This window comes from Rhinopithecus roxellana, chromosome 17 (genome assembly GCF_007565055.1).
Source record: "Rhinopithecus roxellana isolate Shanxi Qingling chromosome 17, ASM756505v1, whole genome shotgun sequence".
In the NCBI taxonomy this organism is placed as follows: Eukaryota; Metazoa; Chordata; class Mammalia; order Primates; family Cercopithecidae; genus Rhinopithecus; species Rhinopithecus roxellana.
Window position 1 is genome coordinate 100276078 of NC_044565.1, and position 71151 is coordinate 100347228.

The 71151-nt window shown below is 48.8% G+C and overlaps 1 protein-coding gene and 1 long non-coding RNA gene across 2 annotated transcripts; one reads left to right on the plus strand and one right to left on the minus strand.

Moving 5' to 3' along the window:
• Positions 1-1730: 1730 nt before the first annotated feature.
• On the plus strand, positions 1731-52586 carry KCNK12 (potassium two pore domain channel subfamily K member 12). Its single transcript, XM_030921433.1, has 2 exons — positions 1731-2380; positions 51542-52586. Exons 1-2 carry the CDS (start codon positions 1990-1992, stop codon positions 52441-52443), a joined length of 1293 nt encoding a protein of 430 aa, XP_030777293.1. The 5' UTR covers positions 1731-1989; the 3' UTR covers positions 52444-52586.
• LOC104663165 lies at positions 43584-45207 on the minus strand. Its single transcript, XR_748104.1, has 3 exons — positions 44941-45207; positions 44378-44444; positions 43584-43681 (listed from the first exon to the last, which is right to left on the minus strand). It is a non-coding gene; the product is annotated as an uncharacterized LOC104663165 (long non-coding RNA).
• Positions 52587-71151: the final 18565 nt, after the last annotated feature.

The window sequence follows — 71151 nt, forward strand, 5'->3', positions numbered from 1 at the left end:
AATGCTCAGTGAGTAGTAGAGGGAACACTTTTAGTACTATGACCTGTAATTGACGCTGTTGCCACCACTTTTGGTTGACCTTAGCCCCTACCTGGAAATGGGTGGGGGGGGGGGGGGCAGGGGGCAGGGGCCTGCTTTTTGCCACCGCTCACCCACCTGGGATATCTAAGTATAGTCACCATTATTATTTTTATTTGCTGCCATCATATCATCACCAGGGTCTTGCTTCCCGCAGTCCATAGTAAGGGGAGGACAGGGAAGGAGCTTGCTGCCCGAAGAGGATGATTTTCCGCCTGTACTGAGGGTGTTCCTCGCCAGAACTTTTGTGGCACCGGCAAAGCCGGCTTGTGTCCAGCAGAGAAGCACCCGCAGCCGCGCGGGGCATCCGTCGTCTTTTTCTGCGGCGGTGGGGCATGGGGGGCAACCATTTGCCCGGGGCGTTCCATAGCACACCGTTCCCCGCGCCGGCCTCAGGGGAGCTGCTAGTGAGCTTCCCCTACACCTCCTCTATTCCTCTACTCTCTGCCGCAGCCAGGGTCTTATTCCCCGCCCCGGGCTAGAGGGGTCGGTGAGCTGGGGTGGCGAATGCCGGGCCTGGGCTCTTTTTCCTGGTGGCACCTTGGTCCCCCACCCGCGCTTGACTCCTCCCCCGTCTCTATTCCGCAGCGTCCCCGCCCCGTTAGCAGCCTGCTTCAGCGACCGCACCTGCCTCGGGGGGCGGGTGAGGGGGTACACACGGGAGGTAAAAAGGAAAACAGGGAGGGTTTGGGGTGCACAGCGCAGCGGGGTGAGCAGCCTTGCCCGCGCCTCGGACCCCTGCAGCCCTGGCGGCGCCCGCCCGCGGCTGCGGCACCGATGCGCTGTCCGCGGTGCTGACGCCGGCCGCCGCTCGGTCGGGAGGGGGAGCAAAAGCCCTCGTTCCCGGGTCTCCCGGAGCCCAGCGACTGCCTCTCCCCGATTCCCCGTTTCCAATGGAACCCGCTGCGTCCTGGGGCTGCGGTTCGATCCAGGGCAAAGGAGTGAACGAAGGTTACTTAAACTTCGGACTAACGCCCGAGAACCCAGGGTCGGCGATTCGCGTCGCGCGGCCTCCAGCCCTGGAGACCTCAGAGCACCACCAAGTTGAGCAAAGTTTCACCGCGGCATGAGATAAGGGAGGGATTCCAGAGGCGAACCGCAGAGAGAAGGAAGACGAGGTTCCCCGGCGAGGTGGTAGCCCGCACCGCAGTCGGACACCTGCTCCGGTGCCCCGCATTAGTGCCGCCAGAGCCACCGGGAGGCGTCGCAGCAGCCCAACTCTCCACCCCCTCCCTCCTGTCCCTACTCACCCCTCCCCAACACCCCGCCCCGGGCGCCAGTGACTCCGCCTCTCCCTGCCGGGCGGCTCTTCGGCTGGAGCTGAGAAAGGAGCGCTTTCCCGGACTCGGCTCGGCTCCGAGGCTCCGAAGCCGACGCCGCCAGCTCAGCCCCGGGGGCGGGAGCAGGACTGCCAGCACAGCCCGCACCTAGGAGCCGCCGAGCCCGAACGCCTCATGGGACGCCCCCGGGGGCTCTCTCCCCGCCCTGCTGCCGCGTCCCGGTCCTAGGCGCCCGGGCTCCACGGCCCACCCCGCCCGCAGCCCGCGGCCTGTCTGGAGAGGAGTATGAGGCCCGGGGCCCCGCGGACGCCGGCCACCGGGCGGCAGGGGCCTAGCTGCGAAGCCCCGCGCCCGAGGGCGGCGGGTAAGGAGCCGCGGGAGCCGGCGAGGCGTCGGGGCGCGGAGAGGAGCGCCCCTGCCCGGGCACCCGCTGGGCCACGGGACTCGCGTGTGGCCTGAGTGCCGGGGAGGAGGCGGAGGCGCCCCTCCGTCCGGGCTCTGGGAAGGCGGCGAGGGGCTCCGCGGCGGCCCCGGACCCCTGGCCACCATCCTCACGCTCCTGCTCCCGCCGGGGGGATGTCGCGGCCCGGGCCCCGAGCGCCGCCCCGGCCCCGGGGCTGAGCTCCGGACCATGTCCTCCCGCAGCCCCCGGCCCCCGCCCCGCCGTAGCCGCCGCCGCCTGCCGCGCCCCTCCTGCTGCTGCTGCTGCTGCCGCCGCTCGCACCTCAACGAGGACACCGGCCGCTTCGTGCTGCTGGCGGCGCTCATCGGCCTCTACCTGGTGGCGGGTGCCACAGTCTTTTCCGCGCTGGAGAGCCCCGGCGAGGCGGAGGCGCGGGCGCGCTGGGGCGCCACGCTGCGCAACTTCAGCGCTGCGCACGGCGTGGCCGAGCCGGAGCTGCGCGCCTTCCTCCGGCACTACGAGGCCGCGCTGGCCGCCGGCGTCCGCGCCGACGCGCTGCGCCCGCGCTGGGACTTCCCCGGCGCCTTCTACTTCGTGGGCACCGTGGTGTCAACCATAGGTGAGCGGCGCCCCCCCCCCCCCCCCCCCCGGCCCCGCGCGCGTCTTTCCTCTCTGTGCCTTTCGCCTGCCGCCCTTTCCTCTGCTCGGCCGCTCGGTCAGCGTCCCTCGGCTCTCCCTTCCCTTCTAATGTCCCTTTGCTTACTTTTGTCTCGCCCTCTCTTCTCCGCCGGCCCCCATTCTCTCTCTGTCTCCCTCCCGGCTTTCAGTGAGGGAGGAAAGCCCACCTCTGGAGCTCAGCCCCCGGTGGCTTGCCTGGCAGTGTGGCCTAATGGGGGAGAATCCGGGCCGCCTGCGCTCCAACACTGGCCGGCTCCGTGACCTGACCTCTGTGAGCCTCCGTTTTCTCCTCTAAGAATACGTGCCAAGGGCTACCTGTTCTTTCCTATTTTCCACCCACAACCCCCGGGCCTCAGTTTCCTCTCCAGGATGATCTCAAAAGCCCCGTCTCTCTCCACCCTCAGCGCTTTTCTTTTCATAGTCTCCCCCGTTTCTTCTTTTACTGTGTTTTCCCCCTCAGTGGCCTCTAACTCCTTTACCCTGGAGAGGGTGACCACTTGCCCCAGAATCACTTTCCCTAGATCTCCTTCCCACCTGCTTCTCCTACAATCTATACCGCCCCTTACCTGACCCCCAAAAGTAAAACCCGTTAGCCTGAGGCCAGGACTTCAGCTGCTGTTCTGCCTCCCTTCCTTGTGTTCTCCCCCAACTCCCAGCCCCTTCTCCAATTTCTTGACCGTTTCTTTGTTCCCTTGCCACTTTTTCCAACCATTAGTGGTACCAAGGGGTAGCTGGGAGCAGGGATAGTTCCTATTCTTTCCATCATCTCTTCTCCCTTTTTTTGGATATAAACAGTTCACATTTTCTCAACCTTATGAAGAATGCTGTGTAAAGAGTCCTTCAAGCCCCCGCCCCTCTCTGTGTGGCCAGACTGCTGCCTCTGAGCTCCTGTGGAGAAATTCTGGAGCCACCCCTGCTCTCCATCCACCCCTTCATTTCTCTTTCTTCCTCTCCTCTCACTCGTTTTTCCCATCCCCCACTTTACCTGGGTGTCATGTGAAACAAAGCCCCCCCCCACTCACCTGTATAGAGTGCAGCAGAAATGCATGCTTATCACCTTGACAAGGCTTTGTGTGTCCCCAACTCCTGCTTTGAATCCCAGGATGGAAGAAGGCACTTGGCTGGTCACACCTCTAGTCACCCCAAGGCACTGTCTCCTGTGCAGTTTTGGAGGAGGGGGTTGGATTTGCTGGGCTTGAGAAGTGAGGGATTTCATAGACACACGATCTGGAGTGGTTTGGTATGCCAGTTCAGATGCAGAGGCATGGACTCTAACTGACCAGGATAAGCCACAGCAGATGGCTGGTTGGAGGCAGGGAGAGAGTCTGCCTCCATGTGCAGCATATGAGCAGCTAGAGATGTCTCTCTAAGTGTATATGTATAGTCTATGAAAGCACTTCCTTGCCTTCAATGATTTTTCATGTGTCATGCTTGATCTGATTATTTTAAATAGAAAAGGCAAATATGGCCCCCGTCCAAGGCACACACAAATTGGATAAAAATACCCTTTAAAAAGCTATATCATGTTGTTATGGTGATAGAAGATATAAAATGACCCCCTCAAAAATCCCCTTTTAAGAGCTGCATCAAGTTGCTATAGCAACTAGAGTTTTTTTTTTTTTTTTTTTTTTAAAGCTTTAAAAGTACTAAGGATGCTTAGTCCTGGAGGATGACATCATGCATCCATAGCTCATTGTTGACTTGTGCTCTTCCTCTTGTAAACACACCCTTTCCCTTTCTTCCACCTGGAGGCACCTGTGCACATATTGGGTGGCCACAGCACTTTTTCCCAGTGACATGTTCTGGCTTTCTAATGGAACCCACAGGCTAAAGGGGAAGCTGTTGGCAGTGTCCCTTTCCTTTTTAGGCCATGAGTCCATCCAAATAAAGCCCCATTCCAATGGCCTGTGGTCTCTGTGCCTCTCTGATGAGCTCCATCAGTCTGTCGTTCAGTACCCCTTTGGAGGCACTGATTCTGAGCCCAGCCACAGCTTCTAAAGCTTCTCTTTCAGTAATTTACACAAAATCAAGTCAGTGTGTTGGGAAATTGTTCCATGCCCCAGCCTTTAGTCTACTGGCAGGATTGGCTGTTCTTTAGTCAAGTGGAAAGGAACTATATTCTCTTTCTTGATTTGTGTTTTCAGATGTAGGCAAGCAATGTAGGAGGGCTACACTGAAGCATGTGGTTATGTTACGAGTGACCCAGCACGTTGCTTCCAAAATCTGCGGGGAAACATTCAAACCAGCCCGTGTACAGCCCTGGGTTGAACCAGCCCTCTGTGGGGATGCCAAGAGGGCTGGTTATTGCCCCTGCTGGGATATTCTGGGATCAGTGGTTCAAATTGGTCACTTCCATCAGTCAAATAAGTTCCACCAAATCCCCAAGTAGCGTAATTGGCATTTCAGCTTTCTCTTTGCAAAATGTATTTGGATGAGGTTTAGTAAGATCTCCACAGGTCAGCTTCTCTTCTGCTTACATAGTTCCTTTCTCTTAAATGGCCTGAATCTTCAGAGACAATCATTACTATTATTGATGCTTTTATGGGTTCAACAGATCAGGGAGCCAAAGCTCAGTCTACAAAAAATGGGCAGTCAGAATTCTTTATCTGCTTCTTTATCCAATGAAGAGGAAAATTAGCATGTACTCCGTTTTATTTGATGAATATCACAGTGTATATGGTTCATACAGGGCTGTGGAATTCAGGGGAACAAAATGATTTGGTTTAGCTATTTATACTGCCTAATCAAAAGGACATATGTATGTGTGTGTGTGTGTGTGTGTTGTGTAGACCCAGATATATGGTTCATCTAGACTTTAGTATAGGAAATCTTTCCTTCCATTCATTCCATAACATGATTGTGTGTATCAGGCTGTATTTTGAAAGGTTAAAGCTTATGCTACATGGCAGAGATTAAGGCATATCCCAACATGGGCAGCTGGATCGCAGCATTTATGAGCAACATATCTTGGCCATCCTCACTGAAGATGATTAGAACAAGAAGGGGACCTTTGGTCCAATCTCATGTGGCACAGGGTTGGGGACTTGTCAGTGGTCACACAGTTAATGAGGGGTTCAGCTAGGTCCAGATACCAACTTGTGCAATATCCACCAATTTCATGCATATAATTGGTGGGAACGTTCTTGTTTGAGATTGACGTATTTAATAATGTCTATCTGTCTATCTGAGTGTAAGAGTGTGTGTGTGTGTGTGTGTGTGTGTGTGTGTGTGTGTGTGTGTATCCAGGGCAGGGACTGGTCTGCTGGTCTATTGGTCACATCATCAACTGATTAAGTCTAGAGAAAACTTGAAGGATAAGACAGATGTTACAAACCAGACAAGTTAGAAGCATCTGGCAAGTCTTAGATAGCTAGACAGGCAAGAGCCAGCCTAAAGGGCAGAGATGGGGCACTAGCAAGTAGGAGAACTTCTGGCAAACTGTGGTCTAAGGACAGAAGTCACTTGCTTTCTGCCCTTTTTTGCACCAGTGTGTGTATGTGTGTGTGCACGTGTGTGGGCACGTGCACACACACACTCTTGAGAGCACATGTGTGTAGAGGAGGGGAAGAAGGAACAGGAATGGGCTTTCACCTGGTGGAAGATGTAATGACAGGTATAGGTATGGCTGTGTGTACTCAAGGTTACATGGAACAGCACGATGAAGTAGAATGTTTGTCCTGACATTTGGTTTGAACAGGGCCCCATATCCACAGCTGGGCAGTTTGCAATCGTGTAGATACACGTGTGTCTACACAGTGCGGTACCAGTGGAAAATTTTGCCTGTGATTATTCAGCAGCCGTTCAGGCTGTGTAGAAAGTTAATCTGAATAGCTCAAGCGAAATAAAAATCCACTTTGTAGTCTAAATTATTCATACTGATTGCTTACACAGAACTGAAATCCTGGGTAATTATTATTTCTCCCATTTATGCTATGTGACATATTCCCTAGGGGTTGAAATCAAGTTTGCTTTAATGTGAATGTATTCATTTATTCATTCCCCCAATTAATAAACATCTAAGACAAACATCACTCATCATAGATGCATGTGTGACCTCTGGCATGTTGTCTGCACCTCCTGTGATTGTATGAACTCCTGAAGATACCGTCTTGTGTTCTTTTAGCACGAAACAATGTTCTTGAAGACAGTATTCCAGCTCAATGATATTCCAAACAATCCAAAGAGAATTAACCCATCACCTCACATCCTAAAGGATGTTTATCAGTTAACTTTGAAAAGATTAAATGGAAACTCTCCACTGGGGTTTTAATTATGCATCTGCTATCAGATTTACACATAGGAAAGAACATATTTTAAAATCTTTCTCAAATGGCAGCTTGATATAAACAGAAATATTTTTGCTTCCTTTTATTAGGTTTTCTGGCAGCGTTTTTTAGCTATAAAGCTAAAATCATGCTGCTGTAGACGGGATGGTGTAGGTATAAGAGTTGTCACTTTTGGCACTGCATAATTTAGCTTGCTACTTTCAGAATTAGGCACACTTAATTATTCAGCCACGAGATTAGTAACAAGTCCTAACTTTTTCCCTCTTTTTCAACATAGATTTTTAAAAACTCTTTTTGCTACTAAGGAAACTAAGACATTAAAAGCCCAAAATGTCACTACCACATTTACATTCAACTTTCTTCTAACATGTATGTAATCCAGCTGGAGATAGTTTTGATATCTGGAATGAAATACATTATTCAGAAGGAGAGGTGCACCCTTCCTTGCGTATTTCTGTCATCAACTTTTTTTTTTTAAAGAGACACAGTCTTTACTCCATTGCCCAGGCTGGAGTACAGAGGTGCGAATACAGCTTACCATAGTCTCAACCTCCTGGGCACAAGCAATCTTTCCACCGCAGCCTCCCAAGAAGCTGGGACCACAGGTACACATCACCATACCTGGCTAATTTTTTTTTTTTTTTTTTTTTTTTTAAGAGACAGAGCCTCAATACATTGCCCAGGCTGATGTCAAACTCCCGGGCTCAAGCAATCCTGCCACCCCAGCCTTTCAGTGTGCTGGGATTACAAACGGGAGCCACCATGCCCGGTCTCATCAACTATTTTTTATTGAAAGATGGTGCTATGACAGCTTTGAAGGACATTTAGGAAGAAAATATCTTCTTAAATTTGAAACTCTGAGTGGAGAGCAGGAAATGTATTACCATTCACTGCTCTATCCTCAGCACCCAGCATCAGACCTAGCCCATAGTAAACAATAATTATTTATTGTTTGAATAAGAGAACAAGTCATTCATGATACCACTGCACTAACACAACTCTTCGTGTTTGCACATTCCCCTGCAGTTCCTTGTCATGCCTTTTATAGGAAAAAGGAAGGAAACTAACTGATGTGTACTGAGTTGCTTCTGTTTTATTAACATTTTGTTACTGATGTTGTTTCTGTGTTTCCACATAGGCTGATTTTAGTGGGTGCATAATATTCCATCTAGTTGATGTTCTATAATTTACTACCCCTATTGCTGGATAGCTGGGTGTTTCCCAGTTTGGGGCTATTTTGAGTAATGCCACAGTGATCATCTTTATGCAAGGTGACCTTTTCTTTCTGTGATACCTCCTTGGGATGACTTCCAGCTGGTGAAATTGCTGAGTCAGTGGGTACTGCTGTCTTCATGGTGCTTGTGGCCAGCCCCTTTGGAGCGAGAGACTGTCTGGTCTCTTTGTATCTGAGCCTATGCCTCTATAAAGTCTAGCAGTGATTGGACAGTTATCCAGCTAATTGCTCCATGGAAAGGGGCCACACATCCACTTGGTTTTCTCCAGGATTGCACTCAGTTCCAGGAGCTGAACTGCCTCCCGAACAAGGCTGTGGCATTAGCGTTTTCAACCTCCCTTGTTTTAATGAGAGTAGCTTCCTTTGGGAAGTTCTAGGTGAGTGGAGAAAGGTAAGAAGAAAAAATAGGTGGGGGCACTGCCAGGTCATCAAAAACTGAGACAAGAAAGGTACCTGGACCCCCCGTTCTCCCCTGGACTCCCAGGAATGGTCTGCCGCTATTCCTGGGCTAAGCCAGCTGAGAGAGAATGTATTTCCACTCAGTCTTGACTATGCCCAAGGGCCCCAGCATTGAACAGCTCAGAATTGCACCGAATGGAGCAAAGGTACACTCCTAGAGTATTCTAGCTGGAAGCACCACAAAGATCCTTCAGAACTTTCCCCAGGCATGTGGACCATTTTGTCAACAAAAGCCAACAATCAGCCCATTATAGCAAATAGGAGCAGAGCTGCTGTAATTGGGGGTGGGGCCTGGAGTCCGGACCGGTGGGCCTTTCCTCAGATGACACCCGCTCCCTGAAGTCTTCTCTGAGGAGCCCTAGAGCATCTCCAAGACCAGCCTGAAGAGGGTGAATTTAACCTCGTTCCTCATTTTACACAAGGCTCAGAGAGGAAGAGAGGTTGCCCAAGTTACCCAGCAAGTCAGAGGGGGATTCGCTGAGAGCTTGAGCTCTCATCCTCCCTGGAAGAGTTATATCAATATTGCCAAAGGTAGGTGTATCTCTCCCACCCTCCCACACCCTTTCTTACACACATAATTCTCACACTCACAAACAGCACACACGGACACACACACACACTGCTCACATAGACAGGTAGAGAATCCAGCACAGTTCTGAGAGGGCACCAAGGCTTCCCAGAAGGGGTGAGTGTTGCGCTGCACACAGAGGGGAGGAGCTGGAGAGAAGGGTGGGCATCTGAGGAGCAGAATGCAGGCTGAGTGACTTGTTGCGGGGCTTCGGGTAAAAACTCCTGCTTGATCTGGAGATGGTGGTGGTAGCCTTGGGTAAGTGTTCGGTAAGTGTCCCCATCCCTGACACCTGGAGCGGTACTCCCTTGCCTTGCTTGGCTGCCTCAGATTCAGAGGATCTTGGAAACAACAAAAGGTCGTTGGTCTATTCCTGTGGTCACCCCCAGCTCTGGAGTCCTCTCCAAGCTTTCTGGCCCTTCCATTTTTTCTGTCCAGTTCCACTGACTTTCCAGGGTCTGGGGCTCTGCATGGGTCACCAGCAAGCAACCCAGAAAGTGTGTGGAGCCCAAAGTAGGTGCTTTGGGCAGAGTCCAGCCGTGATCATCACCAAAGTTTTTTAAGAGACATGGTCATACTCTCTATACTCTCTGCAGAGCTTCTACACAGGGAGAGTTGCCGAGGAGCAGTGGGTGGAGGGACTTGCAACTGCAAGAAGCACAGCACTTTCCAAGAGGTTGAGGAGGTGCTAGTAGAAAATGAAGAAGGGTACTGAAGCCCCTTGTCTCTCACCCTAGGCCAACTCTTGGCTGCCACCACTGCTGTGAGACTCTGGCCCCCGGAAGTTCTACCCCAAACCCTGCCATTCCCTAGCCACCTACCAGGTGACTCTAGGTCCCCTCTTCAGGCGGCCACTGGCTACGGTGGAGAATGCTCTGGACTCTGTCTGTGATTGCTGCTTCCTCCCTGTGCTTGGTCAACCCCCAACTCAGGGCTAAGTTCCTGGCTTACTAGCAGGTCAGTGGTAACTGGTGTGCCTGGGCCCTTAGAAAAATTGAGCTCTGGGGTTTCTCCTCCATCTGCTTCCTCCAGATCCCAGAGGATCTCATTCCAAGGTGACCTCAGGATGAAGCATCCAGAACCTTGTAATTGCAGATTTTACAATGTTCAAACACAGTGTCTTTATACTCACAGCAACAGATGTTCCAGACCAGCAAGGTAGGATAACATGCAGCAGTGCTTCTCAAACTGTAAGGTGCCTGGGAATCACCTGGGAATCTGGTTACCATGTAGTTTCTGTTGAGTAGGTCTGGGGTGGGATCTGACAGTCTACATTCCTCGGAACTCCTGGCCATGCCTATGCTGATGCACTTGGAGTCCTTAGGATAGAGAACAGCGGTGAGTCAGGCACTAGGAGTCTAGACCTGATTCTGCCACTAACTGGCTGCGTGGCTTTAGGCAGGACGTATCACCATTCAGTGCCTCAGTTTCTCCCTTACTAAAAGAAGGGAATGCCCAAGGTCCTTTGAGCCCCTTCTTAGCTCAGATGTTCTTATATCTGGGAAGACTATTGGTTCATATCCTTCCAGTATAGTTTAGTGTAGACTCTAAACACACCAGCACTGCAGCCAGCCTGCTTGCCTGGATTTACGTCCTGATTCTAACATATTCAAACTGTGTGGTCTCAGTGAGTAGATATACTTCTCCTTGCCTCAGTTGCCTCCTCTCTAAAGTGAAGACCATGCTGGTTCTTACCCCATGGGGTTACTTTAAAGACTGAAGGCTCTAACCCATGGGTGCAGTGCCTGGTAACCCTGAGTAGCATCTGCTCCCCAGATCTTGGCAACCGTGTTGGTGAGCCCTGCCCTGCCTCTCTGTGCAGGAGGGGAGGCCGAGGCACGTTTCCTTCCCTGTAGCCCACCCGGCCACGCCACCCTCTGCATGGTCCAGTCCTCTGGGCCTCAGCCCCCCTGCAGTGTGGCACCTGCTGCAGTCTGGTTGGTCACTGCCTCTCGGGTGTGTTTTTGTGTCCTATGCTGTTACATAACCAGCCTGGAAGGGTACTTTTGAAAATGCATTTTCTTTGGGTCCTTAACTAGAATATCTTAATCATCCCTCATAGGCGCAGTGCTCTTTAATCATCGTCAAGGACATAATTGGTGGATAACTGAATGAATGATTGAGTGGTGTGTTAGACCAGTGACATCCAGTGCTTCTCTGCCCCCCACACCGAGAGCAGAGCCCTGGGCAGTCACACTGCTGCCCACCCTCCTTGTTTTCCAGGTGTGCTGGGGCCTCTTGGCAGTGCTTAGGCTGAGGAGGAGGTCATGGAGCTGAAGAGTAGCAGGGAAGCCGGATGCTGGCTGAGGCCAGGTCCCACCACACTTCTCTGGGGTGGGTCCAGTGTCATGGCTGCTGTGTGGAGGTCGCTAAAGGAAGGCACTGCAGCAAATAGCCCCATGTGTGGGTGCTAGGCTGCTGCTCCCTGCATCCTGGGGCTACCATGGCTCCCTGCTGGGTGGAGGAAGCACCAGGACCCCCTTCCCAGGCAGAAGCCTCCTGGGGCAGGACAGGATCTGGGGCCAGGGGAGGCCACAGAGCCCACCAGCATCTCCCCTCTCTGAACTCTCCATCATGCCAGCAGCCAGTGCCTTTGTTCTAGGGAGTGAGGGGGATAATGGAGGCGTTGTTGGTCTCCCTGATTGACTCCCCTCCCTGCCACATGTCATGTTTGCCAGTTCACTGTGTTTTTATCTGCATTCACTCAGTAAGCTCCCCAAAATCCTAGGACAGCAAAGAAAATTATATCCCATTTCACAGATGACAAGACAGGCTCAGAGAGGTTAAGCAACTTTCTTGGCATCACACAGCAAGTCAATCAATGGCAGAATAGAGGATCCGGGGCTCCTGACTGCTCAAGATTTTCTCTGCTGTCTCTGAATTGTGCAGTTCCACAGATGGGGAAGAACCACAGCCCAGTCTGGGGTCTGCAGGGTTGTGTGGGTGGAGGAGGAGGATGAGGAGGCATCAGCGAGAGCTGAAGCACAGTTTGGGGACTCTGGGATTTGGCTGTGCTGTACTTCTGGCAGTGTCAGTGGCTACACTAAAGTGAGGGCTGCCTGCTTCCTATCCTTCACCACCTAGTACCTCTTTGTGAAGGAGGCTGCCAACCAGATGGGAGAGGGTAGAGCACGTGCTTCCCACAGAGCTCACCAGAACTCTAAGAACTTGTTGAAGAGGACCGAGCTCTCGCCCAGACCTGAGAACCCTCAGCCTTGCACTGGAAATAGCTGCAGTGGGCATGAACAGGCAGGACAGAAAACCAAAAAAACAGGAGGGCCTCCTTTAAGCACACCAGCAAGGAAAACCTGGGGACATGGCCAGCTCAGAACTCACCTCCTGAAGGCTGGTTAGCTTGAGGGAGACTCTGCCTAAGGTCATGTCCTGGGACAGACCCTGCCCAGACCTTGCACCGAGCACCTGCCAGTGCTACCCTCCTCTCTAGCCATCCTTAACTTCTGTCCCCCTTACCTCATACTTGAAGCCTTTAGGATGTTGCATATACTGTTCTCTTCACCTGGAATGCCCTTCCCTTCCTCTCTATTTTCTACCAGGTGAAATCAGTCTTCAAGATCCAGCTCAAATGGTGCCACTAGATGAGGGACCTACTGTGAAGTCCCTCTTACTGCCCTCAGACCTGTGACAATTATTTGTTTCTATGCCAGCTTCCCCAGCTGCGAAGTAAGCCACTGTTCAGTGGGATAAAATGTGTCTAAAGCTGGCCCAGGACCCAGCACATAGTAGGTACGCAGAAAACTTACTTTCTTCTTTCTCCACCTCAGAAGCTACATCTTAGTAGTGCTTGTCACTGTTACAATTAATAACATGATAATAACCATAATGGCAGCAGCTATGCATTGAATGACTACTTTGAAGTGCAGCAAAGAGGTAATTTCTGTCAATCATGGAGCATAATACTTGGCACAAAGTAGGTGATTAATCAACATATGTTGAGTGGATAGAATGAATGAGTAACTGAAAACCCTGGACTGCTGGAAATTAAAGACAAAAAATAAAAACTGAGCAAGCTGGGCCCAGGCCAGGTTCTCAGAACCTCCCAGGGCCTCCCTGCTGGGCCCCCCACCCCTGCAGCTGGAGGGGCTGGCTGTGCATGAGCCCCTCTGCTGGGCCGTTGCTTTAATGCTCTCTCAGTGGCTGGCAGGTGTGCAGCAGGGCAGCCAGCTCATTCTGGAGCTCTTCTCCCTGGGAGTGCTGTTTCTATGGCTCTCTGAGTCAGCTGGGTCCTTGTCCTGACCCTGCCCTGGACTGAAACCAAACTAGACAATTCTAAGCCTCAGCGCTTGTTATCCACAGAAGGCGGTAGGAAAAGTTCAGTCCTGAACTAGGAGGGCTTCTGGTCCTAGTTTTCCCATTGACTCAGATTTCCTATCTGGCCCTGGCCTTGGCCACATCTCTTAGCCATAAGGAGGCCCTGCTCAATTCCACCTCTCAGTCCGGTGGTTCTACCTTTTCTCTTCACCTGCCCAGGACACATTCCTTAGAAACTGGATGTTGCTTCACAAATTTGACGGAAGTTTAATCAGTAATGAAATGCAATTCCACAAACCAGGAAAAGCCACCCCCACCCACACGGCCCAGCACCATCACAATGCCTCCAAAAATACTTGGGGAAGCTTTTATTGGAATCAGTTGTCCCAGCTTTCTGGAAAGTTTCAGTTGAGATAAACGCAAACTCCGAATCGCACTCCGCGTGACTCCTCTCTAATCCTTTCCAAATGGCCATGATCTCCTTCCCTGCTGCCAAGTGTTCTGAATTCTGAGCGTCTCGTGTGAGCCTGTTTAGCTGCTAACACCAGAACCTGCCAGGGATGCTGCAGGGACAGCCCAGGTGCGAGAGGGAAAGGTAGACACGGGCCTCTGCCTGTGCTGAATGTGTTGGCACTTCCTAGGGGCAGGGTGCATTTTGGAGGCCATGCAGGTTTGGATTGTTGGGTTCTCTTCTAAAATGGAAGGTGGGGAAGGAAAGCTGAGATCGCATGGGAGCTAATTCTGAAGGTCTGGCAGCCTCAGTGGCAGGCAGGGAAGAGGTCCTTGCCTGTGTCAATGCCGAAGTGAGACTGCAGGGCCTGCCCCTGCCAGCACCCTCTTTGTCACTCCCCACACTTCCTGCTGGTTTGGCATGGAATCACTTGTGTGACTGTGTGCTTAGCATCTGCTTCTCTTGCCAGATTCTGGGTTCCTGGAAGATGAGAACTCTGTCTCCTCCATTCCCCTGCATGTCTCCAGTGCCTGGCACAGGGCATGGCACATGGGAGGGGCAACAGAAATATTTTCCGAATCAATGTAAATTTGAATGAATGGCTGTTTCCAAGATTCCCAACTCTACCTAGGTACCTGTTTTATAAAAAGTAAAATATGATGATCAGATGATGACCTGCTTTGTAAAAGAAAGCTTTGCTTCTCAAAGGGATTCATTCCCAAGTTTCTGTAAGCAGCAACATACCCCATTATATTTACAGAGAGATGTAACTTGTAATCAATGTCAGGAACCCAGCAGCTGCATGAAGTCCACCTTACTGCCATTTCTACCTTCACGCAGTCCCCAAATCCCTAACATCAAATTAGTGAGCAGTATACCTGACCCAGAAGGCAATTCAGAAGAGTATATAACAAGAGCTGAAGTGAGTTGTACACCTGTACTGATTGGAGTTGTTCAGGCCCCTTGGCACAGTCAAGCAGAGATTGGATTGTATGCCTAACAGACGGAAATTGCCTTACAAAGCTCCTTGATGTGCATTGTTCAGCCGGGCAGGTATGCATTATTCATGTATCCATTTTAAGAATGAAGAAATCTGCATTGCCAAGTGACAATTTGCAGTACAATGTAACGGTTAGGGAGAGAATGCTGGGGGCCCTGGTCTTGCGTTTGAATTTTAGCTTGTCTTGGTCTGTTTTCTGCTTCCATAACAGAATATCACAGACTGGGTAATTTATTTAAAAAAAAAAAGTTTATTTAACTCACACTTCTGGAGACTGGGAAGTTTATGATAGAGGGCTCCAGCATCTGGCAAGAGTCATCCATGTGGAAGGCATCACATGGTGAGCAAGTGCGGGACAGAATCATCCCAAACTCATCTTTTTATCAGGAGCCTGCTCCCGCAATAACCAACCCACCCCAGTGATGATGACATTAATCCATTCATAAGAACAGAGCCCACATGACCCAATCGCCTCTTAAAGTTCTCACCTCTTAAAAGTCTTACAATAGCCATTGGATTTCAATATACGTTTTGGAGGAGACATTCAAACCATAGCAAGCTCTGTCATTGGGGTTGCCAGCATGCGTCTCCTGCCCATTTACTGAAGTCTGCCTCACTGAGTTCCTCTCCAGTGTTCTCCAGCCTCCCACAGATGATGCATCCAAGAACTGGGCTCCTTAACCATCTCATCTATAACCATATTTCTTTCCATCCCACCCCAGCAGGTCATTTGGTTCTATCTGTGTCCTTGCTATTACTAGTAACTGCATTACTTTCAAAGTTTTTGACTCCAGACATCTCACCTCTGACCACTACCTCCCATGCTTCCAGCTCCCATCCTTTGATCTCACCCTATATGGGTGAGATCATAATCCTTTGGCTGTAAGACCTACAGGTCCTTTACACTCCCACTCTTATTTTTCCACCACCTTCTTTGAGCCTGCATTTCTTTTTTAACCCAGCTTGGATTCATTCCCTTTTCAGAGACCCTTAACTTCCTTGCCCCTCTCTCCCTATGTTGTACTCCTATTAAAATACCAACTTTCCACTTACTTTTCATCTGCCCCCAAGCAGCTGAATGTGGCTAAGAAACTATGCAGAGATGCTGACTGGTCCAACTTTAAATTAGTGACCCTTAGTACCAGCTGGACACTCCACACTAGCAGCACCCCCCCCCCCCATCCCACTGTACTTCCTACTGTGTCCTCCACTTATCCTCCCTCTTCTCACCTTTAGCCTCCCATTCCCCTCACTCTCTGCTAATTACCTTTTTTTTCACACTCCATTGAGGAAATAATCAGAAGGGGACTTTCTTATCTTCACACCCCTAAATCCACCCACCATGTGGAGCTGCTTTCTCTCCTGTGACAGTGGATGAAGTGCCCACTTACAAATGCCAGCTTCACTGGGTCTCACTTCCTCTAACTTCTTCCTGGACTTAGTTCCTGCCATTACCCACTCCCCATGCATTGTTAATTTATACTCTATTGGTATGCAAACATACATATTCTTAATAGACCCTGTGTCACCCTCCTGCTACTTTCCCATTTCTCTGCCCTCCTTTACAGGAAACCTTCTCAGAAGAGTAGTCAACATCTCCCTCACCTGCCCTTCTCCCCTGGATCCACATCAATCAGGAGTCCAGCTCCACTTTTCCAGTAATTATGTGATTGTAAGGTGCCTAGTGGCCCCCTTCCTAAAAAAATCCAGTGATGACTTCCCTGTCCTCAGCATCTCAGCAACATTTGACATGGCTGACCATTTATCCTCAACCTCTTTTCTCTTGGCTTCCAGAACATCATGCTGTCCTGGATCCTCACGGGCTGCTTTCCTTGGTCCTTTTTGCTGGTTCTTCTCTATGTGACCTCTCAGTGTGAGAGGGCCCCATGCTCAGTCTTCACTCTGGACTGTCTCCAAACAATCTCTCACCTGTAGAGGAAAAGCTTTTCCCCTACATTTTCTTAGTTTCAGTGACTAGGGCCCTGAATTAAAAGACAGATTAACAGGAGAAAAGGTTTATTGGATATACATATGGAGGCCTTCATAGAAAAGTAATTACCTAAAAAGAAGTTATATACTATTTTAACAAAGAGTGATAAATTGTGAAGTAATGATGAGATAAAAGGAGTTTGGACTTCTAGAAGTGGTAAATTATGGGAAGATAAATATAGGGGGGAAACTAATGGAGAATAAGGTTTGGTTTTAGTAACGTTTGTTATGCAGACTCAATCTCGTGCAATCTCTGGAGTGATAATGGGGTCCCCAGTGATTAAGAGTACAGAGAAGGGAAGGAGGACACCTTGGCAAAGGGAAATTTATGTCCTGCCTTTAGGCAGATAGGGGAGGATAAGGAGCTTTCTCTGCATCTGCTGCTTCCAAATTGCCTGCAGCTCAAAACAATCCTTATGCCAAAGTGACATATTTAGGGATGGCATACTCTGATCCCCTTCACACCCTTTGGCTTTGAACCCATTTATCTATTGATGAATAACCCATCTTCTACACTAAGCTTCAGAGCCATGGGTCCAACTGCCCACTTGGCATCTTCACATGGATATTCACTATGTATCAAAACTTTTAAAAGCCCAAAATAGAACTCCTGATTCCTGCTGTATCCCACTCTTGACTATTCCCCTCACAAGCTGTTCCTGCTCCTTGGTACGCTGCTCCATGAGTCTTCATCTCAATAAATGTCATCCATATAAAGAGTTGTCCTGATTCCTCTTTTTTTCCTAAACTTTCATATCCAATTCATCATGAACTCTTGTCAGCTCAATCTGCAAGATACATTCTGATTCCATCCACTTGTCTCCCTGCCCATCACTACCAGTCTATTCCAACTGTTACCATCATTTCTTCCTGGGGCAATTAAGTCAGTGTTCTAACCAATTCCCTAACTTTCTCTATGCTCCTTGACAACCTGTTCTTCACACACAGCCAAAGAGATCTTTATAAGTGGAAGTCAGGCCAAGTCATTTGCTTGTTTGAAATCCTTCAGTGACTTCCTGTTGCACAAAATCTGACTCTTCACCATGACATTCAAGGCCCTGCATAATCTGGCCCTGTCCTCCCTTAGCCTCACTGGTACTGCTTTCCCCTTCACTCAATGCACTACAGCCACACTAGACTTACCAGACCTCTGGGCATTTGCACTTGCTGTTCCTGCTGCCTGGCGCACTACTCTGTGAGTCATAGCATGGCTGACTTCTCTTAACCACATTCAAGCCTCATGTCTAAAGCTAAAACGTCACCCTTGAGGAGCCTTCCCTGGTCCCCCTGATTATAGTAGTGTCCCCCACTAACCCCTAGTCACTGTCCTTTCTGCCTTATCGTCCTTAGAACATGTACCATTTTTGGAAATCATCCTGTTCATGAACAAATACGTGTTTATGTGTTTGTTTGTTGCCTGACCTCTGCTCAATCCCTGCTCCATGAGACCAGGGTTCTTGTCTCTCTTGTCCACTATTATATTCCCACTGCCTAGCACAGTACCTTGTGTTTGTTGAATAGATGAACTTCCAAAGCTTCCATTTTAACATTTATAAAATGGAAATCATAATAACACTTGTATCCTGTGGTGGTTGGGAGAATTATATGAGACAGTGAATGCAGGTGCTTAGTCTTGCCCTGGTATTTCATAAGCACTCTAATGTGGGCCTATGTTTTTATTAATAGATAATCTGACTGAGTCCACATGTAAGTGGCAAAGCTAAACCCTGAGCTGAATTCTCTGACCCCAGATCTTTTGTTCTTTCTAGTATGTCTGATGCCACCTCTCAGGTTGCAGGGTAGGCAGGTTTGAAAGAATAGTGTGAGTGAGGTCCGGACCAGCCTGCCTTTAGCAAGTTAAGGAACAGTGACAGGTGAAACTGCTTCAGTAGGTTAAGGTCATATTGGAGGGCTTTGAAAGCCAGGTGGAAACATTTAGACTTGGTATGGGGGCAACAGGAATCCACTGGAGTTCTTGAACAGGGGTGTAATGTGATCATGACTGTTTTAGAGATTCTGGTGCTTTAGTCACTATATAGTTATGCCATTAAGTCAGGCAATCTCGTTAGTCTAAATTGTCAGTCTCTAGACTGCCTTCAAACAGCCAGATAATTGTGAAGTTCTTTGTTTTGGCTATTCACCTCAAACATTAAATCAGCCCATTATCAACTGTCTCTTCACTTTATCAAGAGCTTACCACTGTATTTCTGCCTGGGTGACAGAGTGAAATCCCGTGTCCACCCCCTCCAAAAAAAAAAAAAAAAAAACTCGTATATCTCTATCAGTGATAAATCACTGAGGAATATGTGCTTAGTTTGTATATTCAGCTCTGAACTGCTATGTGATTCCAAACTCATTCAGGAGGACTGCCAACGTGAATTGTTTCTTTATGCACTCTAAGTGGTTCATAATCTATGAGTTATAATTTTATTTTATAACTACTGGTGTTCACATTTTAAACAAAGAGCAAAATTTGTCACATTAGACTGAAGAGCTATGCACTCTCGCAATGAGGTCTACCTCACAGGGTCGTGGTGAGGACCCTTGCATAGCCTTAGAACCAGTAAATGTTTGTTCATTTGTTTATATAGCAGTCCAAGATGCTGAATATTTGTGGCAGGATGAATTGGGTAGAGGGGACTAGGGATAGGGACTGGGGAATCACATGGCCTTTGGAAAGGAGCAAAAGAAAAGGGGTAAGAGATATTTGCAGGAGCCAAAGACAGAATTTGGTTATTGGCACTCAACAAGACTCAACATGACCTCTGCTGACCTTGGGTCTTCTTACTCTCTATTCCCCCCTCATTCGTTGACATCATGCCCACACAGTAAGATCTAGGGAAAGGAGCTGACCAGGGGCCTGGGGATTTCTTTTCTGGTTTTGTTTGTTTGTTGGTTGGTTTTTTTTTTTTTTTTTTTTTTTTTTTTTTTTTTTTTTTTTTGCTTGCGGGGAGCCAGAGTCTCACTCTGTCATCCAGGCTGGAGTGCAGTGGTGCAATCCCTGCTCACTGCAACCTCTGCCTCCCGGGTTCAAGTGATTCTTGTGCCTCAGCCTCCCAAGTAGCTGGGATTACAGACATGCACCACCATGCCCAGCTAATTTTTGTATTTTTAGTAGAGATGGGGTTTCGCCATGTTGGCCAGGCTGGTCTTGAACTCCTGGCCTCAAGTAATCTACCCACCTCAGCCTCCCAAAGTGTTGGGATTACAGGCGTGAGCCGCCATGCCCTACAGGGCCCTGGGGTTTCTAACAATGCTATCTGGAGATTTGTGGGCATGTCTCATAATGAGGGGAAGGCAGTTGAAGATGCTGCAGCCTCATAGGAAGTGGGGAATGAAGCAGGCTGAGGCTGGAGGAAGATGCCCGTCCTCCAAAGCTGGGCTCAGCAGGGCAGCCCTCCCCTCACTACTCAGAGATTGCTGAGGGCAGCCTCCTGTGCCCTGCAGGTGGGAAAGGCAGTACCGGTTGGTGGGGGCAGGGGTGCAGCAGAGGTTGGTGTGTAGTAATGACCTTAATTCATAGCATTTTTGTCCCTAGAGTCCCCTTCACTTCCATCTACATTCTTGCTTTATTTTTTAATGTTTTTCCATAAAACTTATTCTTTTATAGCTGTTTATGGCTAAAGGGCATCCTAGCTGCAGACTCGGAGCCTGTACGCTGATAAATTCTATCTCAGATTCTGAGCTTCCCCCCACCACACCCCGTCCCCAGGGCCGAACAAGAAGGAAGGAGGTGATGCAGGCCCTTCAGGAAGAGGCCTAGCTCCTCTGGGTTGCAGGATTGAATGAGCCAGTATCTACAAGGCCCTGGTTCTACTCCCTTGTAATGTTTCCAGGCTTTCTCTGTAATACCGCTGTAGTGAGACACATGTCATTCAGAACTCCATGTAGCCCCCTAGATTTATGCACAGGGCAGCCTGTGGCTAGAACTGAATCTTAAACCAATAATCTGCCTTCCCCAGGACTAGCACCAAAATATTTTTATGTGTCAAGGAGTCTAGAACTGGAGAGCTCCAGAAAAACATGGTGCTGTGTGGGGTAGGGGGTAATATTGATTTCACACACCGTATTTTCCAAAACACTTAGCAGGCCCTGTGTTCTAATTTGGCATCCAGAAAACATGATCCCCATTCATCCATTTATTCAACAAATATTTCTTGAGCGCCCCACTATGTGCCAGCAACTTAAAATCCCCAGGGATACAGCAGTGAAAAAGTAGACAAAGTCCCTACTGTATGGAGCTAACATTCTAGTTGGGGGAGATAGACAATAAACATACAAATAAATGTCAGGTGGTGGTAAATGCTGCAAAAAGAACAAAACCAGGGTGAGAATAAAGTGATGGAAGTAGGGTGGTCTGATAGGGTCTCTTGGATGATGTGACCCCTGAGTGGAGGCTTGGAATGAAGTAAGGGAGTGAGCCGTGTGGCTGCCTGGAGGAAGAGGGCTCCAGCCAGTGCCAAGGTCCCTTAGGAGGAGCTTGCAGGGTTTGCTGGAGGAGCTGGAAGGAGGCCAATGTGCCTGGAATAGTGTTTGGAGGAGGGGCAAGTGAGAGTTAGAATGTGACGTCAGAGGAGTAGCCAGAGACTAGGTCATGCAGGGTCTCCAGGCCACAGCAAGACCTTTGGGTTTTACTCTGAGTGAAATGGGGAGCCACTGGAGGGTTTTGAGAAGAAGCATGATTAGATCCTGAGGCAAAACTTAGGTTAAAATAAGCGGGGAGACAGAAGAGGCGTGACATGATCTGATTTATAAGATCATTCATTGCTGTTCAAAAAAACTGTACAGGGGAAACATAGAAATGTGGGGACTCGTTAGCAGGCTTTTGAAATATTCCACGTGAGAGATGATGATAACTTGGACTAGGGCATGTTTGGTGGAGCCAGTGAGAAGTGATTATATCTTTCAGAATATCTTTCAGAAAAGAAATGCATATTTACTGAAGTGTGGGGTTTTTTTCATTGTTTTGTTTTCCTGTTTCTTTTAGCACCTTAAAGATTGTTTTCTGGCTTGCAGTTTCTGATAAGAAGTCTGTGGCCAGGTGTAGTGGCTCACACCTGTAATCCCAACACTTTGGGAGGCCAAAGTGGGCAGGTCACTTGAGGTCAGCAATTTGAGACCAGCCTGGCCAGCATGGTGAAACCCCATCTCTACTAAAAGTACAAAAATTAGTTGGGCATGGTGATGCACGCTTGTAATCCCCGATGGGAGGCTGAGGCAGGAGAATCACTTGAACCTGGGAGACAGAGGTTGCAGAGAGCCAAGATCGTGCCACCGCACTCCAGCCTGGGTGACAGAATAAGACTCCATCTCAAAAAAAAAGAGAAAAGAAGTCTGTGAATATTTTTATCTCTGTCTATAAGTAATTGTGTCTCCTTTCTTTGGCTGCTGTTAAGGTTTCTCTTCATTCCTGACTCTCAACAAGTTGATTTTGATGTGCCTTTGTATAGTTTCCCTTATGGGGAAACTATATGGAGCTCCTTGGATCTATGTGTTTATAAATTTTCTCAAATTTGGAAAGATTTTGACATTATTGCCTCAAATATTATTTTTGCTACCCTATCCTCTCTTTTTGAACTCCAATTGCACATATGTTAGTCTTAATTTACATTGTTCTGCAAGTAGCTGAGGCTCTTTTCAGTCTTTTTTTAGTTACAGTGCTTTATTTTGTTATAGTTATAGTTCTATTGCTGTGTCTTCAAGTTCAACCTTTTTCAGCAGTCTCTAGTATGTTGTTAACTCTATTCAGTGAACTTTTCACTTCAGACATTATATTTTTCATCTCTAGAAATTCTACTTGGTTTTTAAAAATTTTCCCATTTTTTTCATCATTTCTCCTTTAAATCTTGAGCATATTTTACATATTTTAACAGGTATTTAAATGCCTTTGCTAATTCCACAATCTTTGGCATTTCTAGGTCTGTTTCTATTGACTATTTTTCTCTTATTTGTGGGTCACATCTTCCTGCTTCTTTGCATATCTGATTTTGTATTTGAGATCAGAACATTATGAATTTTACATTATTGATGCTTGTTTTGTACTCTTTCAAGCAGGGTTGAACTTTGTTCTGCCAGATAGTTCTTTATAGATCAGTTGATATTTCCAGACTTGTTTTTAAGCTTTTTAAAGGCAGATCTAAAGGAGTCTTTTCCCTAGGACTAGATGAGCCACACTATTAAAGAATAACCTTTCTAGGGTCTCTACTGAATGCCTTGTGGATTCAGTGAAACCTTTCCACCTTTGACTGGTAGGGACTCAGGTGGTTCCTGACTTTGTGAGGGCTCTGGAAATTTTTGGTTTACAGCTCTCTGGAAGTTATTTCCTGGAAGTTGTTTTTCTCAGTCTTGTTTTTTTCTAGGTTTTACCCTATACCTGCATAGATGGTTATTCAGACCTTTGTGAATAACAAAGAGGGACCCCTAGCAGATTTCTGGAATTCTTTTTCATGATAGTTCCTTCCTCTCCAGTACTTCACAGTAGTTATAGCAGTTAAGCAGTGACAGCTGCTTTATCCTCCGTGAACTTGAATTTCTCAATTCAGCAAGAGTGCTGGGCTCTGTCTGGATCTCTCCCACTCCCATGGCTGTCTGAAAACTGCCACCGGGCAAAAACTAGGGCTTTTGAAGGGCTCACCTTGTTTGTTTCCTTTCTCTCAGGGACCATATCCTGAACTACCTGTTTTCCAGTGTCTGAAAATAATTATCTCATAGACTTTGTCCAGTTTCCTGGTTGATTATGATCTGAGGGAAGTCTGGATTCAGCTACGCCCTCGTGCCTGAAGCAAAAGTCAGTGGGTAGAATCTGGATAAGTGTTGACAGTAGGGTGGCATGATTTGTTCCTGGATCAGATGTAGGGTGTGAGAGAAAGCAAAAGAATAAAAAAGGACTCTAAGACTTTTGCCCTTAGCAACTGCAAGGGTGGATTTGCCATTTACTGAGATAGGGAAGGCTGAAGTAGAATCAAGGAGGGGCTGGTTGGGAGGGAGAATCAAGAGCTTTGTTTTGGAAATGTTAATTTTGAAATGACTTTTCCACTTCCAAGCCAAATGCCAGCTAGACAGTGGATAGGCAAGTCTAGAACTCAAGGGACAGGTTGGGTTTGAGATACAAATTTGGGATTTGCCAGCCTATAGACCACTGGTTCTTAACCCTGGCTAAAGCAATGTTATCATCACTGAAGAAGATACCTGCGAGTGGGTAATTTATAAAGAAGGGAAGATTAATAGGCTTTCAGTTCTGCAAGCTACAGGAAGCTTGGCAGGAGAGGCCTCAGGGAGCTTACAATCATGTCAGAAGGCAAAGAGGAAGCAGACAGGTCGTTCATGGCTGCAGCAGGAGGGAGAGAGCGAAGGAGAAGGTGCTACACACTTTTAAACAACCAGGTCTCATGAGAACTTACTATCATGAGAACAGCAAGGGGGAAATAAACCTCCATGTTCCAATCACTTCCCACCAGGCCCCTCCTCCAACATTGAGGATTATAATTCAACATGAGTTTTGGGCAGGGACACAAATCCAAACCATATCAACTCTAATATGTAGCCAGGAGTGAGAACCACTCATATGTGTTAGGAGTTTGAGACCAGCCTGGCCAACATGGTGAAACCCCATCTGTACTAAAAATACAAATTAGCCAGGTATGGTGGCAGATGCCTGTAATCCTAGCTATTTGGGAGGCTGAGGCAGGAGACTCATCTGAAACAGTGAGGCAGAAGTTGCAGTGAGCCAAGATCGTGCTACTGCACTCCAGTCTGGGCAACAGAGTGAGACTCCATCAAATAAATAAATAAATAAATAAATAAATAAAGCCCTGCCAATATCAGCTAGGGGGCTCTAGAAGCTAAGGTAGGAGGATCACTTGAGGCCAGGAGTTCAAGGTTGCAGTGAGCTATGATCGTGCCATTGCACTCCAGCCTGGGCAATAGAGCCAGACTCAGCTCAGACGCAAAAAGAAAAAGAAAAGATCTCCTAGGAAAGTGGTTCTCAACCCTGGATGCATATTAAAATTACCTGGGAGTTTTTAAGCCTTGATGCCCAGGTTGTGCCCTAACCAGTTGTATCATTCTCTCTTGAAATGGTGGCTTACGAATTAGCGTTTTGTAAAACTCCTCATGAGAGTAACTTCAATTGCTGTCAAGGTTGGAACCACAGAGTCCCAGGCGTGATCATGGGAGCCAGAAGAAAAGAGATCTGAAGATTGAGCTGCAGTGCCCTTGAAGATGAAGGAGGCTGAGCTAGGAGGAGATGCAAGAGAGGGCTTGCAGACTTTCCTCAAATGTCTGAATTGTGGCTGTCTACTCACATTTAAGAATTAAAAATAGAAAATTGGACTGGAAGCTCAGTGTGCATAGGCGGGGCTTGTGGACTGTGGGCTTTCTTTTTGGGTCAGGGGTTGGGCAGCCAGCCACCATCTATATGGCCTTTCCCACACCCAAGTCTCTTCAGGGTTCTTCTGGGCAGTTCCCCTGCTTCCCCTTCTCAGCTGTACTCCCTCTGAGCTGTGGGTTTCTCCACCTGCCTTCATCAGTTACAGCTCTCTCAAGCTGTCCATCTTGCACCAGCATGCAGAAACTTCTCAGGCCCTTCCACTGTAAACCCTCTGCCCATTCCCTGTGTTGTTGCTAGTTTATACCTTTATGTCCTTTTACCATCATTTAAATAGGGCCTTAAGAGGGCAAGTAGACAAATTGAAGTAATTAAATAATCATCTTGAACCAGAAGTCTCCCAACTATTTTTTTTTCCACTGAGAGTCTCCCTCTGTCACCCAGGCTGGAGTGCAATGGCATGATCACAGCTCACTGCAGCCTCAACCTCCCTGGCTCAGAAGATCCTCCCACCTCAGCCTACCCAGTAGCTGGGACTACAGGTGCTCGCTACCACACCTGTCTAATTTTTGTAGTTTTCATAGAGACAGGGTTTTGCCATTTTGCTCAGGCTGCTCCCAACTTTTTAAACGTGAGGATCGCTTTAAATGCGAGGAATATTTTCACAGCACCCATATGATGGAAGTTACATATACTTTCAGTATCCATTAATTAATAGGGAAAATGTATATTGACACACACAGTCTTCTGAATTAATTCAGTAGCACTTCTAAGTGCATCTTCATTAGAAAACCATTTACATATTTTTGGAAAGTAATAGCATAACCATGTAGGAGAACGTTAAGGTTGCAAACAACCATTGATGACCAAGTAGGCTGATATGCCTTTGCAATAACTGCAGAGTTCCCAAAGGATTCCAAGCCAGATCATTGGGAGTCACAGTTCTAGACCCTAAGAAGCCACTGGAGGTTTTTGAATAAGAGAGAGGGTGTTACTGAAGAACTTATGACACTTGCTTCATTTACAGCTTTTCCCTGTCTATAGTTGCCTCTTCAGAAGGTTAGTGCTGGATGGGTTCCTCCCTGAGGGAGAGAGCATGTAGATGATACTGGCTGCCCCAGCCCTGAGCAAATTATTTGAGAAGAAAAAAAAAAAAAACTTAAGTGCAATTCAGTGTTGGCTTTATATTCCACGACCTCCTCTTCTCTTTTTTTCTTATCTACTCTCTTTAGAAATTCTGTTCCTTGCTGTCCATCCGTTAGCACAAATGGCTTGCATTTTGAGATGGTCATGCTATTAGCACTATGCTGAGCATTTTACACACTTCATCTCATTTAATCCTCATCAGCATCCTGTGGAGGTGAGCACAGTTCACATCTCATTTACAGATGAGGACATTGAGGCAAAAAGAGGTTAAATGGCTGTCTCAGATCAAAAAGCCAGCAAGTGACAGAGCTGAGATTCTAGCCCAGGTGTCCCTGACTCCACAACTAGTCCCCCTACTCCCCACAAAATTGGTGCTGCACAAATGATGAGGAATTGAGAGACATGAGCTACTTATAAATGACTGAATTGGGAAAAGACATCCATCTGTGTCCAGGCTTCCCAAAGGGTCCACTCTCTGGTAGCAGCTTTCCTGGTTTCTTTCAGGAGAAGCCACTTTGCATTTCAGTGATCCCCAGCCTTTCCATGCCCGAGTGTGGCTAATGCTGCCCTCACTGCAGCCTTTCCTCTGGCCAAACTAGTCAGCAAGACCCTGAATTGTCCCTCCGGGCTTCATTCATAGCATTCTCCCTGTGTGGAGCATCCCTGCCTGTCCTCTCCCCTTCACATATCGAAGGCACACTCCCTCTGCGGAGCCCACCTTCATCATCCAGGCTTCATGGAGCCTTCTCCTTCGTTTGCCTTCTGCCAGTGATGATCTGACCTCCTATCACCTTGCCATCTCCTCCCTTGTGTATGACTTCGCTCCCCACCCAGACAGTGAGACCCTACCTTTAAAAAATAATGACAAAACGAGTGGTCTTTAATTCACTCAAATAATAGATACTTCTTATAGAACATTTGAAAAAGAGAGAAGCACAAAAAAAGTGAGGGGAGAAAAGCCCTTAGCCTCATCATTAAAATAGTACTCCAGAGATTTTTTTGTCCTTGAGTCTATTTTCTGGATGAATTTTGGGTTTTGATTTTGTGTATTGGTATGTGATGTTGACATCAACTTTCTAAGCATCCCTCTTGTTGGATGCATAGTATTCCTCGCAGAGGATGTGCCATGGTTTGTCATAAGCGTGACTGCATCCTCCCCCACAGGACCTAGCCTGGGGGACCCACCCAGGAGGGCCCTGGTGAAGACTGTGTGAGTAATTGGGTTGTCTGCAGGGTAGGAAAAGGGTGGGTTACACCATGCGGTATTTAAGCTGCAAGGGGGCCATTTAGGAGGCTGGAAAATTACAGAGTGCTCATACTGAGCCTACATCTGCCAGAAAAGGGCACTTAAAACAAATCCCATGAAATTATAGCTTTTGCAGTCTATGAGTTGGACAGGAAAGTACACACAACCAATGTGTTTCAGTAGGAACACCGGGAACAATGATGTTAGCCATCACTGGGGCCTGGGAAGGAAGGGTTTGAAAGAGAAAGGTCTTCCCAAGTGTGGTTCTCAGTAAACATTCTTTAGAATTCAGAGCTAATATGGTTTATGCCCTCGGCAGAGATGCCAGGGGTTCCCTGGGTTATAGAGCCTTGCTGGAGGGACAGCTCTTCGAAAGGGAAGTGTTACAGGCTGAGGCTGTACCAAGCATTGATATGGGAGGGTTCCTTTGGTGTAGCTTTATCCCTGAAACGCTGCGTGTATGCCGAGGGGGAGTCAGGTAGTCCAGGATGCTAGTGCTCGAGTGTCTGTGTGTCTGATGTCAGGATGGAAGGCTGTCTTTGTTGCTAATACTCTCTGCTGAAGCAGCAGTCACTCCAATAGAAACAGAGGAGACATGGGTGGTGGGCTTTCTAGAATGTTGGTCTTTGGAAGCCACCAAGAGTGGAGGGAAGGCAGGCCCTGGGTGCTTACCCCCACATCTGGGAGTCCCTGCTTCCAGGAGCAGTGACAGCCATCCTCCTGGCTCCTTGGTAGAAAGAACCTCAGTCCTCCTCCCATCAGTGGCAGAAGTAGCTATGAGGATTGAAGCTGGGTGGGCGATGTCTCAATCCTTGGCAGAAGGATGGGAAACAAAGACTTTAAACATGTTAAACATCCTTTTACAGATCTCCAGAATTATAGTGACAGCGGGGAGGAGGGAATGACCCATCCCCCATCCCCAGCTTGCTAGCCCAGCTCCTGGAAGATCAGCCTCTGGGCAGTGCCAGCCTGCATGACCGTCCTCATCCCCCCACTCTGCCCTTTCTCCCAAAGAGCCAACAGAGCATATGTCTTGGAGAAGACACCCCGTCGCCTTCTAGGTTGTCCTGCCATAGAACAGGAGCACCCAGCAATACAGCAGAGCTTCCCACAGTTTCTGCAGTGTCGTCAGAGACCCGCAAGGAGGGTCAGCCTTTGTGAAGTCCCTGACTCAAATTCTGACATTACCTCTATCACTTATTCACAACGTGACCTTAGACTGCACTTTTCTGAGCCTCAGATTATGCATCTAAAAACCGAGGATAATGCTTACCTCACTAGGTGGTTGTGAAGAAATGTAAATAAACCGTGTGTGAAAATGATCTCTAAAACCAGAAGACCCCACATAAGCCTCAGTGAGGAAAGCAACACAGTGTAGTAATCAGAGCTAAAAAAAAAAAAAAAAAAAAAAAAAATGTAGTTGTCTATGCTTGTGGTGGTGGTTGTTGCTATTTATTGTGGTGATGGTGGTTGTGTCAGGGTCTGCAGTCTGATGCCCTGGTAGCTCCTTATTCACAGCTACATTGATACATCTGCTCAAGTAAATTAAAATCCCCACCTCAGAAAATTCCTTTAAAAAGAACACGTTAGACAAGCACAGTAGTGCACACCTATAGTCCCAGCTACTCGGAGGCTGAGGTGGGAGGATCTCTTGAGCTCAGAGGTTTGAGGCTATATCGTGCTATGATTGTGCCTGTGAGTAGCCACTGCACTCCAGCCTTGGGAACACAGTGAGGCCCCATCTCTGAACAAATAAAAATAACTCATTCTCATGCCAGTATGTGAACTGACCCATGTATTTGTTGACCCAGAAGTATAAAATGTGTTTTCACTAGTCAGTGCTGAAAACCTGTAAGTTTCCCATGTCTTTCTTGCTTGTCACTGTGCATGAGTGAGCTTCTCACACACTCAAAGGCAGAAGCCATCTGAGTGCTCTCACCTGGCTTTGATACTCTCACCTCACGCCGTCCCTGCTGAGGACCTTAAGGGTCACAGTGTGGCGGTGATTTCTCTGATAAAACAAAAATCTATGTACTGTGACTAGGGCCCAGATGAAATATCTCATAGGCTCCTGAAAGCTCAACCTCGCTGCAAGACCCCAGAACAGGCCCAGGGTTGCTGGAACCCACCCCAGAGACCCTCCCCTCAGAGCTCCCATGAAGGGGAGCAAGAAGGGAGAATGGGTGGCAGAGGCATTTCACAGTTTATCTGAAAATTGAAAAAAAAAAACAACCTTGTTGTTCTGTTTATTGAGCATCTACTAAGCACCTAGTGTTGCACTGAATCTCAGACTAGGACTGTGACTTGTTTGCAAAGGCTCCAGTCCCTGGGCTGTGCACGTGCCAGGGTGCTTGTGAGGAGCAGTCGGTCTCCGCGTCTGAGCATCCTCTGGAAGACCAGGCTGTGCGCTGGCCCAAGCCCAGTGTGGAGTGAGGAGAGCTGCGTCAGAGAGAGCCTCGACAGAAGTGGTATGATGAGAACCTGGAGGAGCCCAGCAGGCCTGATAGAAGCAGCTGGTTCCTTGGCTGCCCCCACCCACCCAGGAGGTTACTTCTCTGGGTATAAACAGTCCCCTGCAGTTAGCAGGATAAATATAAACACAGCCTTCTGATCAGGGCTCAGAAACCAAGCTTTGCATCCTGGGCTCCCTGCTGCCGCTGCTGCTGCTGCTGCTGCTACAGAAAACAGAATGAGCCAGGGTGCAGCCACGTGGGGCTTCTGCAGCCAAGCAAACAGGCGGCCCCAGTCTCCTCCAGCTGCCATAACAAAGTACCATGGACTGGGGGACTTACACAATGGAAATGTATTTTCTCACAATTCTGGAGGCCAGAAGTCTAAGATCAAGGGGCTGGCAGGGTTGGTTTTTTCTGAGGACTCTCTCCTTGGCTTGCAGACAACCACCTTCTCTGTGTCTTCACATGGTTTTCCTTGTGTAGGTTTGTGTCTTAATATTCTCTTCCTATAAGGACACCAGCCAGATTGGATTAGGGCTCACCCTGATGGCCTCATTTTACCTTGATTCCCTTTTTTAAAAAGCCTTTCTACCAATGCAGTCACATTCTGAGGTACTGGAGTGTTAGGATCTCAACATGCATATTTATGGGGCATACAGTTCAGCCCAGAATAGGGTCCTGGGAGGTCACCGAGACCATCTCCCTGCCTTCAGATTGAAACTCATCAGAACATTGCTAGAGGGAGGAGAGTCGGCCCAAATTTTAAAGACCACCTTAAGGGAAGATATTTCATATATTTGGTGTGGCTTGTTGATTTTCAGAAATTGCTGTTGCTGGTGACTAAAAGCCAGCTTGCTTCCACAAAGGATTTGAATGAATATAAGTGCTGAAACTAGAATAACTGAACCACAGGCTCTAAGAGTGCAGGACCGTGTCCTAGCACAGCGCTTACCATAGCAGGCTCCTAACGGGCTTCCTGTGGACAGGAGGAGAACGAGGGAAAGAGAGAGGGTTGAAGGAAGCTAAAAATCATTGGAAAAGGGTGAGGGATGTATCAGGTACTGGGGTGCAGCTGTACAGCAATGAATGGTCACAGTGGCTCTGTACTTCCCATTGGAACACTCAAAATGGGCAATAGGGCACTCAGGGTTCAATAAAAGGCAGCAAGTCACAAGCGCCCTCAGGAAACGAGCACCTCAGATTCTGAATTCTAGAAGGAAGGAATCTCACAGATCAATCTTATTTATGTAGAGACAGGGTCTCACTCTGTTGCCCAGGCTGGAGCACAGTGGTAGAATCACAGCTCGCTGCAACCTTGACCTCCTGGGCTCCGACAATCCTGCCTCAGCCTCCTGAGTAGCTGGAACTGCAGGTGTGACCCACTAAGCCCAGCTTTTTTTTTTTTTTTTTTAATTGTTTGTAGAGATGGAGTCTCACCATGTTGCCCAGGACTGGTCCCAAACTCCTGGCCTCAAGCAATCCTCTTGCCTTGGCCTCCCAAAGTGCTGGATGACAGGCATGAGCTACCTGTCCCTAGCCTAACGACATGGGCAGTGATGGTTTTTCTTTGGTTTTGCAGAAGATACAGGGAGAGTCTTCAAATGGATGCTTCCACTGTCCCTTCAGAAAGGCAGAAGACGGAGCACTAAATCTGAGTGAAGGCACTTCTGTGGGCAGTGAGGGCACTATCATTCACCTGCTATTTTCTGATCACCCATTTTAATGTAGAGATGGCATTTGAGGGGTCTTTACTGCTATGGTTACTGGGGTCTCATTCAAACCCTGAGGAGGCAAGCCCATGCCCTCTCATGTCCCGGGCCGGATACTCAGCCCCCTGGCACAGTGACTACACCTCATGGCTGGCACAGAGTAGGAAAGTGAGTAGCTGTGAGTACACATGTGAGGGAGGGGGTTGACACTGTTGTGAAACTTTAGCACCATTTCTTGTATCTTCTCCAAAGTAGGTCTGCCCGGCGAGGCCTTCTCCTCCCTGCTTCGCCCTTTGCGGAGGCCTAACCTTAAGAAGGAGCTGAAGAAGCATATTTAGTGTTTCCTCTGTGCCAAGCACTCTGCTAAGTCCACCAACTGTCCTCTCCCCTCTGATCCTCACAACCACCTGTAAGGCAGTGCTGTCTACTTGATAGATGAGGAAACTGAGGCATAGGGAATAGCTTGCTGATGGCCAACAGTGAGTAGCAGGGGCTGGATCAACCTAAACCCTTGACTCCAGGGCTTGTGATTTAGCCACTGTACTCACACATGGGCAAGACACGCAGCCTCTCTGAGATAAAGAAAACTGCAGTGTCTGCCCTGCTTCTGAGCACTTCAGCTGTGGATGTCCTTGGCCTTCCTGGGAAGAGCTTTAACCACAGCCTCCCCTACTTGCTTCCATTTCTTCCCTTTTCGGCTCCTTTTGCAGCCCTCCGCAGTCTGGCATCCGCGTAGTGGTGCCCCCTTCTCTCCTGCACAGAGCCAGCTTCCTCCCAGTTGCCAAATCCTAGTAGAACTGTTAGGTTACCATCATACTAGATTCTTCCAGAAATTTCTGACCCCTTGTCCCCTCATTCCTTCCTTCCTGAATGGCCTCTAGCTTCAGCAACTTTATCCTCTCCTGTGCTTGTGGCCTCCCTTTGGCCTCCCTTCCTTAGTCCCCTTTTGGCTACTCCCCTAGTCTGGGCCACCCCACCTGTTTGACCCACAGCCTCTGAACTGGACTCGCTGATCTCACCCCTGCAGTCTGTCCCCAGTACTGCAGCCAGAGACACACTTTTTTTTTGTTTTTTGTTTTTTTTTTGAGATGGGTCTTGCTCTGTCACCAGGCTGGAGTGCAGTGCTGCGATCTCGGCTCACTGCAACCTCTGTCTCCAGGGTTTAAGCGATTCTCCTGCCTCAGCCCCCCAAGTAGCTGGGATTACAGGCATGCGCCAGCACGCCCGGCTAATTTTTGTATTTTTAGTAGAAACGGGGTTTCACCATGTTGGTCAGGCTGGTCTTAAATTCCTGACCTCAGGTGATCCACCCGCCTCGGCCTCCCAAAATGCTGGGATTACGGGCATGAGCCACTGTGCCCGGCAACTTTTTTTTTTTTTTTTTTTTTTACTACCACCTCTTACAAATTTTTAATAAACAGTCATTGATTGAGAGCATATAAACACTATGAACAAAACACAAACTGATACACCCTCAAGTGTTTCCCTTGTTATAACTGAAAGATTATAGGCTTGAGAGATGAGGTTGAGAAATGGGAGATATAAATTCTCGCTCAGACTTGAGGAAGATTGACGTTATGCAAGCTACATTATTTATCCTGGATTCCATTTCCCTGTCTACAAAATGGGAGCAATGATGATATTGTCTTTACTGGGTTATGGTGATGACCACGTTAAATAAGACAAAAAATTTGCTCCACATTGCTTGTAGCTATTAAAGATGTTGATGGGTGTTTCTTTAATCTAATTTCCTTTTAAAATTGCATGAGATTCTGCTGACAGAGAAAAAGAAGACAGTTATCAAATATATTCAGCATATCTGCTGTCACTTGAAATCTACTTGAATATTATATTTTTCTTTTTGTAAAATCACTAGTTTATCTGTTTCTCCCTCACATTAAAATCAAATGAAAGTCTTGGTTTTTCTCATTTCAGGGACATTTATGTCACCTAATCTTTGCCCTGAAAGTGTGCAGGAGGGATTTGCTGGCTAATCTCTTTGTCCAGTGTTTTCTCTGTCACCCAGGCTAGAGTGCAGTGGTACAATCTAGGCTCACTGCAACCTCTGCCTCCTGGGTTCAAACGATTCTCCTGCCTCGGCCTTCCAAGTAACTGGGATTACAGGTGTGCACCAGCACGCCCGGCTAATTTTTGTATTTTTAGTAGAGACAGAGTTTCACCATGTTGGCCAGGCTGGTCTCGAACTCCTGATCCACCTGCCTCGGCCTCCCAAAGTGCTGGTCTCAAGTGATCCACCTGCCCCGGCCTCCCAAAGTGCTGGGATTACAGACATGAGCCACCATGCCCAGTCCTTTTTCACTCTTTCCTTCTCTGTTTCCAGCCCCTCTGCCTCAGGGCCTTTGCTTGGGCTGTTGACTAGCCTGGAACACTCTTACCCTCATCCTTTATCAAACATCCATTCCTTAAGGAGGCCTCCCTGGATACACGCCACTTAAAACCATGACCTGCCTCCTCCCCACCCACACACTCCTCACCCTCTTAGCTTGCTCTATTTTTTATTTTTCCGTAGCACTTGCCACTTTCTCACAGGCCACATAATTGTTTGTGGTTTATTATTCTGTCTCCCATACTGAAATGTAAGCTTCTTGAGGGCAGGGGACTTTGTCTATTTAGATCACTGTTGAATCCCAAGGCCCTAGCACAGTTCCCAGCACATAGTAGGCCCTCAATAAATGTTTGTTGAATGAATGCGGCCTCCTTCAGAGACTCCTCTTCTGCCCTTTAGATACTGGAGTTCCTCAGGGGCCTTAATTCTCATACCACACGTGCTCCCTGGAAAGTCTTATCCACATGACACCTGAACCCTTGAATGCCAACCTGGACCTTGCAGACCTTGTGCATGACTGCCTCCATCTCCTGGCTAAGGCATCTTCACTACTCAGTTCCAGTGGCACCTGCTCTGGGACACCCTCCCAAACCTCTTCTCTTGCTTCCCGGAATCCCCTGACATCTCCCTCGCTGTCATTTTCATACAACATTGTGGTCATTGTGTATGAGGATAGGGATCATATCTTATTCATTTTTATTTATAAATGTAAATAACAATGTTTGTTGGGGGTGAACTTACAGTTTCAAAAGTAGCAGGTATCCCATTTGCACCACAGAAAATGTGAAATATTTATAAAAGCATATAGAATAAACTTAAAATCACAGCCAGGCGCGGTGGCTCACACTTGTAATCCCAGCACTTTGGGAGCCCAAGGCAGGCGGATCATGAGGTCAAGAGATCGAGACCATCCTGGCCAACATGGTGAAACCCTGTCTCTATTAAAAATATTAGCTGGGTATGGCGGCAGGCGCCTGTAATCCCAGCTACTCAGGAGGCTGAGGCAGGCGCTTGAACCCGGGAGGCGGAGGTTGTAGTGAGCCAAGATCATGCCGTTGCACTCCAGCCTGGGTGACAAGCGAGATGCCATCTCAAAAAAAAAAAAGGGAATATCACCCATATTTTCACAACTGAGCGGTGTGCTCCATGTATGGAATTAAGTACGCGTGTGTGCACATATGCACATACATAGCCAAGTAAATTAGAACACTTGGAAAGGATTTCATTTACAAGAAATAATGAATGGCATCCAATAAAATGCTATTATGGGCTGCTGAGCACAGCAGCATTTTGAGAAAGATGAAGGCAGCCCCCGAGCGCCGAGAGCTGGCCTGGCACTCACCGCAGGGCTGGGAGGATCTGCCATGGAGCATAAGCGTTTCATAGAAGCCCTGATCAGGCAAGAACGCCTTATGTCCACGACAGAGTGAGAGAAAAACAAGGCCATTCACCCCATGAGCATGTCCAAACACAAACCAAAACAGGAACATCGTCCAAACCACAAAAACACCAAACATCCCTCATCTGGTTAGTATGAGCAACTGCTGCTTCTTGGCCAGTCACAGCTTGGCCTCGCTATGTCGTTCTCATAGCTAAGAATTAAGATACCCAGTCATAGAAGTACGCCCGCTCTTTGGCAGTATCCCATCCAGAGTGAAACCTGCTTCCTTAAGCCCTCCCTAAATCACCTAACTCAAGAACTCAAGCCCAGCTCCTAGAATTAGCCCTCTTTGATACCCTCTGACTGAGATGCCCCCGAAGCCGTGGCGGCCAGAATTCCTCATTGCAGTGAGCCAGTAAGCTCAATTGTGTTTGACTACAGGTGTGTTCCTGGAGCTCAGTGGGCAATCTTATTCATCATAGTCTTCCTTCCCCTGCCCTCATGCCTGGCACACAGCAGGTCTCAAAAACATGTGGAGTTAACTGAAACTAAGATGGAGACCATGTTTCTGGTAGTGTCTGCTGGTGATCACTGGACAAACTGCCAGTTCTGTTGGGAATGTAGCAGCTGCTCCCTGAGGACCTGCATTCTGGAGGGTGGCAGGAAGTCCAAGACATGGGCCATGTCCTCATTGGCAAGCTACTGTAGAAAAACTCAAAGGGTTAAATCTCTGGGACAATAGGACAGGGGCTGTCACAAGACGGCACACAATTAAATGCCTGGTGAGCTGAAAGTGCTGCCAGATGATGGAAAGTATTCAGAGAGGTGAAGAGAAAAGGAAATAAGTCATTCCTGAACTTGAAAGGTGGGTCTGGGGAGCTCAGGGCAGCTGAGCCGGAGAGTGATCTGGGCAGAGCTGTGCCTCAGCACCACCAACTGGGACAGCGTGCAGAATGAGCCAAAAGGAGAATGTTTCCAGAAACCAGGGAGTCTGGGTCCCAGGTCACATGAAGGGAGGGGGGCAATAGGCAAGGCAAGGAGGTGGCAGGAAGGTAGATTTGAAATTGGGCAGATCTGAGTTGCAATCCTGGTTGTGCCATTTTCTGTGACCCTGACCTTCAAGGTCATTAATGTCTCTGAACCTCAGCCTCCATCTCCTTCTATTGCACAGGGTCTGACACAAAGTCATGCCACAGATCCAGGGCGGGCATTTTGGCCACAGCAAGTACCCTGGCGCAGTATGATTGATGCTCATCTCAGGGAAAAATCACAGTCGCATTTTCTGAACCTAAGGCTGAGTCAGGCCTCAAGAGGTGGAGTGGAAAGAGCTCTGGGTGTGGGACTGGGACCTGTGCTGCCTTACTTCTCTGAGCCTTGGTTTCCTCACCAGCATAATGACATCTCCCCCAGGAGTCGCTCTGGGGATTACACCTGTGAAAGCACCAGCAAAGTGCTTGGTCTGGGATAGGGGCTCCATAAATTCAGTCCCCACCATCCCTCACTTCCAGTGTGCCGGCCATCAACCTCTCCATCTGTCTGTGGCAGCTGAGAGTGGAATGTGCCTTTAGTTCCAGCCCCACCCCCATTAGAGGAAGGGTGTGCCCTACCCACCCCTGCAGTGTGCTGCAGTGTGACTGTGTGCTGCAGTCCAGTGGCCACAGCCAGGTCCTGACAGAGACCTTTGTGCTTTGACATTTTGGGCCGGATGAAAAGAGAGAGAGACCCTTGTGCTGAGGTACTGTGGGCAGCCCCTTTACCAGCCCATAGGGCCGGTGCATGTCAGGGACTAGCACAGCAGACACACAGCTCCCCGTGGGCCTCTAGAGCACCTCCCTGGCTGCAGCTGAAAGGTGTGGGTTTGTTTTCATCATGGCTCCTCGTCTTTATTCCTCCTTTGAAGCAGCCAACCAGGTTGGCTTCTATGGGAAGGTCAAGCATGGGGACACCTCAGTTGGAGGGAGCCAGGGCCTTAAGGAGTGGCCTCGGTGCATTGAGTCATCCCTGAGGGCTCTGAGTGCCCCCTCAGCCTGGGCACTGTGCATCCCCAGATGTGGCTTGTAGCTCCATGGAAAGGACGAGACTGTGCTTCTCCAGGTGTATAAAACCGAATTCACTGAGAAGGCTTGGAACTATCCACTTGAGAGCAGGATTCTTTGCTTTACAAACCACCAGAAACTTCCTTTTAAAATTTCCTCCTGTGTGATAGAGGAGTTGAGGTAAAGTGATTGAATTGACATTGTCTTGCTGCTCTGAGCAGCTTCTCCCCATGGCCAGCCAGTCTGTCTCCCTTCTGAGAGGTGGTATGACCCCGGAGCTCTTCCCCACACAAGCCCCACATGGGCGCCCCGAGGTGGGTGTGAGGAGTGAGGGACGGGGTAGACGGGCAGAGCTTTCCTCATCTCATTGCTCCTCACACTGGGGGCCGGGTTCATTGGTCACGTCTTTGTCCCATCAAAGGCCTCCCTTGGTGTTGGATTTAGTCTTCTCCCAAAATTCTGGTCTGAGATGAGGGCTCTGCTCTTTCTGTGGGGGGCAGAAGGGGCGGTGATCTCATCCCTGGAAAGGATTAGTCATCAGGGAGACAGGGACAGATCTTGGGGAGGAGGGGCTGGAGACGGGCTGTATGTAAATGAGTCATCTTCCCGCCAGCCCCGGGCCGAGCTTGACAGCTGCTCCCCAGGAGAGGTTGTTAAACGGGAGCTACCCGGAGGCAGGAGTGGTTAACTGGCTTTTAATAACTCATTTTACTGAATGATTTCTGGTGAGGAGAGAAAACCTTAATCCCAGAGATAAAGCACAGAGTGGTGGGGAAGGGGGGGGTTTGAAGTCAGCCCCGCTCGCAAGGAAGGCTGCGCCGAGGTACAAAGCCGATTCAAGGAAGCCCCTTGCATTTGCTCAGTTAACCACAACCTCTCTAATGTTAGAAATCACTGGCCTGAGCCTGTGGGGTTCGTCCTCTGTCCCTAGCTCCCCTCCTCCTGCCACCTCAGCTGTCCCCACCTCCCATCTTGCTGTCATCAAATGAAGAAAGTCACCTCAAAGGCCCCCAGAGAACAAGACAAAAGCAAGCAGAACAGGGGCAGAGGGCCATTTTCTCTGTGCCTGGCTGGCTGGAGCCTCTCTGTCCTGATCGCCGCGCACCCAGTGCGAGAGGGGTGCGCTGCATGCTCCCACCCCACACCTGGCTTTGGAGGGAAGAAAACCAAGAGCTTCTGTCCTCAGGGAGCCGTCCATCCAGCTCTGCAAATCAGACAAACCAGCAAGTGCCAACAAATACAGCAGCCCACGGTCTCAGCTGTTTCACAACAGCCCCATTTTAAAATTTCCCTCCCACACAAACACACTCTCACTTTGGGGACTGGAAAAAATGGTACCTAACCTCTAGCCGGGCCTCCTACACAGCACAGGGGCCAAAGCTGGAAGTGAGCCCAGAGGTGATGAGGAGATGGGGACCCAGCGAGGTAGAAGAACGGTGAGTCCATGGTAGAGCCAGGCTACGAGGGCATTTCCCTGCCATGGAAATCCATATGTCATGTTGTGATTTGCCTATTCCTTGCCTGCTCCACCTGAGCCGCTTTGCTGTGAAATAAGGTCCATGCCTCACCCTTTGTGCTTCCCAGCTAAGCTTGGTGCTTTTGGGGAGCTCACTATGTCCCAGGCACTGTGGGATGCATGTGGGAACTACATCCTCAGTTTAATCCTCACAGTGACATTCAGAGGGAGGGCAGTGGGCTGGGCACAGTGGCTCACGCCAGTAATCCCAGCACTTTGGGAGGCTGAGGCAGGCAGATCACCTGAGGTCAGGAGTTGGAGACCAGCCTGGCCAACATGGTGAAACCCCATCTCTACTAAAAATACAAAAATTAGCCGGGTGTGGTGGCATGCACCTATAGTCCCAGCTACTTAGCAGGCTGAGGCAGGAGAATGGCTTGAACCTGGGAGGTAGAGGTTGCAGTGGGCCAAGATAGCACCACTGCACTCCAGCCTGGGCGACAGAGTGAGACTGTCTCAAAAAAACATAAATAAATAAATAAATAAATAAGGTAGGGCATTGGGCCATTTTTAGAAGGAGAAGCGAGGGTCAGAGAAAGTAAGGAATGTGTCCATGTCACCCCCTCAGCAGGTGGAGGCGCCAGAGCCTGACACCACCATCCCTGTTACTGGTTCTGCTCTCAGCTCTCCAAGAGAGGCCCTTCCCAAGCCTGCAGGAGTGAAGACTTGCTGAGTCTGTCTTCTGAGCATGAGGCTAGAAGTTTCTACAGAGCAGGGCACAATATCAGGTGCTAGGCTTGGATGCTGCCACCTAAAAGTGCCAGGCAATCCTCACTCCACACAGCTCCTGTAGGGTCAGCTTGAGTCCAAGGTGGCTAGGAGGTGCTCCCAATGTTACCAGATGGAAGGCCTTGACTGTGAGTTGTCTGGGTTCTTGGCATGTTAAACAAAGAATAGAAAAAACCTTACAAAGCAACGAAAGAATAAAGCAATGAAAAACAAAGCAACAAAAGAACGGTTGTCAGGTGTGGCGGTGGGCGCCTGTAGTCCCAGCTACTCTGGAGGCTGAGGCAGGAGGATCACTTGAGCCCAGGGGGCAGAGGTTGCAGTGAGCCAAGATCATACCACTGCACTCCAGCCTGGGTGACAGAGCAAGATCCTGTCTCAAAGAATACACTTAAAAGAAAAAAAAAAAAAAAAAACAGTAATGAAAGCACAGATTTATTGAGTACATTCCACAAAGTGGGAGCCGACTTAACCAGGTGGCCCAAGAGCCTCTCTATTGCAGTGCTCTCCTGGGTTTTTGTTGGGTTTTTTTTCATGCTGTTTACAAATGTGTTTATTGTTACTAGAATGTGTGCTCCAGAATTGTCAATGTTGTCTGCTTTGTTTAAAGCTGTATCCCTAATGCCTATGACAGCCTGCTACATCATGTGCAAATAAATGTTTGTTGAATGAATGAATATTGTTTTTTGTTTTTTGGGTTTTTTTTTTTTTTTTTTTTGAGACAGAGTCTCGCTCTGTCACCCAGGCTGGGGTGCAGTGACGTGATCTCAGCTCACTGCAACCTCCGCCTCTCCCCAGGGTTTTTATAAAGCTAAAAGAATTTGCTAGCACCCCTAGGTGCCCTTTAGAGGCCTAGGGTTAGTTACACCCTATGAAGGACTGGCCCGTGACCAATCAGAGGCTGAAGTGACAGCTTGGCCCATGGTCAGTCAGAAGGCTGAAGTGACAGCTTGGCCCACAGTCAATCAGAGGCTGAAGTGACAGCTTGGCCCATAGTCAATCAGAGGCTGAAGTGGAAACTTCCGTCTTGTTATCACAGGAGTGAAGATGTGGCCTGTGTGCTGCCTAATCTTGCCTAGAACTGGCTGCACCCACTGTTCTTATGCCTTAACCTTTGGTTACCCCAATTCCCTGTTCTCCTGCCTCACCAGCATTGTCCCTTGCCTTCTTCCACAGATTCCCCTGCTCCATCAGCCAGAGTCACTGGATGTTTCCTATGGGCCAGGCTTCACCAGCAGGCTGAACCCCCTCACCCTGCCCAATGGCCCTGGGCACTGCACTCTCCCAGCAGGGGACACCTTTCCCAAGCCTAGGCCTCTGCTCCCTGTCAATCTCTTGAAATCCCACCTAATTTTTTTTTTTTTTTTTTAAGACAGGGTCTTGCTGTGTCACCCAGGCTGGAGTACAGTGGTGTAGTCATGGCTCACTGCAGCCTTGACCTCCAGGGCTCAAGCCGTCCTCTCACTTCAGCCTCCTGAGTAGCTAGGACCACAGGCACACGCCACCACGCCCAGCTGATTTTCACACTTTTTGTAGAAATGGGGGTCCCACTATGTTGCCCAGGCTGGTCTTGAACTCCTGGGTTCCAGCGATCTATCTGCCTCAGCCTCCTAAAGTGCTGGGATCACAGGTGTGAGCCACCATGCCTGGCCCCACCCAACTGTTAAGACTAAACACAAGTATCTCTTCTTCCATATGTCCTTCCTAATCATTCCACCAGGAAGGCCTCAGCTCTGATGTTGACCTAAACTGGTCTGGATGCAGCCGGGGATTGGGGAGTGTTTTCAGTTCCCCAGGTGATTCTATTGTGCAGCCAGAATTGAGAATTTCTGCTCTTGCCAAAAGCAACCTACCTCCCCTTCTTCCAAACTCTTGTATATTTGCTGCTTTCCTTTACCACACTGCACTGCTCCTTCCTCTAGTTTCAAATCTCTGCCATGTGCTTGCTTTGTGACCTTGGACAAGTTACTGAACTTCAATGTCTTTATCTGTTAAATGCAACTCAGTTTACTAATCTCACAACTGGGGACAATAATCATCCCCACTGTAGTTCATCAAATCTAAGACACTATTGGTTACAAACACACCATCATGGTATGTACCATTAAGGATTTAAAATACTGCCAAATAAACAACCAGGCCATTGACTGTAAGATGCATGATTTCAGAGATATTAACATGAGATGAAAAAAGCTATGGCTTGGAATCAATGAAAACACGGAGCCTCGTGTAGTTGTTGTGAGGATTAAATCAATCGATAATGCTTGCAGCACTTGGCACAGTGCGTGGAAATAGTGAGGCTCGATACACAGCAGCAGTTATTATCCCCTCCGCATTTTCAGTCCTCAGTAAGTGCTTTAATGACTTCTCCAGTCATTCTTTTAGCACCAGCTCTCCCAAAAGGTTCAGGGCTTGTCCAGGGTGATCGGTTGTCCTCCCCAGGGGTGTGACATGGAGAAGGCTGACATGTGCAGCACTGAGGTACCGGGGCTGGGGCACATTTCCCAGGGCAGTCTCTGGCCCAGTGCCCTCTCAAGTGTCCAGTCCTCCACCATTGAGTCTGGCCAGAAGCCCCTCCTACTCCCGGAGAGGCGATGTCGCAGTTCCAGCCACAGAGCAGGCTGTTGGCAGCCCTGCCCTCCATCCCACAGCCCTCCCCACATCTCCCACTCCTCCCTGTTCAGAGAGAGAGGGACATGGGAAGACCTAGCCGCTGGCCTGGGTGGGCAGGGCTCAGCCTTGTGTGAGCCTTGGGTCCTTGATTATTAAAGTGAGGCTCTTAATCCCAACACTGGGCAGTCAGGAAGGATCAAATGAGATGAGGCTATTGGGAGAAGCTTCTCAGAGGAGTGTACCAAGCTGACAACTGGGGTCATGAGTAGGGCTGCCAGGTTTAGGAAATAAAAAGCATGCCCAGTGAAATTTGAATTTCAGATAATCAACTATATTTTAGTATAAGTATGTCCCATGCAATATTTGGGACTTAAAAAATGGTTTCTTGTTTACCCAAAAGTCATATTTAACTGGGTGTTCTGTATTTTACCTGGCAACCCTAATGAGCCATGGGCCATGCCCAGTATTTCTGAGTCTTTTTCCATCCCTGCCCACTGAGTCCACGCCTCAGCTTTCCCATGGCTTCTCTGTAGCCATGAAAATGCTCTGCACTGATTGACTTAGGTCTACCCATCCTTGAGCCAATCATGGTAAGGAGCTGGATTATCCTGATTGACCTAGACTAATAGAGCCCATTCCTGGAGTTGGGTCACTTCTTCAAGTAGCCTGGCTGCTGCTCAACATAGTACAGGTTGGGAGAATGATTGGTAAGGAGAGAGCTGCAGTGCCCACCACAAAAATTTTAGGTCAGTGGAAATTTAAATCAAAATATTTGTAGTTGGACAGATTCCAACCAATAGGGTCATCTGGAATACCTTATTAACATTATTTCTTTAAAGAATGGCATTCTTAAAGGAATATTCTACCTACATCAGATTTATCTGGGCACATTTGTTAAAATGAAATTCCTAGGCTCCTTTTCTGACCCACTAAATAAACCTCTGAGCGGGACCTGCCATGGAATCTGCTTTTTTTTTTTTTTTTTTTTTTTTTTGAGATGGAGTCTTGCTCTGTCGCCCAGGCTGAAGTGCAGTGGCGCAATTTCAGCTCACTGCAAGCTCCACCTCCCGGGTTCACACCATTCTCCTGCCTCAGCCTCCTGAGTAGCTGGGACTACAGGCGCCTGCCACCTCGCCCGGCTAGTTTTTTTGTATTTTTTAGTAGAGACGGGGGTTCACCGTGTTAACCAGGATGGTCTCGATCTCCTGACCTTGTGATCTGCCCATCTCGGCCTCCCAAAGTGCTGGGATTACAGGCTTGAGCCACCGCGCCCGGCCGGAATCTGCATTTTAATCATGCGTCCCAGTTGCTTGGAACAGCCCTGGTTTATACATGCTGTCCTGGGGTAATTACTAGTAGAGCCACTTTCACTCTCAGAAGTATCCCAGATTGGACTGTACAGTACGTTTTATTTCCCTGTCTCACAGTTGACAGTGCAGAGCCCAGCAGGAAAAGTTTCCAGTGGGTAATGAGTCAAGACTTCCCATCTGTCCGGCAAGTGGAAAGAGCATGGACTTCAGGGTCAGCTCAGCCACGTGCAAACTGACTTCAGTGAATGCGTCCCCTCCCTCAGCCCATTTCCTTGCCTGCATTGTTGGGGGTAACAGTGCCTCCCTCACAGGGTGGCTGGGGGCCTGGATGGGAGGAGTGTGTCAAGGGCCCAACTGAGGCTGCCACCCAGGGCTGCACGATACAGATCAGTGCTGGCCTCTTCATCTCACTTCCATGCTCTCTGAGCTGAACTCCGAAGGCCCCGTCACCAGGGCCCCATTTGCGAAGGCGGCACCAGACAGGCTGTGGGAACGAGCTTCACAGCTTTTGTCAAAGTGGCATAATAAAGCCCCCAAGTGTCTGCTCTTTGCAAACTGGGATGGCAGATCAATTGTGGCATAAACAAAATAGCAGGCTTGGTGCGAACCCAGGGACAGATTACGCCTCTGCAGGGTGTGATTGAGGGGGAGGAGGAGATTCTCAGGGTGGCTGGGTTTGCCTTTTCTCTGGCTGAAGCTTTGAGGCCCCCCTCCAGAGCAGCTTGGCTCCCCACAAATGGCAAGAGCTTGGGAGACTGCTCTTCTACTCCGGGAGGCAACTGGCTAGGCAGTGGCACAAGCATAGGCCCCAGTGCCCTCAGCAGGAAGCCTGTCTCAGGGTCTCAGCATCCCCCAGCGCTCTGAACCACTGACCTTGATGTGGAAGAAGATGGACCGTCCTCCACCCCGACTTTGTCTCCTAGGCTGAACTGAGTGTGCTCTGTAGGAAAGTGAAGGGCAGTAAAGCAGGCACAGAGAGACCTCAGGAACAGGACAGTAAGGACGCTTTCACTGGCTGCCCTCTGCGCTGTCAGAGACCCTTCTGGCCCGCCTGTCCCTTCATCCTGGGCAGATGGTGCTACACAGCCAGTCTAGTATTTAGCATCATTTGGGTCCTGCAGCACTCCCTGGCTAAGTTATGCTGAATGCAAGCTGAGTCAGGGCCATAAGAGGACCCCAGGACAAGTTCTGGCCCAGACTCTATGTGCCCTGTCCCAGGGGTGAGCCTGCTGGCAGCAAAGGGGACAGGATCTGTACAAAATGACTAAGACACCCAGTGAGGGGCCTCTAGGAAGGCAGCCCAGAGACTATGAGGACGGGAACTGCATCTGTCTGGTTTTTGCACCATATTCCTGAGCCTAGCATGATGCTGCCAACCTGATGCTGTCCACAGTAAATGTTTGCTGAAGGAATGAATAGGTGGATGTTGGTCTTACCAGCTTCATGTCTGGTGTTGGTTGCCTTGCTGAGGCTCTCGGATAAAGCCACACCCCTGTGAGGACGGAGCATGAGGCTGGTCTCATTCTAGGTTTGGTCATCCAGGAAAAAGGCAGATCCTCAACTGGAAACCCAAACTCCAATAGATGACCTTGGGCAGAAGCCAGGAGTCCAGACATGCAAGAGTTTAGAGGAGTCAGAAGAGGCCCCCAGAGAGTGGAGGAGATGGCCTCGGCCTCACAAAAGTAGGTCAGGCAGGGCAGGCCAGTGGGGGCCCCAAGAGGCCAATAAGCACCCCCGCTGCAGTCAACCAGGCAGACTGTCACCCAGAAGCAGGAGTCTCCTCTGCACCTCATTCCTCCTGCTGTCCCCAAGCCCTGGGTCAAGTCTTATGTAAATAGCCCAGCTTGTCTGAGCTGTGCCATGGGAAGCCATGGGAAGGTCTACCTTGGCAGACTCTTTAGGGGACAGGCCATGGCCTCTCTCCCTTGCAAAGGGGGCAGCAATGATCAGTAGAAAGGGGGCCAGAGAGGACAGAGGACTCTTAAGGATGGGAGTCACAACTCTGAGCAGCAGCCGCTCTCCCATGAAGATGCTCCCCTGGCTGTGGTCCTGGAGGACTGCAATTTGGTTTTTAAGAAAAATGGAGCTTCCTTGGTGCCCTCAGAATACAGTCTAGTGTGGTGGAAAGAGCATGAACTTTTGATGCTAGCCCACCTGGGTTTCAATCTCGGCTCCACCATTTGCAAGCTGTGGGGCCTTCGCAACTGCTTCACCCTTTGACCTGCAGTTTCCACATGTGTTGAATGGAGCTGGCCTCCCCCACAGGTTGTCATGATGACATGCAATGATGCACTGTTAGGTGGTGGCTTTCACCACAGTGAAGAGAAAATCCAGGTGGAACCAGTTTATTAAATGGGCCAACACCGGAAATGGCTTTGTCTCATCTATTGTCCTCAAGAACTCCTTTTTAGATTCCTTAACATCTTGGGTAGATGCTAGAGTTTTCCAAATAGTTGATTTTTATGTCTTTTTGTGTTCTGGGTTTTTTTGTTTGTTTTTGTTTTGGTTTTTTTGAGACGGAGTTTCACTCTGTCGCCCAGGCTAGAGGGCAGTGGTGCGATCTTGGCTCACTGCAATTCAAGCGATTCTCATGCCTCAGCCTCCCAAGTAGCTGGGATTACAAGCACACACCACCATGCCCAGCTAATTTTTGTACTTTTAGTAGAGATGGGGTTTCACCAAATTGCCCAGGCTGGTCTCGAACTCCTGGCCTCAAGTGATCCGCCCACTTTGGCCTCCCAAAGTGCTGGGATTACAGGTGTGAGCCACCACACTCAGCCAGTTTCTTTCTTTCTTTTCTTTTCTTCCTTTTTTTTTTTTTTTTTTTTTTTTGAGACATAGTTTCACTCTTGTTGCCCAGGCTGGAGGGTAGTGGTGTGATCTCGGCTCACCACAACCTCCGCCTCCCGGGTTCAAGCAATTCTCCTGCCTCAGCCTCCCGAGTAGCTGGGGTTACAGGCATGCACCACCATGCCCGGTTAGTTTTTTGTATTTTTAGTAGAGACGGGGTTTTTCCATGTTGGTCAGGCTGGTCTCGAACTCCCGACTTCAGGTGACCTGCCCACCTTGGCCTCCCAAAGCACTCCTCAGATTACAGGCGTGAGCCACCATGCACGGCCTCTTTTGTTGTTAAGTACCAGTTTTAAGATTGAGACTCATTCTCAGATGTTTAATCAAATCTTCAAATTCACTTCTAATCAGAGTTTAGCCTCCCCCTCTAGCTCCAGGCTGACACATGGCTCAGGGGACCTGCAGTGGATGGGGCATGGGGGTGATCTTACATCACTGGAGCCACTATCATTCCTTCTTAACTTTTGCTGGTGGGGTTGCAAGGCTCCCTGTTAGAACAGGCATATGTGCTTTCATGGCGCCTATTTATGATAAGGTACTTGGGAGCCCTGCACAGGGACCACTCCCTGCCCCATTCCCTGAGCGGGCACTGCCCTCTCCATCCTTCCTCCTGTGACTCCCTCTCATGCCATCCCCAGCCCTCTGCCCCTCAGCCTCTTCTTACTAGGGCCCCCTTGCTCCAGCAGGCAGTCCTCTTGAGCAGTCTCTTCAGATCTCTTCCTTCCAGTATCCACTTGTCACCCTCTAGTGACCCATGTCACCCTCACACCTCCTGATGCAGCAAGCCCTTGAAGTGCAGATGGCTCCCGTGACTGCCTTCTTCCTCCCGTGCCTGTGGGGGCTACCCCAGTCAGCCTCCCAGCCAGAGAACTCTCGAGCACAGCTCTGGACTCCAGGGGACACTGCCGGGTTCTCCCAGGACTCTCACCATGCTCCATTCTGGGTGGGCCTGTAAGCAACTGTGCCCAGCCAGCTGGGAAGTGAGCTGCCAGGCTTTCTTCTTGCTGAAGCTCCATAAGTCCTCTTTTTTTTGATTCGGAGTCTCGCTCTCTCACCCATGCTGGAGTGTAGTGGCTTGATCTCGGCTCACTGCAAGCTCCGCCTCCCGGGTTCACATCCCAGGTTCTTGCCATTCTCCTGCCTCAGCCTCCCGAGTAGCTGGGACTACAGGTGCACGCCGCCACACCAGGCTAATTTTTTGTACTTTTTAGTAGAGACGGGGTTTCACCGTGTTAGCCAGGATGGTCTCAATCTCCTGACCTCATGATCCGCCTGCCTCAGCCTCCCAAAGTGCTGGGATTACAGGCGTGAGCCATGGTGCCCGGCCCCATAAGTCCTCTTGACCTTCCCTGCTCCAACTATCCCCTGGCCTGGGGGTGAGTGAAAGAATCCATAGCACTCCCCACTGCCACAACTCCCCACAATGACTTCCCAATTGATGGAAGATCCCATCAATACCCAGCCTTTCCATATAGCCTGGAGGTGGGGGTGTGGGGGGTTGCTAGCCCCAGACCTGTTTTGCTGTTTTAGTGAGTCCAGCATGGATGTGTCTGGAACTTCTCTTTAGAATGGGCAGAAATGTACACATACTGTTCTCAGCTTTGAGGCTTTAGCTGAAAAATCCAATTCAACATTTTCTTAGACAAAGTATTGGTTTTCCAGGCCCAGGATTTTCAATTACCTTAGGAATTTAACAGAGTTATCCTTCTATAAGAGATTTTGTTTTCCCTCAGTGAGTAGATGCAGTGTTCTGCATACTGGTCTGTGTACCAGGCTTGAAGCCAGGACAAAGAGGTGGGAGTCTGTCCCCAAGATGCAGGTCACAGCCCCTCAGCCCCTACTCCCTCACCTATACAGTGAGGGGTACAGCAGAATTGGGTATCTGAGAGTTCTAACAGTCTAGAAATTTAAAAATTTTTTTCTCATTATGAGTACAAAAAAACTCACAAAACATAGAATTTTACAAATTATTATACAGCTAACACACATGTAACTACCACCCAGGTCAACAAAAACATTTCTAGCACCCCAGAGGTCCCCTATGTCCCCTCTCAGCTACTACCCCCTGCCATGCTCTAGAGGAAGTCCCAATTCTGACTTTTTATCAAAATTACTTCCTTGCTTTCCCTTATAATTTTACCAAGCATGCATGCATCCCTAAAAAAGGCTGTAGTTTGGCCTGATTTTGAATTTTATATTAATGGAATAATGCAGAATGTATTCTTTTGTGTCCAGCTTATTTTGTTCAACATTCTTTTTGTGAGATTTATCCGTGTTGTTGCAAGTAGCTATGGTTCATGCTTTTTATTTTTATTTATTTTTTTATTTTATTTTATTTTATTTTTTTGAGACAGAGTCTCGCTCTGTCGCCCAGGCTGGAGTGCAGTGGTGCGATCTCCACTCACTACAAGCTCTGCCTCCCGGGTTCATGCCATTCTCCTGCCTCCACCTCGTGAGTAGCTGGGACTACAGGTGCCCGCCACCACGCCCGGCTAATTTTTGTATTTTCAGTAGAGCGGGGTTTCACCATGTTAGCCAGGGTGGTCTCAATCTCCCGACCTCGTGATCCGCCCATCTCGGCCTCCCAAAGTGCTGGGATTACAGGCGTGAGCCACCGCGCCCGGCCGGTTCATGCTTTTTAATTGCTGTATAGTTTTCATGAATAGACAATCATTTAGTTGTGTTGTTAGACATATAGGTTATTGGTCTAAAACGTTTTATAAATATACACATACACTTCCACTCCACTTATAGCCATGTAAATTCAGAGTCGATTTCTTTATAAACTCAAGAACTTGAGTGTGGCTTTAAAATGTAGCAAAATCCCTCTATCAAGTTCTTGGTTACACAGCTACTTTGTTTTTTTTCACTTTCTGTGAATCTAGGGACATAATTCATCTTCCTCAACATGGGTAACATAAGATTTTTCCCTAACCTGAGTCATTAAGCATAAGATGAACACCACGCTCAGGCAACTGGGCATTTTCTTCAGACAGTCTAGAAAATGATTGTTAGCACATAGGCTTAAGGAATGTACTCTGAAAGTATTACAAGAAATATTTTCTATAGTCTGTTTAGAGAACTAGAAAGCCACATAAGACAAACTCTTCTCCACTTTCCCAGGGCTGGTCCCACCCCATTGGCAGGGCACAGGTAGCCTTTCTGCCATAGGGCACAAATTAAACAGGGATGCCCCTGATCGCTGCCAGAGTTGTTGAACGGTACCATGGTGCTGCTCAGACAAACGATCCATTGTTTTCAGCTGACTCGAAGCAGTTAAGTGAATCTTTCCACTAAGAGATGAAACCCCCTCCCATAGCCAGAGTCAGGCAACCATGGGTCCCACAGACCACAGCCAGCACTGGGCAGGGAGCTCAATCTGGAGAGGCAGAGCTGCCGCTCTGCACTGCCCTGGATGGCATGGGTGAGCACACTGGCAGGCAGCCACACCTTCTGCAGAAATCAATGGATAAAGACACCCTTAAAGTCTGTGCTTTGAACAAGTTGTAAGTTAACAACGATAAGGGCCTGAAGCAACACGCAGTTGTGTAGACTTCCCAGAACAAAGCAATTTTAGACATACCAGCAGCACAGGACCCAGCTGGGCCAGAGCCTTTCTTTGGCCACAAGTGTGAGCAAGGATGATTGATGGTGACCCTTGGTTGAGAAGGGGCCAGCACCCAATGGCAGAGCCATGCTCAGTCTCTGAAGGGTATGGGTTGACTACTCTCAAAGAATCCTTTTGTCAGCCTCACAAAGCTCTTTTCAGAGACCATTAACTCTAGCTACCTGGTTACACTCTACCTGGTCCCAGAGTAAGCGATCCCAATTAAGGCAAAGCCCTATTAATGCTTCCCTAACACGGCTGTCTGCCCAGGTATGCTACAGGTTACATTTAAAACCCAGGCTTTTGGAGAAAGACTCATAGTCAACAGTTGTTCAGCTTGGATTCATTCCAATTCCAAATAACTTACTTTAGGAAAGAAGAGGAGCTGCAGTTGACTTTTGAGCATTGACACTTAATTTTGGGGTCCTTTCGTTAGTAGGCAGAGTTGGTAAACCGATTTTTTTTAATAACAGGGAGGGACTGAAAATCTATGGCACACTTGGGGAAAAAAATTGGGCACATATGACAACTCTTTAAAAACTGCCCTTTAAACAGAAAAGCCTGCTATTCTAGTGTGAAAGACTTTGGAGTCATCTGGGAATTGATTTGAAATGCACATTCTCTTGTCACCCCATATTCATATTGTAAGAACTAGGGAAGTGATGGACTACCCACTTGGCCTTATGCCCAATTCCAGAGGCATGAAATGTTGGCAGACTAAGAAAATATGGTCCTTTCTCCACCGCTAGAAAAAATAAAGAATTTGCTGGACATGGTGGCATACACCTGCAGTCCTATCACTTGGGAGGCTGCAGCAGGAGGATCACCTGAGCCCAGAAGTTTAAGGCTGCAGTGAGCTATGACTGTACCACTGCATCCAGCCTGGGTAACAAAGAACCTGTCCTCCCCAAAAAGAAAATATGATCCTTTGAGCAAAGGCCTTTTCGAAGTGCCTGTGAAGTGAAAATTAGTCACAGCACTAAGATTACTCGGCTTTTTTCACCACTCTCAAGTAGGCAGTGGAGTTTCCAAGTAACGAGACTGGTATAAAAAGTGCACAAGCACATAAGAAGCTAGATATCTTTGAAGAGATCTATGTTGGTTTTGATTTCTAATGTAAGTATTTGTAATTCACCCAACAAAACTCACCTACTCTAGTATATTAATGTATTTATGAACTAAATGACAGTTTTTAAACAATTTGGAGGAGTGGGAGAGCAGGTGTCCCTGGTTGGCTTTGTGGGTATCTCAGTGGTTTGCACCTGTGCAACAGTGGTTTCTATTTTTTGTCATGATGGGTCCTTCCTAGTGACTACCTGCCCCACCCACTTGGGTTTATAGGTCCCCAAGATGAAGGGCCATGTCTCCTCCATCAGTTTAGGGGCTGCCAAAATCAAGAACCCTATCAGGTGCCACCAAGGGAGAGAAATGACTAAGTGCTGTTTTTCCTCCACCTGAGTGGTGCCACTCGAGATAGGAGCCATGCAAGCACCTGCATGCCCCCGCCCCCGTCCCCCTTGACGCCCAGTGAGGACCACCTGCGCGGCCAGGACCGCGCTGACCCTGCCCTGTCTCCACAGGTTTCGGCATGACCACCCCCGCGACGGTGGGCGGGAAGGCCTTCCTCATCGCCTACGGGCTGTTCGGCTGCGCCGGGACCATCCTGTTCTTCAACCTCTTCCTAGAGCGCATCATCTCGCTGCTGGCCTTCATCATGCGCGCCTGCCGGGAGCGCCAGCTGCGCCGCAGCGGCCTGCTGCCCGCCACCTTCCGCCGTGGCTCCGCGCTCTCGGAGGCCGACAGCCTGGCGGGCTGGAAGCCCTCGGTGTACCACGTGCTGCTCATCCTGGGCCTGTTCGCCGTGCTGCTGTCGTGCTGCGCCTCGGCCATGTACACCAGCGTGGAGGGTTGGGACTACGTGGACTCGCTCTACTTCTGCTTCGTCACCTTCAGCACCATCGGCTTCGGGGACCTGGTGAGCAGCCAGCACGCCGCCTACCGGAACCAGGGGCTCTACCGCCTGGGCAACTTCCTCTTCATCCTGCTCGGCGTGTGCTGCATTTACTCGCTCTTCAACGTCATCTCCATCCTCATCAAGCAGGTGCTCAACTGGATGCTGCGCAAGCTGAGCTGCCGCTGCTGCGCGCGCTGCTGCCCGGCGCCCGGCGCGCCCCTGGCCCGGCGCAATGCCATCACCCCGGGCTCCCGGCTGCGCCGCCGCCTGGCCGCGCTCGGCGCCGACCCCGCGGCCCGCGACAGCGACGCCGAGGGCCGCCGCCTCTCGGGCGAGCTCATCTCCATGCGCGACCTCACGGCCTCCAACAAGGTGTCGCTGGCGCTGCTGCAGAAGCAGCTGTCGGAGACGGCCAACGGCTACCCGCGCAGCGTGTGCGTCAACACGCGCCAGAACGGCTTCTCGGGCGGCGTGGGCGCCCTGGGCATCATGAACAACCGGCTGGCCGAGACCAGCGCCTCCAGGTAGACCGCCCGTCCGCCCGCGCCAGGGACCCTCTCCAGGCCGCGGGGCCGCCGGGCGTGGTTTGCTTCCCTTCTCTCAGTCACTGCTGGCGCTTTCTTAATCTTTATCCAATAAAATGAAACAAAAAAAAATTTTTTTTTAAGAAATACTATTTGGCCAGGCCTGATGTTATCAAGGGCAGGTTTTGGGGACGCCTGTGTTCCTTGTGAGTTCCCTTTTCGAGAACCGTGGCCCCCAGCATATTCTCCTTCAGGGAGAGAAAACGTGCCCCCCCCCCCAGGTCCCCACCCAGGGCATACCGCAGCGAGGAGGGTTTTGCAGACTGGCACTAAACCCCGTCCCCATGCACAGAAGCAGCCGGCAACCCCAAAGCATATGGTGCAACTTTTCGTGGCTCTGAATTACCTCCTCAGCATTTAAAATCCTGGCCCAGCCTAGCAGCTTCCTTCTGGTCGTCAGAAGTGATATAGTCACAGTTTTGACAGGTGGGGGTAGGGACAGCCATATGTTGCCTCCCGATGTATATATATAGAACAGCCACTACACACAGAGAATGGTGTAGTATTATGCAATGAGATGAAACATAGCACCAACTTGCGGACTGTGGCATTTCCCCCAGATTTGGAAATTGCAGTGGTGAGGGGCTTAGCTGGCCTTTCTCAGCCCAGAGTTAGTCCATTTAGCACAGAGCACAGGGCAGCTACTTCTAGTGGCGGGCAGTGAGGAGGGGAGCGCTGAGGCTGCAGGAGCCCTGCTGGGCTTTAGCTGGCATCTCCAGGCTCGGATCGGCAGATCTTGAATCCCCCAACCGTCCTTTCTTTCACAAGCTCATCCACAGCAGGGCTTTTCAATATTAACCAGGAATATCTGAGTCTCCTCAGACAAGATATTTCTTTGTTGGTGTGGATTTTTTTTTTTTTTTTTTCTTAACTACTGTTGATCAGTTCAACTATTCCCCCTTTGAGAGATCATGGGGTTGCTGGGTGCAGCCCTCCAGCTTCTCCTCCTCCTCCTCTGAAGGAGGCAGCTCTGCCAGCTGCGTTCTTGGGAACCAGGGCCTGCAGCACCAGGAACCCAAAAGAAGCCATCTTGCAAATGTCAGGGTGTTTGGTTCCATAGGCCATGATGTGTTTGGGGTCAGGAAAGACAGCATCCCTTTCTAAATATTGTTTATCAAGAGGATTTGTCTTCTCCATGCACAGCCTATTGGAGATAGAGGAAGGCAGGAGGGAGGGAGCTGGTGAAACTGGTGGATGGAAGTAATGTTAAGATTAAAGTTTTGCTCTCAGGCTGAGGGACAGATTCTCCCAGACTTGCCTTCTGCAGCACAGGGGGTCCCTGACCTGGAGGAAGGCCAGATACCCAGGCTTCATTGAAAGGATGGTGGTCTGGGGCTGTAAACAAACACTCTCTCTGGCCATTTTTCTCATCTATGATGAGGGTAAGGACAGGTGCCAGAGTTTATACAGTCACGGCGTGACCCACCAGTAGGCAGAGCTTCTGATAGGAAGTCCTAGAAAAGCACCGCCTCACCGCCTCCAGCTCGAGCCATGCTGTGAAATCTCTCTCCCTGGCAAATGTGCCTGGAACACACACATACACAAACATGCACGCATGCGCTCACGCATACAGCATTTGAGTCAAACTTGAATGTCAAACTCTTCTTTCCCCTTCTAGTTCATGGCAGGAAGGGAAAGCTTACCTGAGATCTCAGTGACTCTCCAGCTATTTTGGGTAATTTCTGGTTTGAGTTGGGATTAGTTTTTAAACATGGGCCCTAATCTGGGGTGAAGCCAGTGAAACAGCGCTGGCCAGGAGAGAGGGCAGTCTTGCTAAATACTGAATGGTGGGCTCCTGTGAAAACCATGCTTTCAGGATTCACTGTGACTGTCAGGCCAGCCCAGCGAGTGCCCCCACATCCAAGCCATGGTTGCGGTCACAGTGAAGGGATTGCCCACTCAGAGGGGCACATATTCTCTAGGGCAGGGCCCTCTGACAGGACCTGGAAATAAAATCCACGTTTATCCCTTTAAAAAAGGGAACGATTAAAAGGCATTCAATTAGAGGTGTTACCTAGGCAACAGGAAATAACTTGGGGATCAGAGCCATCCAGAAAGGGAAGAAGAGATCCCCATGATAGAGGCATCTAGATAGTGAGGACTTGATCTGGGAGCAAAATAACAGCCTATCCACAGGAAGTGAGCCCCAGCAACAGTCCAGCAGCCTAAAACCCAGGCATCAAGACTGTGTGAGCTAGACAGGCCTAAAGAGACCTCCAGGCAATCCCCCGCCCAGCGTGCAGGATACTACACAGAATCCTGGTCTCCATGGGAGGAACCAGGACCCACCTCCAGAGAAGAAAAACTCGAAACATTTCTTGGCAGTCTTCTCTGTTGGCGGTGCTTCCTAGACTCTATCCTAAGTTGCTTATGCTGCAGCCTCAGCTGTTTTTACTTCTTTTCCTATGCTTTGGTTTTGGAAAGAGGCAACTGAAGGCAGCTTGAGCAATCTTCTAAAGGAATTGTAAGCATGGTTTCAAGGGGCAGGAAAATGAGACCCTTCCCCTTCCCACCCCCCAACTTCCCAGAGAAACGCCAGTCCTCCAAGGTACAATGGCAGCTGAGGATCCAGTGGCACATGTTTATTTTTGCCTATGTTCCCCTGTCCCCGTCCCCCAACCCAGTCTCAGTCACACTGCCATGATACGTCACGCCATCATCCTTCGTCTCAGGCCAAAGGGCTCAGTGCCGCAGATGCCAGGGCTGCTTCAGTGAAGCGGGCATGTGGTTCTCCCAGCATTTCAGGAACAGTGACATTGATAGGGATGCCTTTCTTTGGTGCAGGGTCTTCTAGACCTCGGACCAAAAAAGAGCTCCATTCCCTCAGAAGCTGTGGCCTCTCTCACTATCCTGGGGGTCTCGTTTTTCCCACCACTGGTAGCTCACTGTAGCCTACAATTTCCTCACGCTCCAGGAGTTGCTTCCTAACCTTAGGCCTGGACTTACCCATCATGCCGGCACTGTGGGGCTCCCTTAAAGGTGGAATGAGCTCCAAGAAGCCCTTGCCATATGGCTGTGGCCACATAGAAGCCAGAGTCTTGGCGAGCAGCCTTCTCAGAGCTGAGCAGAAAAGTAAAGCAGCCACCCTGGGTGTCCTAGCTTGCTAAAGCGAGATGGTCAGGCCTTTGTGTCCTCTGAATGAAGCAGTGCCTCCAGGCCTGGAGAAGGCATCAGAAGGCTTAGGCAATCTCAGGCTCTCATTTTGTGGAAAATGCCAGGCAGCCCTGGGCATTTGCACAGTATCATGCATATATATAGATACACACACACACACACACATACACACCAGCCTTACAAAGAGCTACTATCCCTTTTCCCCAAGGAAAAGTCTCAGTCTGGGCCACTTTAAGAAGAAAGATTTCCCATTTTAACTCCCTAGAGATGTACCAGGGCCTGGAAAATCCCTCTCTGCCTTGGGGGAGTTTTATGTACAATTTGCATGTGTTCAGGTTTCACACAGAAGCCAGCATCCAAACCCAAGCCAAACCCTGGAAAATAGCTGCTGAATTGACCCAGGATCCTCCGTCCTTCAGACAGGCCTCCCAGCAGACCCCCTCTTCCTGTGGGCTCTGGGGTGAGGGGTGACTGAGCCCTCATGGCCAAAAGAGACGCTTCTGGGGAACTGAGGCAGACGGCAGCCCAGCCAGGCAGAGACCATAGGAGCGACGGGCCCTGTGGTTCGATCTTACTGTAACTTTTTACATTCTTAAAAAACAAAAAGCACAATTCCACATGCACACTGTCTGGAAAGCACAGCCAGACAGCCAGCCTAGGGCACTTCTGAGTCCAGAAGAGGCGCTGGGGCTTTATCTGTTGCAGGGTTGTTGTTTTGTTGTATAATGTGCTCGTGGTGACTCTGAAGGCTCCTCACTTTGTAGGGTGGAGAGGGAGGGAGGGAGGGCCTGCTGAGGCCATTCCTGACCCCCAGGGTGGGCTCATCAGCATGGACTTGGGGCCTGGACTGTTGCCCCTGGAGCAGCTCTGGCACCTTCAGGCACCCCAGAGCACAATTGCTACATCTTCCACGCTAGTCTCATGCATTGAGGATTTCTGCACTCGGACCTGGCCCGAGACCCTCTTACCCTTCCCCTTCTTCCCTAAGGAAGCTCCCCATTGCTTTACAAATCATTTTTTATGCTATATGTTCTCTCAGGAGGGGGCTAGAGCATGCGGGACAAGCCTGCAGGGTTTCTCAAACAATACATCTATTTTTCTGAGCAGCACTCCAAGAGAGGACTTAAAGGGTGTTTAAATTAACGATGAATAAAATGCAGCCTGCCACTCCTCTGAGCTGTTTGCTTTCTGTGTGTCAGAGCCGCCTGCCTCCCCATCTTCCAGTTCACACCTCCTCTCTGGAGGGCCTGGGGGACTTCAGCTGTTAGGATGGGGCACAGTGGCAGCTCCACTGGGAAGTTACTCTACAAAACAACAGTGAAACAGAGCCCAGGGCACCAAGCAAGGGACCTCCTGGGCAGCTTGGCCAGGCTGGACCAAGGCTGGGGGACTGGGAGATGGATCCAACCTGGCTGTGCACGAGGCTCTGCAAATGGAGCTTTAAAGGATCCTGAGGCCCGGGCCCTACTCCCAGGACTCTGATTTCATTGCTCTAAGGAGCAACTCAGGCCAGCCCAGGAATTTTTTGCGGGGGATTCTAATGGCAGTCATGAATTTGAATACACCCTGTAAACACAGAGCACTCACCTTATGGTGGTGTAGAAAGAGCGTCCACTAAGAAACTAGGAGGTCTGAATACTAGTTTTGGATCTGGCAGCCATTTAGCTCACTCCAATCCTGTTTCCCCGTCTCTAAATTGGGATAATGATACCATCCCCCCCACCTCCCAGAGGTCTTACGAGAAATAAATGAGGGGCTGGAAACTCTGAAAAGTGTGAAGATGTCACCATTGCAAGATGTCACAATTATAAGAGGCATTTCATGAGGATATGGGACCAGGTTGCCCTATTGCTTCTGCATGGGGTCCTTCCCACAGTGTCAGCTGCGGATGACGTTCTTCCAGCAGGTTGCCTTTGCCCAGGTTGCCTTTGCAAACCCCTTCTTTTCAGAAGCAGCTTACTTGCCCTAATAATAGTGCAAACTCTACTGAGGCCTTCTCTCCCCTCTACATCCCCCTCCTTCTTTTCCTTCAATCTTCCCTAGAAATGAGAAGTCATTGACCGTCAGGCTCACACTGGCCCCACCCACCTCTATCTACAAGATCACTCCCCACTCCCCTGGGCTCCCCACTCTGTTGAGCATGACCACTCAGAAGCACAAGCTCCCCCATCTTCTATCTACAGCAGGGACTTTCATGACATCAAATGATAAAACAAGAAGTTTTATACAACTATACTGTACAGATCTTGCACTATTTTTCATTCTGGTATTGTTTTGTTTTGTTTTAACTCATTTATGCTGGAGGTTGCAAAATTTTGTGTAAAAAATCAGACCTTGGCGATGACCTTAAGCAGTGGGATGTAAATAACTCCCACAGGCTTAGTGTTCCAATAATGGAACGCTAGGCATAAGTGGGTTACTGCTGGTCAATGCTATTAAACTGATTTCATGATCTGCCTGTGAATTACACCCAGCAATCTGAGAAACACTGGCTTATAGTGTTTCTGGAAAGAGGCCTTCCTGTTAGCTTCCAGCCAAGACCCATTAGCTAGGCTGCCATGGTGCAGAGGCCTGAGTTCTGGTCAGCCATCAGCTCTCCTCTCTGTTGGGGTCTCCAGCTGTGCCCCAGTTGTGTGATGGGCACAGGTGGCTGTTTTACTTGCATGAAGTAGCCTAGATGATCCTTGGGTTCCTTTCAAGTTCTAAGGACTTGTGATTCCTATAACATTTCATATGACACTCCAGTGATCCCTGGATGGACTGCCATTCCTCTCCCTTCTGTGGCCAGTTACCTTTCTATGAGCATATCTAACAAGCAGATTTTAAAAAGGAACTTTTAGCTGGGCATGGTGGCTCATGCCTATAATCCCAGCACTTTGGGAGGCTGAGACAAATGGATCACTTGAGCCTAGGAGTTCGAGACCAGCCTAGGCAACATGTCAAAACCCTGTCTTTACTAGAAATACAAAAAATTAGCCAGTCATAGTGGTGCACGCCTGTAGTCCCAGAGACTCAGGAGGCTGAGGTGGGAGGATCACCTGAGCCCAGGAAGTCGATGTTTCAGTGAGCCATGATCATGCCGCTGCACTCCAGCCTTGGTGACAGAGTAAGACCCTGTCTCAAAAAGAAAGAAAAAAAAAAAGAAAAAGAGAAGAAAAAAGAACTTTGTATTTACCAAGCCAGGCCCCTGGACAAGAGACTTGCATATTTATCTTATTTAATCCCCTGGCCAATCTTGGAAATTTAACACTTTCCTCCCATTTTGTCTTGGGTCAGAGAGGTCAAGTAACTCATCTAGTTTGGGGTCAGGTATCCCCTGTGTTAGGGGCTGGAGAGACAAGGGTGAGAAAGACAGGACGGCCCTTGCTGTCCCTGGACTCCAGGCTCCTGGAGGCTGATGGGGACAGAGCGCTGCAGTACAGCCTGCTGAGGGCTCCCTGTCCACCAGGCATTCTGGGCTGCCATGGGCACACCAAAGAGAGGCAGCCACCCAGCCTGGGTAGGCAGAGAAGGCTCTCAGAAGCAGCTGTCCATGCTGAGCCCAAGAGCAGCAAGCCTGCTGACAAGGAGCAGGAAGAGTGGCCCAGGCAGAGCAGTGTGTGGGGAGAGCAGAGCAGGGGCTTGTTGAGGGAACCATATGTAGTTCTGCAGGACTGGAACACGCAGAGCAAGGGAGGTAATGGGGTGCGGGGGGCGGGCAGATAGCGAAGGGCCTTGTAAAACAAAGCAAAGACTTTTTGCCTAATCCTAAGGACACTGGCAAGCCAGTGGAGGGGTTTTAAGGATGCGTGTGCTGCTGAAAATGACTCAGAATGCAGGAGTGGAGGAGGAAAGCAGATGGCAGGGTGGACCGAGGTAGTGCTAGTGAGAACAGAGAGAAGTGGAGATATTTGAGGGACACCTGAAAGGGTAGGTCCACAGAATCAATGCTTTGCCTGGATGGGGATGATAAGACTGAGAGAGAGGAATTGGGATGGAGCCAGGTCTCAGGCTAAGCAGGCAGGTAGACAGTGGTGCCACCACTGAGTCTGGGAACCCAGGAGGAGGAATAGAAGAGGTGATGAGTTCAGTGAAGGAGAAGTTGGACTTGAGGAACCCATGAGATAACCATGGGGGAGGGGTTTCCACCAAGCAATTGGCCTTGTGAGTCTAGAGCTCATAACAATGATCCAGGCTAGACCAACATTTTGGAAGTTCTCAGCATCAAGACGATGTGAATCACTCAGGCTGTGCGTGTGTAGAATGAGATAAAAAGAGGATCACAACCATCATTTAAGGGACAGGAGGAAGAAGAAAAAAGACTAAGGAAAGAGGGTCAGAGATGTGGGAGAAAACCGAGAGCATGGGATGCCATAGAGCCAGGGAAAACAAGGGTTTCAAGAAGGAATGAGTGCCAAGTGCCACTGAGTGATTAAGACATGGACTGAAGAAAACACCCACAAGATTTATCGAAGGGAGGTATCAGTGACCTTGGCAGAAGCAGCTTCAGGGGAGTGTCATCTTCTTTAGAACTGGTGCTGCCTGGCTAATTTTCATGGGTCACACATTAGGGATACTAGTTAGGATACAGATTCAAGCCACTCTAACAGAGGTTCAAAATAATACTGGCTTCCGTGGGTAAAAGTTCATGTCTCTCTCTCAAGAGTGAGTGCAGGCATAATCTATGTATTATCAGACACCCAGCTACTTCTATCTGTACACATCACTTGTGTTCTTTTGTCATTGGCCAGAACTTTGTCACATGACCTAATATAGCTGCAAGAGAATCCAGAAAAGGCACCTTTTATTCAAAGTGGCCATGTACCAAGTGGGGCTGGTACTCCTAAGAAGAGTGTTGTTCATCTCATGTTCAGTCCAGCGAGGGGACATTAGGCAGCTGCAGTGGGACCTCTGAGGGGTGACAATGAGGGTAGTATGATAGCTGCCTGTTGTTACTGGATTGATTTAGACTTCAGTTGGAAACAGAAAGTGAGTCCCTTCCTCTCTCCTCCCTCTTCCTGCCCTCCCCCACCAACAAGCTCTCCCAGTGGTAAACCTGTTTGGAAGGAATCCAGCAAGGAATTCTGGGGAATGTAGTTTGTTCAGCAATGCAGAGCAGAGTTCAGAGGCAGTGGGTGTACAAGAACACATCATCCCATTAGCACACTTTAGCCGTTGTGAAGTTCCCAGAAGGTGCTTTCTCACTGTAAGTCCTAGAATCTGGGCAGAGAAAGTTATATCCCTGACCCCTTTGTGGTCCATTTTTGAGAGCTTCCTACTCCATTTTTAGGGAGATGTTTACAGAAGGGATGTTTGTAGAGTTACAAATAAAAAACTTAACCAGAAGGCAACAGATACCAGGTCATGAGAGCTCACTGCTGCCCCTGTTCTGTCTCTCTGGCTGACTGCAAGCAGATCTCTTTCCCCCGCGAAGTTTCCTTTTCCATGTCTGCAAAATGAGGCACTGGTCTTTTGGCTCTATCACTCTGAGGTTCTGAAAGGAAGAAGAGAGGAGAAAATGTAGGAGTTCCACGGGGATTTCCATCAAGAATGATACTCAGCAAACATCTTCTGAGTACCTGACCCAGCTTAGACAGTTTGTTTCAATTCTTTTTTCTCCATGGACTGGGAGGAGCAGGACTAGCCACCTGGATGCAGGATGGAAGGAAATGTCCTCCACTAAGGACTGGCCAGCTTCCTGCTGAAGGTGAAGCTTTAACGCACATACCCCACCCCATGAGAACCTTCATGAGCTCCAGATCCTCATTTTCATTTGTTTTTTCTTCCTCAAGGACAAATAAAGTACCATTCTCCAGAATTGCACAGTCCAGTAGGTAGCCACAAGCCACACACACAGCTCTTTAAATGTAAGTGAATTTAAATTAAATTTTCAGCTCATCAATTGCACTAACCCCATTTCAAGTGTTCAATAGCCACATGTAACTTGGGGCTACCATATTGGATAGCACAGATATAGAACATTTCTGTCATTGCAGAAAAGTCTACAACATAGGGCTGCTCTGCCTCACTGTGGTCTCCTCTGCCTCGAAGTGGCCTCGTCTTCCTCATCCGCTATGGAAAGACCCCCACCTCCTGTTCACCGTACACCCATCCCTCTCCCACCCCCAGGGCAAAAGCATGTGGTTACCCTGGGACGTCACACCTGTGCGGGTAACATCATGCACTGAAGGCATCTCTCTGTAATATGGAAGTCCCTCCCGCCACAGACACCACAGATGCTGGGGTTCTGAACATATTTCTTTGGGATACATGTATTTGCACACATGAGAGCATTGGTCCAAATACATATATGCAGGCGCAGGCACACAAATATTTATATTAAAAGCCTAATTCCACAAATGACTGTAATTAAGACACAAAGCAAAGCCTCATGAGGTTGCTCCCTTCAACTTGCACATTTATTCTGCCATGCTTTGGCAGCAGGTGAACAAACAATGGACGATTTGTTTGACTCTGCAAAGAGAGGGAAACGAGGCTCAGTAAGGAGGCCACACAGCAATTCACTAGCTAATTCAAGCAAAAGCCAGATGTCCTTCCTGCTAGCCCACAGCTCTGTCCTGTCCATTCATTTGGTGTTGTGTTCATTCACTCAACAAACATATGTGAGAACCTACTGTGTGCATGCTCTGTGCTGGGCCACACAGAGATTACACAATCAATGAGACATGAATCCAGCCCTGTATGGTCTAGGAGCTAGGACCTGTCGGTTGGCAACTATAGAAGCAGTGATATCCCAGTCATATCGCCAGGGGCAGCCTCAGAGAAGTCCTGGAGAGGCTGCTTCAGATCTGAGTTCCATGCCAAGCACTGGGTTGCTCTGTGCTTCACCCAGCTCTACTTCTCCAGCCCTTCATTCCTTTTCTATCTTCAACCTGGCAAAGAATAAGCTATTCTTTGTTTATTCTGGGCAGCCAGTTAATATTAATACCAGGGTTAATAGATCTGTTTCTCCCATACGCCATCTTGTCTTCTCCTCCACCTAAAATTGCTCTAAGATAAGTTCTTAAAAATCCTTCTTCTCATGGGCAGGTCACAGTGCTGTTGTGTTCCACTGAATAAAGACAAACCATGAGAGCTGGTCATATTCATAGCTGACCAACTACCTGCAGTAGAGTGTAGGGATGTTGAGATAGCCCCCAGGGCAGATCCTGGAGCCTTGACTTTTGTGTACCTAGGATGCTTTCCTGTCCCTTTCTTCTAGGGACACTATCTCTGTTCTTGTAGATAACTCCACCCATCTCCATGCAGTCTAGTGGACCTGCCAATCACAGGGTCCCTCCTGTATCAGTTATGAAAGCATTCAACTGCAATGAACAGAAAACCCACTGAAGGGTAGTTTTAAGAAATAAAAATCAAGGTTTATTTCATTACCATAACCAGAACTCTGGAGCAGGTGGTCTGGGGCTAGCGCAGTGACAGTGATGCCATCAGTAAGGCTGGCTCTTCCTTCCCGCTCTGCCATCCTTTCCATGTTGGCTTGCCACCCCAGGTGCCAGATGGTAGGTACCCCTCCAAGGCTCACATTCATGTTACTAGTAGCAAGAAGTAGCAGGGAGAAGGTAAAAAATGTTCTCTCCGAACAGGACTTTTCCTAGGCCTCCTTAGGACTTTCTGCTGCATCTCATTGACCAGAAGAGAGTCACATGATCATCACCACCTATAAGGGAGGGAGGCAGAGAATGTTGTGTTTTCAGTCCCCTGTACAAGAGGACAGCATGGGGGAGGGGATTGGGATGGGTGTGAAGTGAGAATGCACACAGTTCCTGCTGCCTCCCCATCAAGGCTGGATTAATCACGGTTCCGAATTCTCAGAGATACAGCTATTGTTCTAAGGGAGGGTGCATACCTCAGGTCGGGGGGTAGGGGGAAAGTCCCCTGGCCTGACACAAATTGGAGGTGGTAGAGTAGCCCTTTCTTGTCTTGGTTTATAAATTAGGCCTGGCGGCATGAGTCAGGTTCAAGTTAACACAATAGAATCCAGTCCAGTTGATTTAAGCAGAAAAAGACCTATTATTGGCAATCAACTCCAACCTGGCCACCTAGCTCTCTGACACTGACGACCTGACTGGGTGACAGAATTGTGACTCCAACACATCACGCCACAGTCCTCAGGCAGGGTCTTACGTGCTAAGGGGAGACACCTGGACACCACAATCCTGCGCCAGGTACCATCTGCACACAGCAGGCCACCTCCAGCCAGCTAATACTGATACAACTGACGTGTTGGCAGCCAGCCAACATCACTCAGCGACTGTGCTTTCCTGCTATGGGACAGAGAATTTGCAATCTGTTGGTTTTCAAAGACCTACCCCATTTCTCCTCCCCCGTCTCATCCTGAACAACCTTCCAGGACCCTGGCCTGAATCAGGTTTCCTGTTTGGCAATAAAACTTTTTCACTCAGTGCTCAATGTTCGTTCTCTAATGGGCTTTATTTTCTCTTTAACTTGGACTGTTAAATGCACCCCCATCCCTGGGAAGCCTGAAGAGACTCTAGGCTTGAGCTCTAGGTTGAGCTCTGGGATTAACTCTCAGGAGAGACACACCTACAGAATCAGGTCACTGAGGAGGTTGTTCTCTCTCTGATCAAGAAAGAGCCTTTTTCAGATGCTACCATGATAAAGCCACTCCAGAAAAAACAGAACCCCTCACTTGCCCCCCAAAAAAACAGCAGAAGCATGGGCTCCTTCTCCAATCTGCCTTTGAAAATCTTGCTGAAGTGCCTCTAATGTGTAGAACCTAAATCTCATCCAGATTGGTAGCTGCAAGAGAGACTGGCTTCTGCTGGAGCAGAGGGAGGGGAAAGTCTTGGCTCCTGGGAGATGGAGATGGGAATCCCACCAACAAGATAAAGGTCCCAGAAAAGGCAACACCATAAATCGACCTTGCTAACTTTTGCCTTCAGAGGATGGAGGCTGAACATAAGCCCTAACATACTTTCCGTTAAAAACAAGTTTTCTGCCATTCCTGCTTACATTTCTAACAAATGCTCAGTCTCCAGTGTTGACTTAATGTTTATGTGACAGGGTCTCTGCCAGCCCAACTTCTAATATTATTCACAAAACACCCCAACATTTCACAGCAGTCCCTCAATCTGTCTCCCTTTTCTGGGTTCCAACTTCCCTTGATTCTCTTCTAAGCACGAGAGCTTGGGACAAAAGAGTGGGAAGGAGGTTTCTACTGGCTAGAGAGTCCAAGAGAGAGTCACTGTTTCAGAAACTTGGAATGTTCGCTTCTCCCCACCCCACATATCCTCACCCTTGCCCTCCCTAATAAGGAATTTTCCTTCTCATTGGCTAAAAAATCAAAACAATAAAAAGGAAAAAAATCTTATTCTGACAATGTTTTAATCCTACACAAGTTAACAGGAAGGATGCAAAAGCACTGGAGGCTGGCCATGCAGAGGCTCACACCTGTACCCCCAGCACTTCAGGAGACCGAGTTGGAAGGATTTCTTGGGCCCAGGAGTTCAAGACCAGCCTGGACAAGATAGCAAGACCTCATCTCTACAAAAAATTTAAAAATTAGCCAGGCATGGTGGTACATGCCTGTGGTCCCAGGTACTTGGGAGGCTGAGGCAGGAGAATTGCTTGAACCCAGGAGGTGGAGGCTGCAATTAGCCATGATCACACAATAGTACTCCAGCCTAGGCCACATAACAAGATGTGGTATCCTTTTTTTTTTTTTTTTTTTTGCTGACAGAGCAAGACCCGGTATCCTTTTTTTTTTTTTAAGATAAAGTCTCATTCTGTTACCCAGGATAGAGTGCAGTAGTGCAATCTTGGCTCACTGCAAACTCCACCTGCTGGGTTCAAGCGATTCTCCTGCCTCAGCCTCCTGAGTAGCTAGGATTACAGGCATCTACCACTACGCCTGGCTAATTTTTGTGTTTTTAGTAGAGATGGATTTCACAGTGTTGCCCAGCCTGGTCTCAAACTCCTGGCCTCATGTGATTCACCCACCTCGGCCTCCTAAAGTGCTGGGATTACAGGCGTTAGCCACTGTGCCCAGCTGCGAGACCCAGTCTTAAAAAAAAAAAAAAAAAAAGAAGGAAAGAAATCTAAAAGAAAGCACTAGAGATGGAATCTTCTGGCCCCAAGATTTCTAAAGTCTAGTTGTCTCCTGGGTATTCCTTTTTGACTCCTTTCCCTGAAGATATTAAGGCCCTCTCCCCAGCGCCACCCCTACCTCTCTCTTCCTGAAGTCTGCAGGCAGCAAGCTTCCCCTGCTCCTCTCTGTACCATGCCTATGGGTGCAGGCCTGGCTGCTCCTGCACCCTTGTGCTTTAGGTGCTTTGCTCCCACTGAAGAAACTCCAGAGAGATTTGCCACAGCTGCCCTGTCCCCCAAAGGCAGTGGTAAAACAAGCCAGCTGGCCACAGAGGGAGCAAGCCAAGCTCCACTGGCATGTCCTCCTTACTCTAGTTCACTCACTGCTCACAAAGGAGGATTTTTATATGGGAGAAGCCTGGATTGGAAGCAGATTTGCCGGGACCACGACTTTTTCCACCACACCAAATCATAGCCATGGAAAGCATTACCTGGACCCCTACCTGCAAAAACGCGCTGCACTCCCACTGCTTGTGAGTTCCTTCTCTTCTGACATGTCCTCTCCATTACCCACTTCAAGGCCCAACAACAGGTGATCCAAGCCCACCTGGAGAGTCCCACAGACAGTTGCCTGGAGAGTCATCCTGATTTACAGTATATTTGTATAAAGGAGAAGTAAACCTCCTTAATGTTCCACCACTGAGATCCAGGGATTGTTTATTACTGCAGCTTAGCCTTGCCTATCCGGACTGATACACACCTGTTCACTTGCTGCTCTATAGCTGTTCTCATCATGGCTCCTGAGGACTTATGATTTCCCCTGGGAGTGCAAAATCTCCCGAGGAACAAGGGACATCATGTCTTCCCTTGTACAAGTCATCACCTTGTTGAGGATTGCTTTTCTCACTATAAATGGAGCTTAAAATGTCAGCACATATTTCATGAAGGTTTTGTGAGAATCAAAAGAGACAAATCATGGAAACACCTCAATTTTTTTAAGTTTTAAATCCCTTTACTCCCCATTTCTCCATCATCAACCCCTACCCCCATCTTTTCCAGTGCCCATGTTAGGGCTAGGCCACAAGCAGCTGATAATAAAGTGACCAGAACATCACCTGTCTCAAATACTTGTACCCAGAAAGTATTCAAGGAAAAACCCTCAGGCAAATCAGAGGTTGCCTATAAGGTGAGATTTCAGGGCATCTTCCCCCCACTTCATCTCTCTCCTCAATTTCACTTTTAAACAAACCCACTCCTCACCAGCTTCTTGATGCTGAAAGTTGGTAAGACAGCCTGCTATAGGACCTTTGAAACAACAGGAGGTTCAGGCCCAGACATCTTTTGTGGGAGGTCCCCAAGACCACCTGGGATTTAATGATTCACTAGAAAGACTCACAGAACTCAGAAAAGCTATTCTGCTCATAGTTGTAGATTACTACAGTGAAAGAATACAGATTAAAATTAACAAGGGAAAAAGGCATACGGAGCAGAATCCAGGAGAAGCCAGGTGCAAGCTTCCAGTTATCCTCTCCCAGTGGATTCATGTGGACAGTGCTTAATTCTCCCAGTAATGATGTGACAACACATGTGAATGAAGTACAGATCCTCCTCCACTTATGATGGGTTATATCCCAATAAACCCATTGTAGAGTGCAAAACTCACAAGTTGAACCATTGCAAGTTGGGACTGGCTGTATTGCTCACTTGAGCCTTGATGTTCAGGGTTTTTATTGGTGGTTGGTCACATAGGCCTGGAGCACCTGCATGACTGATCTTAGCTTCTCATTCTCTGTCCCTCTAGGGCTCAAACTGATACAATGTGGCCCAGGGCCCCAGGGGAACAAAGACAAGTGTTCATCATAAATCGCACTGTTAGCATACATTTTCTAGAGTGGTTCTAAGTTCAGCATTCAAAGATACTCTTTGAATACAAAGCAGGGTATTCTCAGGGCTTAGAGATTATTTCTGAGGCTCAGGCTGGGGGCCAGTCTTTTCTTCAGAATGTGAGGGGTGTGAGTACCTCAAGTCAGCTAAGCTAACCCTTTACTGCATACACTTGCACTCCACACAGTTCCTCATCTGCAGGTAGCCTCTGCCTCCCCAGTTCATGCCAACAGAGGCCAGTAACCAAAGTGGATAAGAAGAACAGTGGAAGCCACAGGTGGTCTTGACTCCCTGACCCTCCCAGCAGAACAAGCACCAAAGTTCCCAGACTCAAAGACCCTCCTTCCTTTTGGGGGAACCCAAGGAACTGATGCACTCTCTAGGAGTGCTTGGTGTGCCCATGGAAGCTACATTGTGCCCCATTCCTTCTGCTTCGTGAGTCTCCCTGGCAAGTGGGAGTGGCCCTGGCATACACCTCTGTAACCACATTGTTGATGACATTCCACTTTCATCCCTTCACACGTCTCATTTTCAGCTCTTTTGGTGGGTTGGGGGAATTGTCTCCCCACCAATACTACAGTCCCTAATAGTGTCCCAAAAAGTGGGCCTGGCTGTCTTTCTTTCCTGTAACCCTCTTGCTCAAGGATTCAGGGCCAAACTGGGTCAAATGGCACTCAGATGGCACTATACAGTGTCATACCCAAGAGTGCCTCTCCCCAGGGAACTCCAAGGTCCGATGCAAGTGCCAGAAGTCCCTGCAAGCTCACAGGAAGTTTCTTCTCCACCTTGTCACCACCCTGGTGGATGGGAAGGGGCCATCTTGGCCCTCCATCTTAGGGATGAGTTCCAGGGCCCAAGCACCCACTCCAAGGCCCCCTCAAGGGTTCTTGCACAACCATGTACCAGACTGCCTGGTTCTTCCAGAGCCTGTCAAGAAGCAAGTGAGCCTCCCACAGGGAAGCAAGTGAAGCAGGGTTATACGAATCCATCCCCAGAAGATGACATATGTGAAAAAATCATGTCAACGATTGAAAGCCATACAAATAGAAATGAGGAGGATTCCTGAGATTTTTGCTGACAGAAATTTTCTCTCCACAATATGACTTGAAGTATAAATAACTGGGGAGGAAGGCGATTCTGTGGTTTCCACTTATACTACAATGCAAATGACTGGTAACAGAACTCTTGCGGAGGGCTGCTTATGGCCAGGCTGAGGCAGAAATAAGCCTCAGTGGTACCTCGAGGCCATGGGGAGAGAGGGCTCCTAGTGAGAGGTGGGCAGGCAGTGCACAAAGGCTCACCCACATAGTGGCTTGTCAGAAGCCTGACCTGAGAGGACAGAGCGGTTAGGGTGGCTTGTTCCATCAGGAAGGGGGCTGACCAACAGGGGCCTCACCTCCCAAGTCACCTAGACAAGGCTTTGTGAGAGAGAGGCCCGCAGCCCCGGGCTGACAGGCTTTGGGAACCAGGATGCCAGCAAGGTGGACCACAATCGTGCTGGGAATTCGGCTTCCAAAACTGAATGACAGTCTGGGCTCCTGAACTCCTGGACCCGCTCACTCCCCAGACCTGTCTTCTCTGATAGCGACGTCAGCTTGAACCCAAGCTTGGCAAATGTGGCTCCTGGGAGCCCCCAGCTCCCACAGTGAGGCCTCTTCTCTCCCCTTCTCTAAAGCCTGCCCACCCCTCAACCCCCAGGTAGCTCCTGCTCTCAGCTCTTATACTCCAGAATAAGCATTGAGAAGAGTGTCATCTGCAGCGTGTGGGGGAGGCAAGACTGGAAGACATGGGAGTGGAGAAGGGCCACAGCAGGCAGGGCCAGATGGCCTTGGCGTAGGCTCCACCTGCCCCAGCACACGGCATTTTCAAATAGTTTTTCTGGGGCTTCAACCACAACTGTCCTCAAACTCCTCTCCAATTAAGGAGGGGAATGGGCTTCAGAGGTGGACAGTTGAGTCACCCAGGCCTTGGGGAGGCCAGCTCTTTCCTCAGCTCCTCCTGCAGATGCTCAGTCATGGCTGAGCCTACTCCACCTTAATCCTGCATCCACATGCTTTCTGACTCAATGTTTCTGGGAAACAACCTCACAAAAATCAATGTTTTAGTGTCTACTTGGTGCTAGTCTGACTTTAAGAGTCTGGTAGGTCTTTCTATTCAGACTGATCTAGATGAGAGTCCCATTAAGCAAATTCTTTAACCTCTCTGAGAATCAGTTTCAGCATCTTGAAATGGGGAAACAAGCAATCCACCTTATTGCACTGTTGTAAGGATTAACTAAAATGATTATAAAGTGCCAGACATACTGTCTAGCACAGACATTCAGTGACTATCACTTCCTCTTTTTGCTTCCTCTCCCACAAGTTCAACTTTTCTTATGCAAACATGACTATCAGGGCCCATCCATCCATCCACTCATCCATCCATCCATCCATCCCTCCATCCATCCATCCATCCATCCATTTATCCATCCATCCATCCATCCATTTATCTATCCATCCATCCATCCATCCATTCATCCACTCATCCACCCATCCATCTGTCCATCCACCCATCCATCCATTCACTCACCTATCCATCCATTCAGCAATTCATCCATGTATTTATAATATATCATTTATTGAATACATACTATGCACAAACTGCTGCAAGTTGTCCACAGAAGTAGAAGTGGAAATATATAATCTAGAAGCAAAAATTTACTATAAAGGCTATGATATAAATAACTTGACAAAAAGTGAAAAGTGTCATAAAAGAGGTACAGGGAAAGTGCCAGATTAAACACCCCAGGCCTCTCTTCAAGCCTCAGTTGAAGTCAACTGCCACGATTACACTTTATTTGATAAAACACTTCTCTTTCCCTGATGAAGACCACCAGAACATTTGTTTCCTTTTACACAGGAAGGTGACTCAAATTCTAATTATCCTAACCCAGGAAATGACTTTGTCTTGCCTTGCATTTTACTGTATTCAGTTCTTAGTTGCTCCATGAGGACACTCTACAGAGCCCAGGTTTCTTCCAAGATTTTAATTGGACCTTCCAAGAGGGATTCCGAAACCCACAAAACAAGCTAAATGAAGAGATGACAGATACATTACAGGAAGCCTCCTTAGGCCAGACATTCCCTACACAGTCATGTGCAGGTGAATCAATCAGCTGAGAGCTCTGCAGTGTCAGCAGCCCACCTCCACCCCTTCAAAGACCCCTCTCTCTCCACCTCCTGGATCCTGCCCACATTTCAAGTCACCCCAGGAAGAATAGGGGGAAAAAGATCTCCCAATGAAAGTGCCTGATCAACAGTGTTTGTAACTGATGAAAGACAAAAATCTCACACCTTTTGCTGCCACAGTAAAAAATAAGGATCCATCCATATGTTGAAACACTCGACTCACAGAACTCTCTGCAGGCTGCCACTCACCCCTGCAGAAGGAATTGACCACAAGGTTCCTGCAAAGATGTTGCTGAGAAAATGCTGCCAGTTGTGTTGTTTGGCATGGTGGATTTAGAGACAGAAGACCTAACTTTGCCACTTACCAAGTGTGTGAGTTTGGGTGAGGCCCTTTAGCTCTCTAAATCTCTGTGTAGGCAAGGCACAGTGGCTCACACCTA

Bases quoted from the DNA above. Each gene is read 5' to 3' on its own strand.
- KCNK12 (XM_030921433.1), top strand. From the start codon at position 1,990: ATGTCCTCCCGCAGCCCCCGGCCCCCGCCCCGCCGTAGCCGCCGCCGC. The intron at 2,381-51,541 runs GTGAGCGGCGCC...CTGTCTCCACAG, and splicing joins CACCGTGGTGTCAACCATAG to GTTTCGGCATGACCACCCCC.